We start from the raw sequence: 69,460 nt of genomic DNA, 5'->3' as shown, positions 1-69,460 counted from the left end.
ACTCAAGCAATTTACTTTGGAATGGCGGAGAAATACCATGTAGTAGGTAGGTATGGTGGACACAAATGGCATAGTGGTTGGCTCAAGGATTTTGGATGCATGAGAAGTATTCCCTCTCGATACAAGGCTTAGGCTAGCAAGGCTATTTGAAACAAACACAAGTATGAAGTGGTACAACAAAACTCACATAAAAGACATATTGTAAACATTATAAGACTCTACACCGTCTTCCTTGTTGTTCGACCCTTACTAGAAATTATCTAGACCTTAGAGAGACCAATTATGCAAACCAAATTTTAGCAAGCTCTATGTATTTCTTCATTAATAGGTGCAAAGTATATGATGCAAGAGCTTAAACATGAGCACAACAATTGCCAAGTATCAAATTATTCAAGACATTCTACCAATTACTACATGTAGCATTTCCCGTTTCCAACCATATAACAAATTAACGAAGAAGATTCAACCTTCGCCATGAACATTATGAGTAAAACCTAAGGACATATTTGTCCATATGCAACAGCGGAGCGTGTCTCTCTCCCACACAATGAATGCTAGGATCCATTTTATTCAAACAAAACAAAAACAAAAACAAACCGACGCTCCAAACAAAGTGCATAAGATGTGATGGAATAAAAATATAGTTTCACTAGAGGAACCTGATAATGTTGTCGATGAAGAAGGGGATGCCTTGGGCATCCCCAAGCTTAGACGCTTGAGTCTTCTTGAAATATGCATGGGTGAACCACCGGGGCATCCCCAAGCTTAGAGCTTTCACTCTCCTTGATCATATTGTATCATCCCCCTCTCTTGATCCTTGAAAACTTCCTCCACACCAAACTCAAAACAACTCATTAGAGGGTTAGTGCACAATCAAAATTCACATGTTCAGAGGTGACATAATCATTATTAACACTTCTGGACATTGCACAAAGCTACTGAAATTTAATGGAATAGAAAAATCCATCAAGCATAGCAAAACAGGCAATGCGAAATAAAAGGCAGAATCTGTCAAAACAGAACAGTTCGTAAAGACTAATTTCCAAGGGGCACCAGACTTGCTCAAATGAAAATGCTAAAATTGAATGAAAGTTGCGTACATATCTGAGGATCACTCACGTTAATTGGCATAATTTTCTGAGTTACCTACAGAGAATTAGGCACAGATTTGTGACAGCAAGAAATCTGTTTCTGTGCAGTAATCCAAATCTAGTATGAACCTTACTATCAAAGACTTTACTTGGCACAACAATGCAACAAAACTAAGATAAGGAGAGGTTGCTACAGTAGTAACAACTTCCAAGACTCAAATATAAAACAAAAGTGCAGTAGTAAAAACATGGGTTGTCTCCTATAAGCGCTTTTCTTTAACGCCTTTCAGCTAGGCGCAGAAAGTGTGTATCAAGTATTATCAAGAGATGATGCATCTACAGCGGGGTTTGGAGTTTTCTCAACCATGCATTTTATTTTGGATACATAAGTTTCAGAGGCTTGATACGTCTCCAACGTATCTATAATTTCCGATGTTCCATGCTTGTTTTATGACAATACCAACATGTTTTGTTCACACTTTATATCATTTTCATGCATTTTCCAGAACTAACCTATTAACAAGATGCCACAGTGCCAGTTCCTGTTTTCTGCTGTTTTTGGTTCCAGAAAGGCTGTTCGGGCAATATTCTCGGAATTGGACGAAATCAACGCCAAACCTCCTATTTTTCCCGGAAGCGTCCAGAACACCGAAGAAGAGTCGGAGAGGGGCCAGGGGGCCACCACACCACATGGCGGCGCGGGCCAGGCCTAGGCCGCGCCGGCCTAGGGTGTGGCGCCCCCAGGTGCCCCCCTGCGCCGCCTCTTCGCCTATAAAAGCCCTTTCGACCTAAAAACGCAGTACCGCTTGACGAAACTTCAGAAAGACTCCAGGGGCGCCGCCGCCATCGCGAAACTCCAATTCGGGGGACAGAACTCTGTTTCGGCACCCTGCCGGGACAGGGAATTGCCCCCGGAGCCATCTCCACCGCCGTCTTCACCGCCATCTTCACCGCCATCGCTGCCTCCATGATGAGGAGGGAGTAATCCACCCCCGAGGCTGAGGGCTCCGCTGTAGCTATGTGGTTCATCTCTCTCCCATGTACCTCAATACAATAATCTCATGAGCTGCTTTACATGATTGAGATTCATATGAGTTTTGTATCACTACTATCTATGTGCTACTCTAGCAAAGTTATTAAAGTAGTTCTATTCCTCCTGCACGTGTGTAAAGGTGACAGTGTGTGCACCGTGTTAGTACTTGGTTTATGCTATGATCATGATCTCTTGTAGATTGCGAAGTTAACTATCGCTATGATAATATTGATGTGATCTATTCCTCCTACATATGCATGAAGGTGACAGTGTGCATGCTATGTTAGTACTTGGTTTAGTCTGTTGATCTATCTTACACTATAAGGTTACTTAAATATGAGCATTATTGTGGAGCTTGTTAACTCCGGCATTGAGGGTTCGTGTAATCCTACGCAATGTGTTCATCATCCAACAAAAGTGTAGAGTATGCATTTATCTATTCTGTTATGTGATCAATGTTGAGAGTGTCCACTAGTGAAAGTGTAATCCCTAGGCCTTGTTCCTAAATACTGCTATCGCTGCTTGTTTACTTGTTTCTTTGTGTTACTACTGCTGCAATACTACCACCATCAACTACACGCCCGCAAGCTATTTTCTGGCACCGTTGCTACTGCTCATACTTATTTATACCACCTGTATTTCACTATCTCTTCGCCGAACTAGTGCACCTATTTGGTGTGTTGGGGACACAAGAGACTTCTTGCTTTGTGGTTGCAGGGTTGCATGAGAGGGATATCTTTGACCTCTTCCTCCCTGAGTTCGATAAACCTTGGGTGATCCACTTAAGGGAAAACTTGCTGCTGTTCTACAAACCTCTGCTCTTGGAGGCCCAACACTGTCTACAGGAAAGGAGGGGGAACGTAGACATCAAGGCTCCCTTTTCATTAGTCTTGGGCTTGCTACTCGCATCAAACGAATTTTTAGGAACAAGCCAAGCATAATTATCATCTAGAGCTTCATGCATTGCTAGGAGCTTACAAGGTATTGGTGCTTTAATCTCCCCACCATCATTAACATTATTAGTGTACTTAATTGTATCCATATCCATCTTTTCAAGTGTTCTTTTAAAATCGGTGAACATACCAAGCCTCTTATGCTTAATAAAAACTTTTCTAGCTTCTTTGGCTATATCCTCAAATTCTCGCACTAGGACTTTTAAAACAAAATCTCTCTTCTCTCCCCTCTCCATATCAGAAAGTGTAAGAAACATGTGTTGTATCATGGGGTTGAGACTAATAAATCTAACTTCCATCATGCGTACCAAACAAACAGAGGCATCTTCATAAGTAGGGACAGCTTTTGCCAGGGGTATATCTTTAAGATCTTCATGCATACTAACATGGGTGAAAAATTCTTCTATATTATCTCTTCCAGTTATAGACACTTGTCCTACCGGTATATCTTTTAAAGTAAAATTAGGAGGAAACATGATGAAATAAGTAAAGTAAATGCAAGTAACTAATTTTTTGTGTTTTTAATATAGCAAACAAGATAACAAGTAAAGTAAAACTAGCAACTAAATTTTTTGTATTTTGATATAATGCAGCAAACAAAGTACTAAATAAAATAAAGCAAGACAAAAACAAAGTAAAGAGATTGGAGGTGGGGACTCCCCTTACAGCGTGTCTTGATCTCCCCGGCAACGGCGCCAGAAATTTAGCTTGACACGCGTACAACACGCGTCCGTTGGGAACCCCAAGAGGAACCCCTAAATACTGCTATCGCTGCTTGTTTACTGTTTTACTGTGTTACTACTGCTGCAATACTACCACCATCAACTACACGCCCGCAAGCTATTTTCTGGCACCGTTGCTACTGCTCATACTTATTTATACCACCTGTATTTCACTATCTCTTCGCCGAACTAGTGCACCTATTTGGTGTGTTGGGGACACAAGAGACTTCTTGCTTTGTGGTTGCAGGGTTGCATGAGAGGGATATCTTTGACCTCTTCCTCCCTGAGTTCGATAAACCTTGGGTGATCCACTTAAGGGAAAACTTGCTGCTGTTCTACAAACCTCTGCTCTTGGAGGCCCAACACTGTCTACAGGAAAGGAGGGGGAACGTAGACATCAAGCACTTTTCTGGCGCCGTTGCCGGGGAGGAAAGGTAAAAGGTACTCACACTCCGGATCTCGGCTACTAAGCTATTTCCCGGTGCTGTAAGTACTCGAAGCTATTTCCTTTAGATCCTGTAATTGCATCTTTTTGTTTCTTGTTTTGCACTAGTAAGGCATAATGGAAAAGATCTGTGAGCTTTTTATTCTATTTCCTGAGTCAAGACATGAATGGTTTAATGCGAAAATTAAAAAACCTATGGAATCTTATTTGCATGCTAGTAGCAATGATATTAGTATGAACGCTTTGAACACCATTGTTGATAATGATATAGAAAGTTCTAAGCTTGGGGAAGCTGGTTTTCATGATCTTTTTAGTCCCCCAAGCATTGAGGAGAAAATTTTCTTTGATGATACTTTGCCTCCCATATATGATGATTATAATGATAGTGGTCTTTTGGTGCCACCTACTATGGAGAGTAAATTTTGTTGTGATTATACTATGCTTCCTACACTTGATGAGAATAATAATGATAGCTACTTTGTTGAATTTGCTCCCACTACAACTAATAAAATTGACTATGCTTATGTTGGGAGTAGTAATAATTTTATGCATGAGACTCATGATAAGAATGCTTTATGTGATAGTTATATTGTTGAGTTTGCTCATGTCACTACTGAAAGTTATTATGAGAGAGGAAAATATGGTTGTGGAAATTTTCATGTTACTAAAACACCTCTCTATGTGCTGAATTTTTTTAAGCTACACTTGTTTTATCTTCCTATGCTTGTTACTTTGCTCTTCATGAACTTGTTTATTTACAAGATTCCTATGCATAAGAAGCATGTTAGACTTAAATGTGTTTTGAATTTGCCTCATGATGCTCTCTTTTGCTTCAAATACTATTTCTTGCGAGTGCATCATTAAAACTGCTGAGCCCATCTTAATGGCTATAAAGAAAGAACTTCTTGGGAGATAACCCATGTGTTATTTTGCTACAGTACTTTGTTTTATATTTGTGTCTTGGAAGTTGTTTACTACTGTAGCAACCTCTCCTTATCTTAGTTTTGTGTTTTGTTGTGCCAAGTAAAGCCGTTGATAGAAAAGTAAGTACTAGATTTGGATTACTGCGCAGTTCCAGATTTCTTTGCTGTCACGAATCTGGGTCCACCTCCCTGTAGGTAGCTCAGAAAATTAAGCCAATTTACGTGCATGATCCTCAGATATGTACGCAACTTTCATTCAATTTGAGCATTTTCATTTGAGCAAGTCTGGTGCCATTTTAAAATTCGTCAATACGAACTGTTCTGTTTTGACAGATTCTGCCTTTTATTTCGCATTGCCTCTTTTGCTATGTTGGATGAATTTCTTTGATCCACTAATGTCCAGTAGCATTATGCAATGTCCAGAAGTGTTAAGAATGATTGTGTCACCTCTGAACATGTGAGTTTTTGATTATGCACTAACCCTCTAATGAGTTTGTTTCGAGTTTGGTGTGAAGGAAGTTTTCAAGGGTCAAGAGAGGAGGATGATATACCATGATCAAGGAGAGTGAACGCTCTAAGCTTGGGGATGCCCCGGTGGTTCACCCCTGCATATATCAAGAAGACTCAAGCGTCTAAGCTTGGGGATGCCCAAGGCATCCCCTTCTTCATCGACAAATTATCAGGTTCCTTCTCTTGAAACTATATTTTTATTCGGTCACATCTTATGTGCTTTACTTGGAGCGTCTGTATGCTTTTGTTTTTGTTTGTGTTTGAATAAATGCTTGTGTGGGAGAGAGACACGCTCCGCTGGTTCGTATGAACACATGTGTTCTTAGCTCATAATATTCATGGCGAAGGTTGAAACTGCTTCGTTAAATTATTATATGGTTGGAATTGGAAAATGCTACATGTAGAAATTGGTGTGATGTCTTGAATAATGTGATACTTGGCAATTGTTGTGCTCTTGTTTAAGCTCTTGCATCATATACCTTGCACCCATTAGTGAGGAAATACATAGAGCTTGTTAAAATTTGGGTTTGCATGAGTGGTTTCTCTAGAGTCTAGATATTTTCTAGTAAGATGTTTGAACAACAAGGAAGACGATGTATAGTTTTATAATGCTTGTAATATGTCTTTTATGTGAGTTTTGCTGTACTAGTTCGTGCTTGTGTTTGCTTCAAACAACCTTGCTAGCCTAAACCTTGTATCGAGAGGGAATACTTCTCATGCATCCAAATCCTTGAGCCAAACAACACTATGCCATTTGTGTCCACCATACCTACCTACTACATGGTATTTTCCGCCATTCCAAAGTAAATTGCTTGAGTGCTACCTTTAAAATTCCATCATTCACCTTTGCAATATATAGCTCATGGGACAAATAGCTTAAAAACTATTGTGGTATTGAATATGTAATTATGCACTTTATCTCTTATTAAGTTGCTTGTTGTGCGATAACCATGTTCACTGGGGACGCCATCAACTATTCATTGTTGAATTTCATGTGAGTTGCTATGCATGTCCGTCTTGTCTGAAGTAAGAGAGATCTACCACCCTATGGTTAAGCATGCATATTGTTAGAGAAGAACATTGGGCCGCTAACTAAAGCCATGATCCATGGTGGAAGTTTCAGTTTTGGACATATATCCTCAATCTCATATGAGAAAATTATTAATTGTTGTTGTTACATGCTTATGCATAAAAGAGGAGTCCATTATCTGTTGTCTATGTTGTCCCGGTATGGATGTCTAAGTTGAGAATAATCAATAGCGAGAAATCCAATGCGAGCTTTCTCCTTAGACCTTTGTACAGGCGGCATAGAGGTACCCCTTTGTGACACTTGATTAAAACATGTGCATTGTGATGATCCGGTAGTCCAAGCTAATTAGGACAAGGTGCGGGCACTATTAGTATACTATGCATGAGGCTTGCAACTTGTAAGATATAATTTACATGATACATATGCTTTATTACTACCGTTGACAAAATTGTTTCATGTTTTCAAAATAAAAGCTCTAGCACAAATATAGCAATCAATGCTTTCCTCTTTGAAGGACCATTCTTTTACTTTTATTGTTGAGTCAGTTCACCTATCTTTCTCCACCTCAAGAAGCAAACATTTGTGTGAACTGTGCATTGATTCTTATATACTTGCTTATTGCATTTGTTATATTGCTTTGCATTGACAACTATCCATGAGATATACATGTTACAAGTTGAAAGCAACCGCTGAAACTTAATCTTCCATTGTGTTGCTTCAATGTCTCTACTATGAATTTATTGCTTTATGAGTAACTCTTATGCAAGACTTATTGATGCTTGTCTCGAAAGTACTATTCATGAAAAGTCTTTGCTATATGATTCACTTGTTTACTCATTGCATTTACATTGTTTCGAATCGCTGCATTCATCTCATATGCTTTACAATGGTATGATTAAGATTATGTTGGTAGCATGTCACCTCAGAAATTATCTTTTATCGTTTACCTACTCGAGGACGAGTAGGAACTAAGCTTGGGGATGCTGATACGTCTCCAACGTATCTATAATTTCCGATGTTCCATGCTTGTTTTATGACAATACCAACATGTTTTGTTCACACTTTATATCATTTTCATGCATTTTCCGGAACTAACCTATTAACAAGATGCCACAAGGCCAGTTGCTGTTTTCTGCTGTTTTTGGTTCCAGAAAGGCTGTTCGGGCAATATTCTCGGAATTGGACGAAATCAACGCCAAACCTCCTATTTTTCCCGGAAGCGTCCAGAACACCGAAGAAGAGTCGGAGAGGGGCCAGGGGGCCACCACACCACATGGCGGCGCGGGCCAGGCCTAGGCCGCGCCGGCCTAGGGTGTGGCGCCCCCAGGTGCCCCCCTGCGCCGCCTCTTCGCCTATAAAAGCCCTTTCGACCTAAAAACGCAGTACCGCTTGACGAAACTCCAGAAAGACTCCAGGGGCGCCGCCGCCATCGCGAAACTCCAATTCGGGGGACAGAACTCTGTTTCGGCACCCTGCCGGGACAGGGAATTGCCCCCGGAGCCATCTCCACCGCCGTCTTCACCGCCATCTTCACCTCCATCGCTGCCTCCATGATGAGGAGGGAGTAATCCACCCCCGAGGCTGAGGGCTCCGCTGTAGCTATGTGGTTCATCTCTCTCCCATGTACCTCAATACAATAATCTCATGAGCTGCTTTACATGATTGAGATTCATATGAGTTTTGTATCACTACTATCTATGTGCTACTCTAGCAAAGTTATTAAAGTAGTTCTATTCCTCCTGCACGTGTGTAAAGGTGACAGTGTGTGCACCGTGTTAGTACTTGGTTTATGCTATGATCATGATCTCTTGTAGATTGCGAAGTTAACTATCGCTATGATAATATTGATGTGATCTATTCCTCCTACATATGCATGAAGGTGACAGTGTGCATGCTATGTTAGTACTTGGTTTAGTCTGTTGATCTATCTTACACTATAAGGTTACTTAAATATGAGCATTATTGTGGAGCTTGTTAACTCCGGCATTGAGGGTTCGTGTAATCCTACGCAATGTGTTCATCATCCAACAAAAGTGTAGAGTATGCATTTATCTATTCTGTTATGTGATCAATGTTGAGAGTGTCCACTAGTGAAAGTGTAATCCCTAGGCCTTGTTCCTAAATACTGCTATCGCTGCTTGTTTCATCGTTTCTTGTGTTACTACTGCTGCAATACTACCACCATCAACTACACGCCCGCAAGCTATTTTCTGGCACCGTTGCTACTGCTCATACTTATTTATACCACCTGTATTTCACTATCTCTTCGCCGAACTAGTGCACCTATTTGGTGTGTTGGGGACACAAGAGACTTCTTGCTTTGTGGTTGCAGGGTTGCATGAGAGGGATATCTTTGACCTCTTCCTCCCTGAGTTCGATAAACCTTGGGTGATCCACTTAAGGGAAAACTTGCTGCTGTTCTACAAACCTCTGCTCTTGGAGGCCCAACACTGTCTACAGGAAAGGAGGGGGAACATAGACATCAAGGCTCCCTTTTCATTAGTCTTGGGCTTGCTACTCGCATCAAACGAATTTTTAGGAACAAGCCAAGCATAATTATCATCTAGAGCTTCATGCATTGCTAGGAGCTTACAAGGTATTGGTGCTTTAATCTCCCCACCATCATTAACATTATTAGTGTACTTAATTGTATCCATATCCATCTTTTCAAGTGTTCTTTTAAAATCGGTGAACATACCAAGCCTCTTATGCTTAATAAAAACTTTTCTAGCTTCTTTGGCTATATCCTCAAATTCTCGCACTAGGACTTTTAAAACAAAATCTCTCTTCTCTCCCCTCTCCATATCAGAAAGTGTAAGAAACATGTGTTGTATCATGGGGTTGAGACTAATAAATCTAACTTCCATCATGCGTACCAAACAAACAGAGGCATCTTCATAAGTAGGGACAGCTTTTGCCAGGGGTATATCTTTAAGATCTTCATGCATACTAACATGGGTGAAAAATTCTTCTATATTATCTCTTCCAGTTATAGACACTTGTCCTACCGGTATATCTTTTAAAGTAAAATTAGGAGGAAACATGATGAAATAAGTAAAGTAAATGCAAGTAACTAATTTTTTGTGTTTTTAATATAGCAAACAAGATAACAAGTAAAGTAAAACTAGCAACTAAATTTTTTGTATTTTGATATAATGCAGCAAACAAAGTACTAAATAAAATAAAGCAAGACAAAAACAAAGTAAAGAGATTGGAGGTGGGGACTCCCCTTACAGCGTGTCTTGATCTCCCCGGCAACGGCGCCAGAAATTTAGCTTGACACGCGTACAACACGCGTCCGTTGGGAACCCCAAGAGGAAGGTGTGATGCGTACAGCGGCAAGTTTTCCCTCAGTAAGAAACCAAGGTTTATCGAACCAGTAGGAGCCAAGAAGCACGTTGAAGGTTGATGGCGGCGAAGTGTAGTGCGGCGCAACACCAGGGATTCCGGAGCCAACGTGGAACCTGCACAACACAACCAAAGTACTTTGCCCTAACGTAACAGTGAGGTTGTCAATCTCACCGGCTTGCTGTAACAAAGGATTAGATGTATAGTGTGGATGATGATTGTTTGTAGAAAACAGTAGAACAAGTATTGCCGTAGATTGTATTAGATGTAAAAGAATGGACCAGGGTCCACAGTTCACTAGAGGCGTCTCTCCGATAAGATAAATAGCATGTTGGGTGAACAAATTTGATGTCTACGCCCCCTCCTTTTCCTGTAGACAGTGTTGGGCCTCCAAGAGCAGAGGTTTGTAGAACAGCAGCAAGTTTCCCTTAAGTGGATCACCCAAGGTTTATCGATCTCAGGGAGGAAGAGGTCAAAGATATCCCTCTCATGCAACCCTGCAACCACAAAGCAAGAAGTCTCTTGTGTCCCCAACACACCTAATAGGTGCACTAGTTCGGCGAAGAGATAGTGAAATACAGGTGGTATGAATAAGTATGAGCAGTAGCAACGGCACCAGAAAAGTGCTTTGCCCAGGACAGTAAACAAGCAGTAGTAACGCAGTAAAATAGTAAACAAACAGCGATAGCAGTATTTAGGAACAAGGCCTAGGGATCATACTTTCACTAGTGGACACTCTCAACTTTGATCACATAACAGAATAGATAAATGCATACTCTACACTCTTTTGTTGGATGATGAACACCACTAACTGTGTAGGATTACACGAACCCTCAATGCCGGAGTTAACAAGCTCCACAATATTCAATGTTCATATTTAAATAACCTTAGAGTGCATGACAGATCATCACAACTAAACCAAGTACTAACATAGCATGCACACTGTCACCTTCAAGCTACGAAAGGAGGCATAGATCACATCAATACCATCATAGCAATAGTTAACTTCATAATCTACAAGAGATCACAATCATAGCCTACGCCAAGTACTAACACGGATGCACACACTGTCACCATTACACCGTGCAGGAGGAATAAACTACTTTAATAACATCACTAGAGTAGCACATAGATGAATTGTGATACAAAACTCATATGAATCTCAATCATGTAAGGCAGCTCATGAGATTATTGTATTGAAGTACATAGGAGAGAGATGAACCACATAGCTACCGGTACAGCCCCGAGCCTCGATGGAGAACTACTCTCTCCTCATGGGAGACAGCAGCGTTGCTGAAGATGGCGGTGGTGTCGATGGAGGAGCCTTCCGGGGGCACTTCCCCGTCCCGGCAGCGTGCCGGAACAGAGACCCATGTCCCCCAGATCTTGGCTTCGCGATGGCGGCGGCTCTGGAAGGTTTCTCGTACCGTGGCTTTTTCGTGTCGAGGTTTTAGGTCGAGGGGGCTTAAATAGGCGAAGAGGCGGCGTCAGAAGGTCAACGAGGCGACGACACCATAGGGCGGCGCGGCCAGGGCCTGGGCCGCGCCGGCCTATCATCTGGGGCCCCTGTGGCCCCCCTCTGGCGACTCTCGGGTGTGCTGAAAGCTTCGTGGAAAAATAGGATGCTGGGCGTTGATTTCGTCCGATTCCGAGAATATTTCCTTACTAGGATTTCTGAAACCAAAAACAGCAGAAAACAGGAACTGGCCCTTCGGCATCTCGTCAATAGGTTAGTTCCGGAAAACGCATAAATATGACATAAAGTGTGCATAAAGCATGTAGATATCATCAATAATGTGGCATGGAACATAAGAAATTATCGATACGTCGGAGACGTATCAGCATCCCCAAGCTTAGTTCCTACTCGTCCCGAGCAGGTAAACGATGACAAAGATAATTTCTGGAGTGACATGCCATCATAACCTTGATCATACTATTGTAAAGCATATGTAATGAATGCAGCGATCAAAACAAATGTATATGACATGAGTAAACAAGTGAATCATATAGCAAAGACTTTTCATGAATAGTACTTCAAGACAAGCATCAATAAGTCTTGCATAAGAGTTAACTCATAAAGCAATAAATTCAAAGTAAAGGCATTGAAGCAACACAAAGGAAGATTAAGTTTCAGCGGTTGCTTTCAACTTGTAACATGTATATCTCATAGATATTGTCAACATAGAGTAATATAACAAGTGCAATATGCAAGTATGTAGGAATCAATGCACAGTTCACACAAGTGTTTGCTTCTTGAGGTGGAGAGAGATAGGTGAACTGACTCAACAATAAAAGTAAAAGAATGGTCCGTGATATTCTTCAAGCCCACCCTCAGTGACTGTGATACCATCGAGCAGCCGGGGTGCTTGCCGCACATCTCTTTATGCTGATGATACCGTGATATTCTTCAAGCCACTGATACGTCTCCAACGTATCTATAATTTCCGATGTTCCATGCTTGTTTTATGACAATACCAACATGTTTTGTTCACACTTTATATCATTTTCATGCATTTTCCGGAACTAACCTATTAACAAGATGCCACAGTGCCAGTTCCTGTTTTCTGCTGTTTTTGGTTCCAGAAAGGCTGTTCGGGCAATATTCTCGGAATTGGACGAAATCAACGCCAAACCTCCTATTTTTCCCGGAAGCGTCCAGAACACCGAAGAAGAGTCGGAGAGGGGCCAGGGGGCCACCACACCACATGGCGGCGCGGGCCAGGCCTAGGCCGCGCCGGCCTAGGGTGTGGCGCCCCCAGGTGCCCCCCTGCGCCGCCTCTTCGCCTATAAAAGCCCTTTCGACCTAAAAACGCAGTACCAATTGACGAAACTCCAGAAAGACTCCAGGGGCGCCGCCGCCATCGCGAAACTCCAATTCGGGGGATAGAACTCTCTGTTCCGGCACCCTGCCGGATGGGGAATTGCCCCCGGAGCCATCTCCACCGCCGTCTTCACCGCCATCTTCACCGCCATCGCTGCTTCCATGATGAGGAGGGAGTAATTCACCCCCGAGGCTGAGGGCTCCGCTGTAGCTATGTGGTTCATCTCTCTCCCATGTACCTCAATACAATAATCTCATGAGCTGCTTTACATGATTGAGATTCATATGAGTTTTGTATCACTACTATCTATGTGCTACTCTAGCAAAGTTATTAAAGTAGTTCTATTCCTCCTGCACGTGTGTAAAGGTGACAGTGTGTGCACCGTGTTAGTACTTGGTTTATGCTATGATCATGATCTCTTGTAGATTGCGAAGTTAACTATTGCTATGATAATATTGATGTGATCTATTCCTCCTACATATGCATGAAGGTGACAGTGTGCATGCTATGTTAGTACTTGGTTTAGTCTGTTGATCTATCTTACACTATAAGGTTACTTAAATATGAACAAATTGTGGAGCTTGTTAACTCCGGCATTGAGGGTTCGTGTAATCCTACGCAATGCGTTCATCATCCAACAAAAGTGTAGAGTATGCATTTATCTGTTCTGTTATGTGATCAATGTTGAGAGTGTCCACTAGTGAAAGTGTAATCCCTAGGCCTTGTTCCTAAATACTGCTATCGCTGCTTGTTTACTGTTTCTTGCGTTACTACTGCTGCAATACTACCACCATCAACTACACGCCAGCAAGCTATTTTCTGGCACCGTTGCTACTGCTCATATATATTCATACCACCTGTATTTCACTATCTCTTCGCCGAACTAGTGCACCTATTTGGTGTGTTGGGGACACAAGAGACTTCTTGCTTTGTGGTTGCAGGGTTGCATGAGAGGGATATCTTTGACCTCTTCCTCCCTGAGTTCGATAAACCTTGGGTGATCCACTTAAGGGAAAACTTGCTGCTGTTCTACAAACCTCTGCTCTTGGAGGCCCAACACTGTCTACAGGAAAGGAGGGGGAAAGTAGACATCAAGCACTTTTCTGGCGCCGTTGCCGGGGAGGAAAGGTAAAAGGTACTCACACTCCGGATCTTGGCTACTAAGCTATTTCCCGGTGCCGTAAGTACTCGAAGCTATTTCCTTTAGATCCTGCAATTGCATCTTTTTGTTTCTTGTTTTGCACTAGTAAGGCATAATGGAAAAGATCTGTGAGCTTTTTATTCTATTTCCTGAGTCAAGACATGAATGGTTTAATGCGAAAATTAAAAAACCTATGGAATCTTATTTGCATGCTAGTAGCAATGATATTTGTATGAACGCTTTGAACACCATTGTTGATAATGATATAGAAAGTTCTAAGCTTGGGGAAGCTGGTTTTCATGATCTTTTTAGTCCCCCAAGCATTGAGGAGAAAATTTTCTTTGATGATACTTTGCCTCCCATATATGATGATTATAATGATAGTGGTCTTTTGGTGCCACCTACTATGGAGAGTAAATTTTGTTGTGATTATACTATGCTTCCTACACTTGATGAGAATAATAATGATAGCTACTTTGTTGAATTTGCTCCCACTACAACTAATAAAATTGACTATGCTTATGTTGGGAGTAGTAATAATTTTATGCATGAGACTCATGATAAGAATGCTTTATGTGATAGTTATATTGTTGAGTTTGCTCATGTCACTACTGAAAGTTATTATGAGAGAGGAAAATATGGTTGTGGAAATTTTCATGTTACTAAAACACCTCTCTATGTGCTGAAATTTTTTAAGCTACACTTGTTTTATCTTCCTATGCTTGTTACTTTGCTCTTCATGAACTTGTTTATTTACAAGATTCCTATGCATAGGAAGCATGTTAGACTTAAATGTGTTTTGAATTTGCCTCATGATGCTCTCTTTTGCTTCAAATACTATTTCTTGCGAGTGCATCATTAAAACTGCTGAGCCCATCTTAATGGCTATAAAGAAAGAACTTCTTGGGAGATAACCCATGTGTTATTTTGCTACAGTACTTTGTTTTATATTTGTGTCTTGGAAGTTGTTTACTACTGTAGCAACCTCTCCTTATCTTAGTTTTGTGTTTTGTTGTGCCAAGTAAAGCCGTTGATAGAAAAGTAAGTACTAGATTTGGATTACTGCGCAGTTCCAGATTTCTTTGCTGTCACGAATCTGGGTCCACCTCCCTGTAGGTAGCTCAGAAAATTAAGCCAATTTATGTGCATGATCCTCAGATATGTACGCAACTTTCATTCAATTTGAGCATTTTCATTTGAGCAAGTCTGGTGCCATTTTAAAATTCGTCAATACGAACTGTTCTGTTTTGACAGATTCTGCCTTTTATTTCGCATTGCCTCTTTTGCTATGTTGGATGAATTTCTTTGATCCACTAATGTCCAGTAGCATTATGCAATGTCCAGAAGTGTTAAGAATGATTGTGTCACCTCTGAACATGTGAGTTTTTGATTATGCACTAACCCTCTAATGAGTTTGTTTCGAGTTTGGTGTGAAGGAAGTTTTCAAGGATCAAGAGAGGAGGATGATATACCATGATCAAGGAGAGTGAAAGCTCTAAGCTTGGGGATGCCCCGGTGGTTCACCCCTGCATATATCAAGAAGACTCAAGCGTCTAAGCTTGGGGATGCCCAAGGCATCCCCTTCTTCATCGACAAATTATCAGGTTCCTTCTCTTGAAACTATATTTTTATTCGGTCACATCTTATGTGCTTTACTTGGAGCGTCTGTATGCTTTTGTTTTTGTTTGTGTTTGAATAAATGCTTGTGTGGGAGAGAGACACGCTCCGCTGGTTCGTATGAACACATGTGTTCTTAGCTCATAATATTCATGGCGAAGGTTGAAACTGCTTCGTTAAATTATTATATGGTTGGAATTGGAAAATGCTACATGTAGAAATTGGTGTGATGTCTTGAATAATGTGATACTTGGCAATTGTTGTGCTCTTGTTTAAGCTCTTGCATCATATACCTTGCACCCATTAGTGAGGAAATACATAGAGCTTGTTAAAATTTGGGTTTGCATGAGTGGTTTCTCTAGAGTCTAGATATTTTCTAGTAAGATGTTTGAACAACAAGGAAGACGATGTATAGTTTTATAATGCTTGTAATATGTCTTTTATGTGAGTTTTGCTGTACTAGTTCGTGCTTGTGTTTGCTTCAAACAACCTTGCTAGCCTAAACCTTGTATCGAGAGGGAATACTTCTCATGCATCCAAATCCTTGAGCCAAACAACACTATGCCATTTGTGTCCACCATACCTACCTACTACATGGTATTTTCCGCCATTCCAAAGTAAATTGCTTGAGTGCTACCTTTAAAATTCCATCATTCACCTTTGCAATATATAGCTCATGGGACAAATAGCTTAAAAACTATTGTGGTATTGAATATGTAATTATGCACTTTATCTCTTATTAAGTTGCTTGTTGTGCGATAACCATGTTCACTGGGGACGCCATCAACTATTCATTGTTGAATTTCATGTGAGTTGCTATGCATGTCCGTCTTGTCTGAAGTAAGAGAGATCTACCACCCTATGGTTAAGCATGCATATTGTTAGAGAAGAACATTGGGCCGCTAACTAAAGCCATGATCCATGGTGGAAGTTTCAGTTTTGGACATATATCCTCAATCTCATATGAGAAAATTATTAATTGTTGTTGTTACATGCTTATGCATAAAAGAGGAGTCCATTATCTGTTGTCTATGTTGTCCCGGTATGGATGTCTAAGTTGAGAATAATCAATAGCGAGAAATCCAATGCGAGCTTTCTCCTTAGACCTTTGTACAGGCGGCATAGAGGTACCCCTTTGTGACACTTGGTTAAAACATGTGCATTGTGATGATCCGGTAGTCCAAGCTAATTAGGACAAGGTGCGGGCACTATTAGTATACTATGCATGAGGCTTGCAACTTGTAAGATATAATTTACATGATACATATGCTTTATTACTACCGTTGACAAAATTGTTTCATGTTTTCAAAATAAAAGCTCTAGCACAAATATAGCAATCGATGCTTTCCTCTTTGAAGGACCATTCTTTTACTTTTATTGTTGAGTCAGTTCACCTATCTTTCTCCACCTCAAGAAGCAAACATTTGTGTGAACTGTGCATTGATTCTTATATACTTGCTTATTGCATTTGTTATATTGCTTTGCATTGACAACTATCCATGAGATATACATGTTACAAGTTGAAAGCAACCGCTGAAACTTAATCTTCCATTGTGTTGCTTCAATGTCTCTACTATGAATTTATTGCTTTATGAGTAACTCTTATGCAAGACTTATTGATGCTTGTCTCGAAAGTACTATTCATGAAAAGTCTTTGCTATATGATTCACTTGTTTACTCATTGCATTTACATTGTTTCGAATCGCTGCATTCATCTCATATGCTTTACAATGGTATGATTAAGATTATGTTGGTAGCATGTCACCTCAGAAATTATCTTTTATCGTTTACCAACTCGAGGACGAGTAGGAACTAAGCTTGGGGATGCTGATACGTCTCCAACGTATCTATAATTTCCGATGTTCCATGCTTGTTTTATGACAATACCAACATGTTTTGTTCACACTTTATATCATTTTCATGCATTTTCCGGAACTAACCTATTAACAAGATGCCACAGTGCCAGTTCCTGTTTTCTGCTGTTTTTGGTTCCAGAAAGGTTGTTCGGGCAATATTCTCGGAATTGGACGAAATCAACGCCAAACCTCCTATTTTTCCCGGAAGCGTCCAGAACACCGAAGAAGAGTCGGAGAGGGGCCAGGGGGCCACCACACCACATGGCGGCGCGGGCCAGGCCTAGGCCGCGCCGGCCTAGGGTGTGGCGCCCCCAGGTGCCCCCCTGCGCCGCCTCTTCGCCTATAAAAGCCCTTTCGACCTAAAAACGCAGTACCAATTGACGAAACTCCAGAAAGACTCCAGGGGCGCCGCCGCCATCGCGAAACTCCAATTCGGGGGACAGAACTCTCTGTTCCGGCACCCTGCCGGACGGGGAATTGCCCCCGGAGCCATCTCCACCGCCGTCTTCACCGCCATCTTCACCGCCATCGCTGCTTCCATGATGAGGAGAGAGTAATTCACCCCCGAGGCTGAGGGCTCCGCTGTAGCTATGTGGTTCATCTCTCTCCCATGTACCTCAATACAATAATCTCATGAGCTGCTTTACATGATTGAGATTCATATGAGTTTTGTATCACTACTATCTATGTGCTACTCTAGCAAAGTTATTAAAGTAGTTCTATTCCTCCTGCACGTGTGTAAAGGTGACAGTGTGTGCACCGTGTTAGTACTTGGTTTATGCTATGATCATGATCTCTTGTAGATTGCGAAGTTAACTATTGCTATGATAATATTGATGTGATCTATTCCTCCTACATATGCATGAAGGTGACAGTGTGCATGCTATGTTAGTACTTGGTTTAGTCTGTTGATCTATCTTACACTATAAGGTTACTTAAATATGAACAAATTGTGGAGCTTGTTAACTCCGGCATTGAGGGTTCGTGTAATCCTACACAATGCGTTCATCATCCAACAAAAGTGTAGAGTATGCATTTATCTGTTCTGTTATGTGATCAATGTTGAGAGTGTCCACTAGTGAAAGTGTAATCCCTAGGCCTTGTTCCTAAATACTGCTATCGCTGCTTGTTTACTTTTTCTTTGCATTACTACTGCTGCAATACTACCACCATCAACTACACGCCAGCAAGCTATTTTCTGGCACCGTTGCTACTGCTCATATATATTCATACCACCTGTATTTCACTATCTCTTCGCCGAACTAGTGCACCTATTTGGTGTGTTGGGGACACAAGAGACTTCTTGCTTTGTGGTTGCAGGGTTGCATGAGAGGGATATCTTTGACCTCTTCCTCCCTGAGTTCGATAAACCTTGGGTGATCCACTTAAGGGAAAACTTGCTGCTGTTCTACAAACCTCTGCTCTTGGAGGCCCAACACTGTCTACAGGAAAGGAGGGGGAAAGTAGACATCACCCACCCTCAGTGACTGTGATACCATCAAGCAATTGATACAGATGTTTGGGGAAGCCAGTGGTCTTCATACTAATATCCTCAAGAGTGCAGCTACTCCGATCAGATGTTCTGAGATGGATAAGCAGCTAATTGCTGATCAGTTGCTTTGCCCTGTCCTTGACTTTCCTATCACCTACCTTGGTGTGCCTCTATCCATTTACAAGCTGCGGGCCCATGACCTTCAACCCATCATCGACACCCTCCATCGCAAGCTCTCTGGATGGCATGCCAACCTCCCCTCTAAGGGAGATCGCCTTGTGTTGGTCAAGTCTGTGCTATCTGCAGTCCCCATCCACACTATGTTAGCTACTGATATCCCCAACCTGTTAGTGAGGCTATCATCAAATGCCAACGGAACTTCTTATGGTCTGCCGGTCGCAATGATGGCGGTGGGGGTTGTGCCATCGCCTGGAAAGATGTCTGTCGTCCTGTTGAGCTGGGAGGCCTTGGCGTGATGGACATCAAACGCCTGAGTTGGGCACTGCGTGCCAGATGGCCCTGGCTCCGCCGTGTTGACCCTGCGAAACCATGGGCCATGTTCCCTATCCACTCCAATGCTCATGTTAAAGCTCTTGTTCATTGGGCCACCTCGATCAAGCGAGGCAATGGCACCAAGGTGCTTTTCTGGTCTGACAGATGGATCGCTGGACAGAATATTTCCCAGCTTGCTCCAGCTGTCCTTGCTGCTGTTCGCCCCAACACTGTCAGCTCCAGATCTATTGCTGAGGCTCTTACCAATAACTCTTGGATCAGGGACATCTCTGGAACTCTCTCTATTGAAGGGGTTCTGCAGTTTCTGCTTTTGGTCAATCTCACAGAAGCTCACGTGTTGTCGCCTGCCACTGAAGATGAGTTCATCTGGAATCTCTCAAGCTCTGGTCTATACTCTAGCAAGTCTGCATATAGTGCCCTTTTTGCCGGAAGAATTTTATCTCCGCACCATTTAGCCATTTGGGATTGTTGGGCTCCCCTCAAGTGCAAAGTGTTTGCTTGGCTTGCTGCGGTCGCCGCTGGACCGGTGAGCGCAAGCTACGACATGGCATGTCTACTTCTGACACCTGTGCTGTTTGTGATCAAGATTCTGAGTCAATTAGTCATCTTCTGTTGCAATGCCCTTTTGCCAAACAAGTCTAGTTCCATACCATGTATATACTTGGCTTGCAGGCCTGCTTGCCATGCCCTGATGAGTGATACGTCTCCGACGTATCGATAATTTCTTATGTTCCATGCCACATTATTGATGTTATCTACATGTTTTATGCACACTTTATGTCATATTCGTGCATTTTCTGGAACTAACCTATTAACAAGATGCCGAAGTGCCAGTTGCTGTTTTCTGCTGTTTTTGGTTTCAGAAATCCTAGTAAGGAAATATTCTCGGAATTGGACGAAATCAAAGCCCAGGGGCCTATTTTTCCACGAAGCTTCCAGAAGTCCGAAGGAGAGACGAAGAGGGGCGACGAGGGGGCCACACCCTAGGGCGGCGCGGCCCCCCCCTTGGCCGCGCGGCCCTGTGGTGTGGGGCCCCCGTGCCGCCTCTTGACCTGCCCTTCCGCCTATAAAAAGTCTCCGTGACGAAACCCCCGGTCTGAGAACCACGATACGGAAAACCTTCCCAGACGCCGCCGCCGCCGATCCCATCTCGGGGGATCCAGGAGATCGCCTCCGGCACCCTGCCGGAGAGGGGAATCATCTCCCGGAGGACTCTACACCGCCATGGTCGCCTCCGGTGTGATGTGTGAGTAGTCTACCCCTGGACTATGGGTCCATAGCAGTAGCTAGATGGTTGTCTTCTCCCCATTGTGCTATCATTGTCGGATCTTGTGAGCTGCCTAACATGATCAAGATCATCTATCTGTAATTCTATATGTTGCGTTTGTTGGGATCCGATGAATAGAGAATACTTGTTATGTTGATTTCAAAGTTATGCTTATGTGTTGTTTATGATCTTGCATGCTCTCCGTTACTAGTAGATGCTCTGGCCAAGTAGATGCTTGTAACTCCAAGAGGGAGTACTTATGCTCGATAGTGGGTTCATGCCTGCATTGACACCTGGGACAGTGACATAAAGTTCTAAGGTTGTGTTGTGCTGTTGCCACTAGGGATAAAACATTAGTGCTATGTTCAAGGATGTAGTCACTAGTTACATTACGCACCATACTTAATGCAATTGTCTGTTGTTTGCAACTTAATACTGGAAGGGGTTCGGATGATAACCTGAAGGTGGACTTTTTAGGCATAGATGCAGTTGGATGACGGTCTATGTACTTTGTCGTAATGCCCAATTAAATCTCACTATACTCATCATAATATGTATGTGCATGGTCATGCCCTCTCTATTTGTCAATTGCCCAACTGTAATTTGTTCACCCAACATGCTGTTCGTCTTATGGGAGAGACACCTCTAGTGAACTGTGGACCCCGGTCCAATTCTCTTTACTGAAATACAATCTACTGCAATACTGTTCTACTGTTTTCTGCAAACAATCATCTTCCACACAATACGGTTAACTCTTTGTTACAGCAAGCCGGTGAGATTGACAACCTCACTGTTTCGTTGGGGCAAAGTACTTTGGTTGTGTTGTGCAGGTTCCACGTTGGCGCCGGAATCCCTGGTGTTGCGCCGCACTACATCCCGCCGCCATCAACCTTCAACGTGCTTCTTGGCTCCTCCTGGTTCGATAAACCTTGGTTTCTTTCTGAGGGAAAACTTGCTGCTGTGCGCATCATACCTTCCTCTTGGGGTTGCCCAACGAACGTGTGAAATACACGCCATCAAGCATAGATTTCTGGCGCCGTTGCCGGGGAGATCAAGACACGCTGCAAGGGGAGTCTCCACTTCTCAATCTCTTTACTTTGTTTTTGTCTTGCTTAGTTTTATTTACTACTTTGTTTGCTGCACTAAATCAAAATACAAAAAAATTAGTTGCTAGTTTTACTTTATTTGCTATCTTGTTTGCTATATCTAAAACACAAAAAAATTAGTTTACTTGCATTTACTTTATCTAGTTTGCTTTATTTACTGTTGCTAAAATGGCCAACCCTGAAAATACTAAGTTGTGTGACTTCACAACCACAAATAATAATGATTTCTTATGCACACCTATTGCTCCACCTGCTACTACAGTAGAATTCTTTGAAATTAAACCTGCTTTACTGAATCTTGTTATGCGAGAGCAATTTTCTGGTGTTAGTTCTGATGATGCTGCTGCCCATCTTAATAATTTTGTTGAATTATGTGAAATGCAAAAATATAAAGATGTAGATGGTGATATTATTAAACTAAAATTGTTCCCTTTCTCATTAAGAGGAAGAGCTAAAGATTGGTTGCTATCTCTGCCTAAGAATAGTATTGATTCATGGACTAAATGCAAGGATGCTTTTATTGGTAGATATTATCCCCCTGCTAAAATTATATCTTTGAGGAGTAGCATAATGAATTTTAAACAATTAGATACTGAACATGTTGCTCAAGCTTGGGAGAGAATGAAATCTCTGGTTAAAAATTGCCCAACCCATGGACTGACTACTTGGATGATCATCCAAACCTTCTATGCAGGACTAAATTTTTCTTCACGGAATTTATTGGATTCAGCTGCTGGAGGTACCTTTATGTCCATCACTCTTGGTGAAGCAACAAAGCTTCTTGATAATATGATGATCAACTACTCTGAATGGCACACGGAAAGGGCTCCACAAGGTAAGAAGGTAAATTCTGTCGAAGAAACCTCTTCCTTGAGTGATAAGATTGATGCTATTATGTCTATGCTTGTGAATGATAGGACTAATATTAATTCTAATAATGTTCCGTTAGCTTCATTGGTTGCACAAGAAGAACATGTTGATGTAAACTTCATTAAAAATAATAATTTCAACAACAATGCTTACCGGAACAATTCTAGTAACAACTATAGACCATATCCTTATAATAATGGCAACGGCTATGGTAATTCTTATGGGAATTCTTACAACAATAATAGGAATTCACCCCCTGGACTTGAAGCCATGCTTAAAGAATTTATTAGTACACAAACTGCTTTTAACAAATCTGTTGAAGAAAAGCTTGGGAAAATTGATATACTTGCTTCTAAAGTCGATAGTCTTGCTGCTGATGTTGATCTTTTGAAATCAAAAGTTTTGCCTAATGAGAATCATCATAATAAAATTACTACTACAGCAAATGCCATTCAAGTTAGAATTAATGAGAATATAAGATTAATGGCTGAACTGCGTGCTAGGTGGGATAGAGAAGAAAATGAAAAACTAGCTAAAAAGAAGAATATAGCTAAAGTTTGGACTATTACCACCACTAGTAATGCTAATGCTACACATGTTGCTGCACCTCCTACTAATACTAATAAAAGAATTGGTGTTAGCAATGTTTCCACTTCTAATGCAAAGCGCGAAAAACTGCCTGAAACTGCTAAAACTGCTGAAACTGCCTGTGATAAAGCTGCTGAAATTTTTTCCAACATTGGGGATGATGATCCCATTGCTTTAGATTATAATGGTTTGAATTTTGATGATTGCCACATCTCTGAAGTTATAAAGTTCTTGCAAAAACTTGCTAAAAGTCCTAATGCTAGTGCTATAAATTTGGCTTTTACACATCATATTACAAATGCTCTTATAAAAGCTAGAGAAGAGAAACTAGAGCGCGAAGCCTCTATTCCTAAAAAGTTAGAGGATGGTTGGGAGCCCATCATTAAGATGAAGATTAAAGATTTTGATTGTAATGCTTTATGTGATCTTGGTGCAAGTATTTCTGTTATGCCTAAGAAAATTTATAATATGCTTGACTTGCCACCGCTGAAAAATTGTTATTTGGATGTTAATCTTGCTGATCATTCTACAAAGAAACCTTTGGGGAAAGTTGATAATGTTCGCATTACCGTTAACAATAACCTTGTTCCCGTTGATTTTGTTGTCTTGGATATTGAATGCAATGCATCTTGTCCCATTATATTGGGAAGACCTTTTCTTCGAACTGTTGGTGCTGTTATTGATATGAAGGAAGGTAATATAAAATATCAATTTCCTCTCAAGAAAGGTATGGAACACTTCCCTAGAAAGAGAATGAAGGTACCTTTTGACTCTATTATGAGAACAAATTATGATGTTGACACTTCGTCTCTTGATAATACTTGATACACACTTTCTGCGCCTAGCTGAAAGGCGTTAAAGAAAAGCGCTTATGGGAGACAACCCATGTTTTTACCTACAGTACTTTGTTTTTATTTTGTGTCTTGGAAGTTGTTTACTACTGTAGCAACCTCTTCTTATCTTAGTTTTGTGTTTTGTTGGGCCAAGTTAAGCCGTTGATAGAAAAGTAAGTACTAGATTTGGATTACTGCACAGTTCCAGATTTCTTTGCTGTCACGAATCTGGGTCCACCTCCCTGTAGGTAGCTCAGAAAATTAAGCCAATTTACGTGCATGATCCTCAGACATGTACGCAACTTTCATTCAATTTGAGCATTTTCATTTGAGCAAGTCTGGTGCCATTTTAAAATTCGTCAATACGAACTGTTCTGTTTTGATAGATTCTGCCTTTTATTTCGCATTGCCTCTTTCGCTATGTTGGATGAATTTCTTTGATCCATTAATGTCCAGTAGCATTATGCAATGTCCAGAAGTGTTAAGAATGATTGTGTCACCTCTGAATATGTCAATTTATATTGTGCACTAACCCTCTAATGAGTTGTTTCGAGTTTGGTGTGGAGGAAGTTTTCAAGGATCAAGAGAGGAGTATGATGCAACATGATCAAGGAGAGTGAAAGCTCTAAGCTTGGGGATGCACCCGGTGGTTCACCCCTGCATATATCAAGAAGACTCAAGCGTCTAAGCTTGGGGATGCCCAAGGCATCCCCTTCTTCATCGACAACATTATCAGGTTCCTCCCCTGAAACTATATTTTTATTCCATCACATCTTATGTGCTTTTGCTTGGAGCGTCGGTTTGTTTTTGTTTTTGTTTTGTTTGAATAAAATGGATCCTAGCATTCACTTTATGGGAGAGAGACACGCTCCGCTGTAGCATATGGACAAGTATGTCCTTGGTTTCTACTCATAGTATTCATGGCGAAGTTTCTCCTTCGTTAAATTGTTATATGGTTGGAATTGGAAAATGATACATGTAGTAATTGCTATAACTGTCATGGGTAATGTGATACTTGGCAATTGTTGTGCTCATGTTTAAGCTCTTGCATCATATGCTTTGCACCCATTAATGAAGAAATACATAGAGCATGCTAAAATTTGGTTTGCATATTTGGTTTCTCTAAGGTCTAGATAATTTCTAGTATTGAGTTTGAACAACAAGGAAGACGGTGTAGAGTCTTATAATGTTTTCAATATGTCTTTTATGTGAGTTTTGCTGCACCGGTTCATCCTTGTGTTTGTTTCAAATAAGCCTTGCTAGCCTAAACCTTGTATCGAGAGGGAATACTTCTCATGCATCCAAAATACTTGAGCCAACCACTATGCCATTTGTGTCCACCATACCTACCTATACTACATGGTATTTTCCGCCATTCCAAAGTAAATTGCTTGAGTGCTACCTTTAAAATTCCATCATTCACCTTTGCAATATATAGCTCATGGGACAAATAGCTTAAAAACTATTGTGGTATTGAATATGTAATTATGCACTTTATCTCTTATTAAGTTGCTTGTTGTGCGATAACCATGTTCACTGGGGACGCCATCAACTATTCATTGTTGAATTTCATGTGAGTTGCTATGCATGTTCGTCTTGTCTGAAGTAAGAGAGATCTACCACCATATGGTTAAGCATGCATATGTTAGAGAAGAACATTGGGCCGCTAACTAAAGCCATGATCCATGGTGGAAGTTTCAGTTTTGGACAACAATCCTCAAATCTCAAATGAGAAAATTATTAATTGTTGGTATATGCTTATGCATAAAAGAGGAGTCCATTATCTGTTGTCTATGTTGTCCCGGTATGGATGTCTAAGTTGAAGAATAATCAATAGCGAGAAATCCAATGCGAGCTTTCTCCTTAGACCTTTGTACAGGCGGCATAGAGGTACCCCTTTGTGACACTTGGTAAAAACAATGCATTGTGATGACCCGGTAGTCCAAGCTAATTAGGACAAGGTGCGGGCACTATTAGTACGCTATGCATGAGGCTTGCAACTTATAAGATATAATTTACATGATGCATATGCTTTATTACTACCGTTGACAAAATTGTTTCATGTTTTCAAAATCAAAGCTCTAGCACAAATATAGCAATCGATGCTTTTCCTCTATGGAGGACCATTCTTTTACTTTCAATGTTGAGTCTGTTCACCTATTTCTCTCCACCTCAAGAAGCAAACACTTGTGTGAACTGTGCATTGATTCCTACATACTTGCTTATTGCACTTATTATATTACTCTATGTTGACAATATCCATGAGATATACATGTTACAAGTTGAAAGCAACCGCTGAAACTTAATCTTCTTTTGTGTTGCTTCAATATCTTTACTTTGAATTGTTGCTTTATGAGTTAACTCTTATGCAAGACTTATTGATGCTTGTCTTGAAGTGCCATTCATGAAAAGTCTTTGCTATATGATTCACTTGTTTACTCATGTCATATACATTGTTTTGATCGCTGCATTCACTACATATGCTTTACAAATAGTATGATCAAGATTATGATGGCATGTCACTCCAGAAATTATCTGTGTTATCGTTTTACCTGCTCGGGACGAGCAGAACTAAGCTTGGGGATGCTGATACGTCTCCGACGTATCGATAATTTCTTATGTTCCATGCCACATTATTGATGTTATCTACATGTTTTATGCACACTTTATGTCATATTCGTGCATTTTCTGGAACTAACCTATTAACAAGATGCCGAAGTGCCAGTTGTTGTTTTCTGCTGTTTTTGGTTTCAGAAATCCTAGTAAGGAAATATTCTCGGAATTGGACGAAATCAAAGCCCAGGGGCCTATTTTTCCACGAAGCTTCCAGAAGTCCGAAGGAGAGACGAAGAGGGGCGACGAGGGGGCCACACCCTAGGGCGGCGCGCCCCCCCCCCTTGGCCGCGCGGCCTTGTGGTGTGGGGCCCCCGTGCCGCCTCTTGACCTGCCCTTCCGCCTATAAAAAGTCTCCGTGACGAAACCCCCAGTACCGAGAACCACGATACGGAAAACCTTCCAGAGACGCCGCCGCCGCCGATCCCATCTCGGGGGATCCAGAGATCGCCTCCGGCACCTGCCGGAGAGGGGAATCATCTCCCGGAGGACTCTACGCCGCCATGGTCGCCTCCGGTGTGATGTGTGAGTAGTCTACCCCTGGACTATGGGTCCATAGCAGTAGCTAGATGGTTGTCTTCTCCCCATTGTGCTATCATTGTCGGATCTTGTGAGCTGCCTAACATGATCAAGATCATCTATCTGTAATTCTATATGTTGCGTTTGTTGGGATCCGATGAATAGAGAATACTTGTTATGTTGATTATCAAAGTTATGCTTATGTGTTGTTTATGATCTTGCATGCTCTCCGTTACTAGTAGATGCTCCGCCAAGTAGATGCTTGTAACTCCAAGAGGGAGTACTTATGCTCGATAGTGGGTTCATGCCTCGCATTGACACCGGGACAAAGGATGAAAGTTCTAAGGTTGTGTTGTGCTGTTGCCACTAGGGATAAAACATTAGTGCTATGTTCAAGGATGTAGTCACTAGTTACATTACGCACCATACTTAATGCAATTGTCTGTTGTTTGCAACTTAATACTGGAAGGGGTTCGGATGATAACCTGAAGGTGGACTTTTTAGGCATAGATGCAGTTGGATGACGGTCTATGTACTTTGTCGTAATGCCCAATTAAATCTCACTATACTCATCATAATATGTATGTGCATGGTCATGCCCTCTCTATTTGTCAATTGCCCAACTGTAATTTGTTCACCCAACATGCTGTTCGTCTTATGGGAGAGACACCTCTAGTGAACTGTGGACCCCGGTCCAATTCTCTTTACTGAAATACAATCTACTGCAATACTGTTCTACTGTTTTCTGCAAACAATCATCTTCCACACAATACGGTTAACTCTTTGTTACAGCAAGCCGGTGAGATTGACAACCTCACTGTTTCGTTGGGGCAAAGTACTTTGGTTGTGTTGTGCAGGTTCCACGTTGGCGCCGGAATCCCTGGTGTTGCGCCGCACTACATCCCGCCGCCATCAACCTTCAACGTGCTTCTTGGCTCCTCCTGGTTCGATAAACCTTGGTTTCTTTCTGAGGGAAAACTTGCTGCTGTGCGCATCATACCTTCCTCTTGGGGTTGCCCAACGAACGTGTGAAATACACGCCATCAATGAGACTTTCTCGTCTTGGTTTGAGACGGCTGCCACTCGTGTCGCCCCCAGCCTGCTCAAGGCTGCAAGGTCCATCATCATCCTCACCCCGTGGAGAATTTGGAAATCCAGGAATGATGTCGTCTTCAACAGCCTGAGCCCTTGTCACATGGATCTCTCACTCTCTATCCTCGAAGAGGCTCGGCTATGGATTCTTGTCGGCGCCAAGGAGTTACGTCGCTTACCTCTCCATGCTCGACCTCCAGACTCTCCCTGAGTCCCTGGCCGTTCGGTTAACAAATGTTAACCCATGTACAGTTTTCTTCTTCTTTTCTTCTTTTTGTCCTTGTCTTTTAGATCCTTTCTTTTGTTTATCTGCCTTTCTCTTGTAGCGCTGCAACAGTTTGTACAGTTTTCCGCCTCTTTGTGACTCCTAATATACAAAGACACTCGCTTCGGCGTGTGTTAGAGAATTTTTTTTTACGGTAACTTCACCTTTTCTATCTAAAAAATGAAAAAACTTTATGGAAAGTGCTTTTGGCTTTCGAGCTCTAGTGCTCTCATCAATTTTAATGAACTAAAAACCAAAATTTATAAGTTATCAAAAAATCATCTCATAATCATGTAAAACCTCAACCCAAAATTATTTTACTTTATGCTAGAAAAAATGATAAAATTTGATATGTTTTGAAGATTTAAAAAAGGACTACTCAGATATACACTTCTATCATATTTTGTAGTTCAGAATATAAAGTATTTGAAATTAATATTTTCCATGTTTGTGAAATACATCATTGACTAAATATAGATTTTTTTAGAAGATTTTGAAACTTTAAAATTGAATAAGAACGTCCGCCCGCCCAATTTTTCGGGTCGGAGGGAGTATGTTTTTAAATTTATTTTAAAAACGAGATCAGTGGTACCCATATACACCAAATCTCTAACTTCACCACCTGCATCTATGGGGCTAGGTAAAGTTCTGATTTTCTTTTGAGAAGTGGGCGAAGAAGTACGCGCGCGGGCGAGATCGAATTCGCCATCTATTGCCTACTGTGTGGCGGGAGAAGAAAGCAGCGATCGCCACTCCCACTAGAAATATCTGGGGCCGCTTTTCCGCTCCGATGCGTTCGTTTCTGCTCGTAAGGTTTTGGAAGAAGGCATCTTACTGTTTTTTTTTTCCTTTAGACGGAATGCAATCGCCAAAGCATCTTTAGATGATTCGTTTTGAATTATCTTTCCGGGAAGGAACATTCATCCTTTAACTCTGAGCTTCGAGTACGTGTGAGGAATATATTGCTGGATACAATTTCATGCATGGTTTTGATACGTGTTCCCCAGCCGAGCAGCATGGAGCTAGTCTCGTCGTGGCGGAAGCACAGCTCAGACGACATGGTATCTTGGATCGTGGCGACGAAGATGCCTCGCGCGTATGGAGCATAGATAGTCCCGTAATCCAAAAGAAAAATGAGGTGGGATTTTTATATGTGAGTGGCTTAGATAGCGCTTCCGGACGAAAGAAACATGATTCTTTCGGTTTGTGTTAATTTTAGCTCGATGTCCTGAACTTGGAAGCAGACTGTTACAGTTCGTTTCCACTGGTAACTAGAGGGTGATTCCTATACATCGCTCATTGCGGGAGCGAACGGGCGCTCCGCATACCCCCCCGCTCCTTCGCGCCCCTTATGGGCCTGGCCCGTTAACTTCTTTTGAGCCTACCTGTACGGTTTTTTTCTTTGATTTTCGGTTTTTGCTGGGCTTTTCCATGTTTTTTCGGTTTCTGGTTTGTTTCTTTTTTGGTTTTTGCTGTTTTTGTTGATTTCTAAATTTGTTCAGATTTGTTTTTTGTTCAGATTAAAAAAATGTTCATACTTATAAATTTGTTTAAATTCGAAATTTGTTTAAATTTAATTTTTGTTCAAATTCAAAGTTTGTTCAAATTCAAAATTTGTTCAAATTTGAAATTTGTTCAAATCCGAAATTTGTTCAGATCCGAATTTTGTTCGGTATTTAAATTCATTGTTTTCAAATTGTTCCGTTTTGAATTTGTTCGATTTTGAATTTTGTTCAAATTTTCGAGGTTATTGGTCGATTGCATGACAGCCATGTTCGTACATGGGCCTGGCCCATCAGCCAGCGCTCGAAGCGGCGCTAGCGCCCCGTGCCGCTTAAAGCGCTGTATAGGCGCTCCCTAACTAGAGTAGCTACTCACTACACAATCAACAAAATCCAAACGCACAGAGCTGGAGAGAATCGGCCCATTGCTCGGCTGAGTTCCCATGTTTCTTGGACCGGCCCTACTAACCCAGCGACTTCATGGGCCAAACTCGTGTGTCGCTCGGCTTGCCATGCCACGATCCGTGGATAAAACATGGGAGCGCCTAATCCCCGCTTTAAGCGGGAGCGAAAGTCCCTCCCGCCTGCAGCGCTGTTTCCATGGGCCGAATCGACGTGGCCCAACAAAAAGGTATTGCCTTTTCTTTTTCTTTTTTCTTTTTTTCTTTTTGTTTATGTTTTCTTTTTCTTTTTTCTCCTTTTGGAAAACATTTTTAAAATCTGAAGTTTTAAAAACAAATAGATTATTTTCGGAAATTTAACTTTTTAAATTGGAACATTTTTTTAAATTTGAACAGTTTTTAAAATTGAGTTTTTAACATGAACATTTTTTAAAAATAACTTTTTAAATTTGAACATTTTTAAAAATTTGAACATTTTTAAATTTTGAACATTTTTAGAGTTGAACACTTTTTATTTCAATTTTTAATTTGAACAATTTTTAATTTTGAACTTTTTTATATTTGAACAATTTTTGTATTTGAACATTTTTTGTATTTGAATAATTTTTTATTTTTAACATTTTTTGTATTTGAACATTTCTTAAATTTCGAAAATGTAAAAAAATAGAAAACGGAGAAAACCATTAAAGGCGAAAAGAAAAACGAAAACCAGTAAAACCGAAAAAAAAACTGAAGAAACCACTGAATCAAGAACCAGACCGGAAGTTTCCAGAAACTTCCAAAACCCGGCAGAATAAAAAAACCAGTAAAACCGAAGAAAAAAAACTGAAGAAACCACTGAATCAGGAACCAGACCGGGAGTTTCCAGAAACTTCCAAAACCCGGCAGAATAAAAAAAACAACTGAAAACCGTTTACTGCTGTTGTTGCTAAATGGGCCGGCCCAACCTATCGCGCTCTGAGCGAAACGCCGGATAACGCCCGCTATAAGCGGCGAATAGGTTTCGCCATAAAACATCAACGTTCTGCCCCTGCTTGAGGCTTTCTCTCTTTCTTTTTAGTGCATAGAAAATGTACAAACTTCCAGTTTTATGGCATGTTTTCTTACAACTACAATGCGTGAATTTTGCAGCACAATGACTTCATCGATCTTGATTAAGCGTAGTTTTTTTTTGCAAAAAAGGAACCTTAGTATTAAGAGAAATATCAAACATTACAAAGCACCTCATTAAAAAGAAAAATTGCAACAAAATCCTTGAGATGTCTTTCGTCTTCAACCTCTAGATCGTGTCGATGGTGCGCCGCCGCTGCCGCTCCTCCCTGATCTAGCCTGACGTTGTTGGATACGGACCGAAAGTCGCCGGACATGTTATGGCACAACTATTTAGGATGTTGGATTGCACAACTATTTAGGATGTTGGATTGTTGGTAAACAACCCAAAAACATGTACAATGGTGATGATTTTTTTTATTGAAAGGGAGCTTTTATTCATCAACCAAGTTTATAGGGATACAAGTGATTTCGGGCGTCCCTAGCAGCCGAATGTAACGCCCGGCTGGTAAAGATACAACAACTTTTACAAGAGAATGAGCATCGCCATTTAACTCCCTAAACTCGTGACTAAAAGTAGCCACCTGAAACAATGGTGATGACTAGGTCACTAGTGGTGTGTTTGGCTGCCCGTGGAAGTCTTTCTTGGCTCCGGTGGGCTAAAAAGAATGCATGTATGATTCTTATATCAGCTAAAAATTAGCCCACTGAGAAGGCTTGAGTTGGCCGTTGTCACTCAGCCTGGCTCTAGCGCGCGCAACATGCTTCGCCTCTGCACGCGTCGGGAAGCGCGGGAGATGGGACATTTTGATATAACTACCCACTCCGCTTTCCTAACCGCCCAAAACCTTACTTTTGTCACCCCCTTCAGTGTTGCCCTCCAATGTTGGCGCTCTTACTTCTCTGTGCTGCTCCCTCGCGCGCCATGGTAAGAAGACGGCACACTACCTATGGATCACCGGCCAACTCAAGAAGCAAGCCACCGCTAAAGAAGGGGATTTGGAGAGGACATGGAGGCCGGCTTCCCCCTTCTATGCGTGACCTCCCACAACAAAGGCGGTGACATCGACGGCTAGGGCCTTAATCTTCAAAATGGAAAGTTTGGCACATTGTCTTCAAAACTGGTCATAGTATGGTCATCCTAGGGAGAGCGGCATATGTAGCAAGCACAGGAGGCCCCGTGCACATATCCACCCACCCTCTGCTTTGCGATTAGCACTAGGGAAAATCTTTGCATTTAGGCTACCCCAGATTAGCTCGTCCTCTGTGTGTGTGTGTGTGTGTGTGTGTGTGTTTTTAGTACATTGATTTAATTTCTATTATTGGATTTGAAATAGCCATATCTATTAAAATATACATCAGATTGACATTCCGTTTGAACCAATGTATTTTTTCCAAGAGATCTTAAACAATCCTAAAAGGGGTTTGTTTTGATAAAATTTAAATTTTTAATTTTGAAACACATTCAAACATATGATACACAATAAAACTCAATAAAATTAAATAAAAAAATTGTGTCTCCAAATTAGACTCTATGGTAATTACAAATATTTCCTAACTTTGACGAATCAGAAAATGTTTCAAGGAAAAAATTCACCTAGTTTCACAAAGTAACATGTTTCATCAAGTTTCACAAGCAATTTTAAAAAACTGTCATAAACTATTCAATATGGTGTCATTTTGAAGTTCCCTCCACTAGAAACTCAAATTTTCAGACGGTTTGTAAATTGATCTTGTGGTTCAAAATCTACAAGGTTTTATGTTTTAGAACTAAATGTAGTAGTTTTGGTAAGAGTGAACCACAAAGTAACGTGCGAGTTGCATTTCTCTCATCCCAGGCAAAATTGTCAAACTTTCCCTTCACCCAAATGTGACATAAAATCGTAATGGTATCACAAAATCAAATGGTATCTGACGATGAGATAATTGGACGGTGTGAATGTCATTTAGCAAAATTTCCCATGGCTATAGCAGTCATCATCTGCGAATTTCAGATATTCTGATTCTCAACCCAAGCAAACAAACAAACCAGCAATTGGCAGTTCAGTTCAAGTTCATCACTTGGGCTTCCCAGCCAGCATGAAGGCCTTGAACACAAGCTTCCTGGGCACCGTCGGCTGATCCCCCCACTCCTCCTCCACCTCCTTCATGACATCCTTCACCAGCGCCGCCAAGTCCACCCCTTTCTCCCTCGCCGTCGTTGCGACGGAGCCGGTCATCACGAACCCGGCCAGGTCCTCCAGCGTCATGTCCACCTCCATGTCGACGTCGGCCGGCTCGCCCTCGCGGCCCACCCCGACGGGCTCGAACGGGAACGGCAGCTCGCGGTACCGCTCCATGGCCAGCCTCGTCCTCGGGTCCATGAACGGCCGCATGGCACCGTACAGCGTCCCCTGCAGCTTGTCCCCGAACGGGTGGATGTCGTAGTTGTAGCCCCACACGGCGAGGACGCCGCCGGGCTTCTTGAGGACGCGGTTCACCACGGCGTAGAAGAGCGGGACGTCGAACCAGTGGATCGAGGTCGCCACGATGACGAGGTCCAGCGAGCCCTCGCCGCCGACCAGGGCCACGAGCTCGTCCTCCGACAGGTCCACCGGGGTGTGCAGGTACCGCACCTTGGGGTCCGCGATGGCGTGGCGGAGCTGGCCCTCGCTCACGTCCGTCGCCACCACGCTCTCGTAGTGCTCCGCGATCTGAGTCGAGAGAGATCGATAGGCCCATCGGATTAATCTTTTTCGTCTGCTCGTCCGATTCAGAGTTCAGATCAAGCAAACGACGTGGTTTAGAAAGGTTGGAGGCTTACGCTGACGGAGGCCTGGCCGCTGCCGCAGCCGGCGTCCCAGGCGCGGTGGTGGCCGGCGGTGAGGGAGGCGAGCATGGAGAACCACTCCTTGGGGTACCGCGGCCGCTTCTTCACGTACGTCTCCGACGGTTTCTCATACAGTCCCGCCATTCTTGAGTGTGCTATGTTATCAACTGTGAGTCTGTGAGTGCGAATTGCTGTTGCAGGGGCTGGATCTGGATGAAATTTATAGGTGATAGACCACCAAGGAGGTCAGAGCCAAAGTCAAAGTGGTCGTACGATCCTTGGCAAAAAGGAACTTTGCATTATCCACTAGGATTCAGATCTGTAAACTGCAGAATATAAAATCTGAAACATGCGGATTGTGGTACTCCTATAAAGCAAGTCAACCAGACGTGGGAGACTTGCTTACTCTCTAACTTGTCCTAGGCACGTCACTTCTGCTTGACAAAGATAGAGAAACAACTGCATAGTGACACTGATCTGAGACCGTCTGAACATCGCAAGATGCTCCAGCAACTAAATGGGAACACTTCAAGATGCTTTAGATAGGTGATGAACATGAGAACATATACAGTGCTACGCGTAGTCATTTGTGTGCTACTGGATTCCAGCAAAATCTGGGCCATCCACTTGATCATTGCATGATAATATCAGCCTGCCATGATGAAGAAAAGCATAAAAACTGCAATAAATAATTTTAAAACGAAAGAGTGTTTTAGTGAATAATCTTCTATTGAACTATATTATTTCTTAATAGTCGGGAGCTCTGTATCTAGTTAAGTATTGGGAATGATAATGGCAGCAAAGTGGGGTATTATATGACACAAGAATAAGAAAAATATACCTACCAATTACACATAAACTCCATTCGGTGACACCTGTGTCATTCGTTACATCTTTGTAAGTACAGGTGCATGAGTACATCAGTTGGGAAATGAAATTGCCCTTTCATGCTGTTCAAATAGATCATCATATTCTCTGCATAATACCAGCTTCGTTTCCAGGAGCAATCTGATAATGTAGTCGCGAACCTTCTGGAATTCCCAAAGGAGCACCCATGCAGGAGCAGTTATCGACCATATAAAGCTCCCATTTCTTAATACCACACTTCTCTAAAGCAGAATCCAGTCTTGGGTTGTCCCCGTCAGGATAAGACCCATCAGGGGTAACAAGCACCGCTCCAGTGTATGATTGTCCAGCAGCCTGAGCAGCTCCATGATAATGGAACAGGCCCCAGCTGAAGTCATCTGAAACATCAACAATTGTCCAAAACTCTTTTGAAACAACACCATTATCCAGTACACTGAAATAGAATGTACCAGGGATGCTAGCTCTTCTCACTCGGTATTTTCTGCGCCGCCAAACTAGCTTCTCATCCAGGGTTTTGACTTGAAAAATTGGCTCATACCAAAACGAACCTTTCGCTTTCCCTCTGTAGAATATTTGGTACTGGCACGGGAATTGATCATATGCTGGATTTTGTCCAGCTACAACTCTCCAGCTCCATTCCAAATTGTCCAGCCAACCGACAAACAGGTCTTCCGCAACTTCATGGCTAAGCTGCTGTTCTCTGAACATGGATAACGGGCTTACAAAAGGCTTACTAGGGATCGCAGCATTTAGCTCTAGACAGTTGTGCTTCTGCAAAACACAGAGAGAAAAGGCCTCCAGTTGCGGACTCTCGTAAGACGCAATACAGCGGTAGTTGCAGACTTGATCGGTTGGAGAGCAAGAATTCAAACACTGAATGGCTTTCCTACAGTCGGGGTCAAAGAGGCAATTCAGAATTTGAGGGCCACAGTTTTTTATCATGCAGCTTAGGGTGGAGAGACCTTTTGCCCTTAGGTTTTGCAGCATATCAACTGGTCTTATGTACGCGTTAACCACAACGAGTAGGCAAAACCTGATGTCATCTGAGTTGTGCCTTTCCCAGGCATTGGATATGGTTTTGAGGACTTCAGTTGATTCCTCGGCGCCACTTGGTTTGCCAACACTGGCTAGCTTGCCAAAGAAGTCCTGCGCTCCGGTATATTGAACATATCTGCCTCCTAGCTTGTTCAGTAACGACGGAGATGACTGAAAGCAAAGTACATTCGGAATGTTCTTACTGTTCTGTATGAGCCACTGGACGGACTCCTGCCCCGTTATTGCAACATTGACTAGCATATCACAGCGAGACAGCTCCTCCCTAAAAGCACCATGGTCCATCGACTTGTCTGTGAAGACAAGCATTTCGAATCCTTCATCAACCCACTTCAGCCTATCAGCCTAAAGGAAGCAAAACAATCAGAATGAAATCATATTTTGAGGCCTCTAGACATGGAAGATTTATTCACTGAACACTGAACAGCTATTGAAAAACAGAGTGACAGAAATTCATGTCTTATACTCCCTATGTAACTTTTCAGAAGCAAAAAAAAAATGTATTGCATTTCATCTACTAAACGGAATCAATCAAAGTAGCAAGCACTCCACAGGTCCTCGTGACAGCTACATAATGTATTGACATGTAAGGTTAACAACCGCAGCACTACATAGCCCACAATAACAGTTGAAGCCTCTGAGCAGAGGCAATCATAGTCATCATATGCATAAAAATTCAAGGAGTAGTTAATTATTCAGGTCAAGACTTGTTCATACTACATTAGCAGTGCCGAAAATGAAATTGGCGTTTGTTTCCTCATAGTTAACAGATACAGATGGTACTAGCTGTAACTGGATATACAAAATTGTGACGTTTGCACACTACACAGTACGACAGTCCTAACATACTGTGTTAGTAAAATCACTTCGATTCCCAAAGTTGTGTTTTCCTTGGGAGTGTTTCAGAAAGGTGAGAGGCGAACTGGGTGCTGATGGGGGTGGAGTGGTGAACTAGAACTGATGATGGGTTCAGAGCGGGGACCCTACCGTATGGCGCATAACCTCCTCCCAGGGCGTATCTTTCAGCGGGCTGATGCTCCCGTCGCCAACGACGGCCACGATGCGGACGGTGTCCTCCCGGGGAGTGGCTTGGCCGCCGACGCCGCCAATTCCGGGAGAGCAGGCGACACCGGAGAAGCGGCGAGTTGCGGAACGCGAAGGGGCGAGCACGGGAGAGGTTCTAGGGAAGCGGCATCGGACCGTCGATTGGAGGATGCGAGCGGCGGCGCTGGTGGCGGAGGCGGAGGTTGGGAGAGTGGTCGCCATGGGAGGACGTGGAGGAAGCGACTGCACGTCGCCGAGGGGCCTCGAGCCTTCGGGTACATTTTCCTCGTGACAGAGCTCACCGGAAGGTCCGGAAGCAACCAACCCCTCCAGGCCGTCCGATCTTCCATCGACGGTGGATATTAATAGGAACACATAGGACATAGGGGTGACCCAAAATGAAAAGCATCCCGTAAGAGCATCTCTAACAGAGCCCGTAAATCCCGCGCAAACTGAACTTTTCCGGCGGATTTACGGGTTCGGACCGAAACGTCCGAATATATGGGGCGACCCGAATCGAAAGTTCGGGGCCCGAGAAACTCACCACACGACCCCTATTAAAAGGGTTCGCGGAGGGGAGTTCGGTTCGCAAACCCTACTCCCCTCCGTCGTCTCCTCTTCCTCCGCCGCCGCCAGTCCCCCGCTCCGACGAGCGATTTCGGACACTCCAACGCCGCGGCGCCGCTTCGGCCAGCTCCCCTCCGTCCGGAATGACGCGTCCAAGACGCGTGGGTAGGGGAGGTGGCCGATCCGGCGCCGGAAGGTCAACTCGGCGTCCGCCGGGTGCCTGGGCGTCGCCAGAGCTCGCCAGGCGTAGGCGCTCTAACGGCGCGTGGAAGAGGGCCGACCGGAAGTGGCCGGAGATGATGGCTTACCTCCAAGCGCGCGCGGAGGAGGCGTCGGTCGGAGAAGCGGAGGCGCCCCCCGCTGCCACCGCGTGCAGCCCTCCTCTGTCGGCGATGCCCCCGCACGGTGACGACGACGACGCCGCTGCCGGGATGCCTCTAGCGTGCGGGAGCACCTCCGAGGTGGCGGTCGTCGAAGTGGCGGCGGTCATCGAAGTGGCGGCGGTCCTTGTCGCCTAGGAAGACCCGGCGGGCAAAAACCCTCCGCCGGCGACATTAGCGCCCCAGTGACAGTATAGTCACTCCGGGGACTAATTCTAGTTTAATTTAGGTCCCTAGTTCGTAATGTACGTGCAATATGTATTTTGCCTGGTATTGTACAAATTATGAACGAATTTAACTTCATCCGATGAAATCGAGTGCGATCGCAAAATTTGGTTTTCCGCGACGTTTGATTTCATCGAGTTCGGTTCACGTTTTCGGTTTCTGTTCTGCGTCATCACTAAATCCGCAACTAAATTGTTTTTCGGGAGACTGAACTCGTTTTTTCCGGTTCTGATAAATAGGGGCTCCGTTAGAGTTGCTGTAAGTCCAGCATTTTGGTAATAATAATTCGAAACAAAACCCGGCGCGTCAAAACCTCCATTAGAGCGGGAGAAACGCAAAAATTCCCCAACCTCTTCCCTCTCCAAATTCCAAATCCATCTCGGCTCGCTCTCTCCACCCCCACTCCGCTCGAGACCCTGGATTCGCCATGGCGACGCTCTTCCTCGCCCTGCAGTGCGTGCAGTGCTCCACCATGCAGGCGCGCTCCTCAACCAAACCGACCACCGTCAATTCCGCCCCTGTTTGTCTGACGATTTGATCCGACCTTTCCGTTTCTCTGCTTGCCCTTCGACGCCAGGTGAAGCAGCAGAAGAAGAGCAGCAACAAGTGGGTGTGCGTGGTCTGCAACCAGCGCCAGTCCGTGCTCCGCGTGCACGCGCGCGGCTACCGCGCCGCCGACCTCCGCCGCTTCGTCCAGGACGCCAACCTCGCGCGCGGCCGCGGCGCGCCCGTGCCGGTGCCAGAGGCGGACTGGGATCACCAAGACGAGCCTCCGAGGGAGAAGCGGCGGATGGACTGGTCCGAGTACCTGGACGACACCAGGGAGCATCATGGCGGCCCCGAAGTTGCCGGCTCTCAAGATTATGGTATGCTTAAATCGTGTTTGATGTAATGCCTGACTAGATTTAGCAGCATTCACATCCGTGGATGCACCCTCTCATTTAGCCCAAATGTGAATTGATTAGGGTGAGTTTTGTACATTACTTCAATAGTGCCGCATTGCCACCTGCGATCAGTATTACTCCTACATCGCAACCTAGGATACTGTGAATCAGCTAATGTGCATTTCATCTTTAAGGTTTGATTTAACAGAGGCCTTGCTGGACTGAAATTCTGTAACCTGTAGGGATTGCAGAGCTCCAGTTTGAATGTGAATCCGTGGATGCACCTTCTCATTTGGCCCAAATGTGAATTGATTAGGGTGGGTTTAGTACATTACTTCAATGGTGCCGCATCGCCGCGTGGGATCAGTGTTACTCCTACTTCGCAACCTGGGATACTGTGAACCGGCTAATGTACATTTCATCTTTTAAGGTTTAATCTAACAGAGGCCTTGCTGGACTGAAACCCTGTAACCTGTAGGGCCTGCAGGGCTCCAATTTGAATTGCTATAAATTTAGATGTCACTGGAGCAACTGAACCGTTTCACAAGTTCCTTGCACTATGAGCTACATTTAAAAAGCTTGATTGTTTGTTTCTGTCCATCCCGGAGCTAGAAAAAGATGGTTAAATTGCTGCATTTTCTATTCAAAGATGTGGCTGTATATAGTGTGCCTCTAGGTCTTACATTAGTTCGGTTCATGTTTATTCATTATGAGCACATTGCACTTTCCTGTATCTGGTTTAATATCATCTGCACAAAACATTTGGGTTTGGTTCTCCTTGCACAATGACAGGTTGACTATGCACACCTGCACCAATTTTTTGATTTGAACTGATCATAAATGAGCCTGATATGTTGCATATAATGCAACATGACTACGCTTTGCACTTCGCACTCTACACCAGTTATTTAAATCCGACCTGATCATACCTGTGCCGGATAAGTTGTGCCCAGTTGCAGACGCCACAAAAAGTGGGTGATGTCCGGCTGGCCCTGTCTGTGGCAGCATGGGTCTGATCAGGCTCCGTTCAAAACAAAATATATTGCAGACGGCAACACATTACGTGGTGCTATAATCTAGAAAACTAAACCCTCATGTTTTTGGCAGGCGCTGTCGACTTAGGAAATGGAAAGTGCAATTTACTCTTTATTTAGTCTTGAATTGATTAGCATCATATGCTGGCCGGCCACGGAATGGCCACATTTGCAATGCATGATGCAACTATTTTTAATAGCAGTTTCCTAATTGTTCTTATCCTGCAATTAACAATGTATAGGAATTGAAGTGACAACTGAGTTACCTCAAGAAAGACCTAAAGTTCCTTCCTTGAAGAGGCCTCCCAAAGCCCAATTGGGTGCAGCTGGAAAAAGGCCCAAGCCTCCAATTAACTCCTCTTTATCCAAGATGCAGCAAATGGAACAAGGACCAACACGCTCAACTCTCAGCTCTGCAACTGTTACTGCTGAAGGCAATACACGAAAAATTCGTCACATGTTCTTACACTTGTCATGACCGAAACAGTAAAGTTAAAAATCATATAATTTTCTTGTGCAGCACAAAGATCAAAGTTCAGCAAGTATTTGGATGATAGCTTCTTTGAAGATAGAAGGCAAGAGGGATCCGGGCTCCATTGGTCTGAACTTGACGAAAGTGCTCCCACTACTGAGGTAGTGGTGGATGATGAGGTACACCCAGATTTCAAGTGATACTGATCTCGTCTTGGATTGCTGTAGTATATATGTTAAATGGCATGTTGTTAGATAAGATCAAATGTGCTATTAGCAAAATGTTATTATGTTTGATGGCTCTGTGGATTGGAGTTCATTGAGTTGTATGGAAAAAGAACTGGAAGAATATTAGGGTACATGCTAACTTTTCTACACAATGATGTTAAGAGTGTATCTTCTCAACCTCACTTCACACCCACCTTCATCCTATGAGGTTCAGATACTTGTGGGCTACTAAGATATTCTATGTTAAGATACATTTTTTTTTCGAAATGGAGAGGGAATGTTAAGATACAGGTGAGAATATGTCATACTAGTTTAAGTGACAGAAGCCGATTTGCTTGAATGTGTCAGTACATCAACCTGTCATTTTAGTAAAGAAAGTATTATCACCCGTTTGTTTGAGTTCTCAATAGCATGCTAAAGTGAAAATGATGGGTTAACTTGTGAATGTTGGCCAACAATGTAAGTTAGCTAGACACGTAATTCTTAAAAGAGAAATACCTTGAAAGTACTTTATTTACTAGGAAGCCCTAGAACATTGGGTAATGTCTTTGCATAGGCAAATTACTGCAAACTCCTTTGTGTTCCACGTGAGTATGCATGAATCTGAAAATTCTTCACTGGGCAAGAGGTTCAAGTAATAGTATGCTGGAAAAAAATGTTGCTGGAATATGTTGATATATGACATGATGGGCTAAGGAATTAAAACATGTTCTGGATTGTGAGTGTTTACTCTCTAGTTAACTGAACACCAAACAACTCAATGAGGATGTTACTCTGGCTCTAGCTAATTTTTAAATAATTTTCTAAGTTCATTTATCTCAAGTCTCAATACTTTTCTAACTTCTAATAATATTATTGTAAGACTGAGGCAACTCAGTGGCAGTTCTACCATACCTCCAGCCTGGGCAGCCGCCTGGGCTTGCCGGCGGGGGAGACGTCTCGTGTTATGTGATTTTCTGTAGTGATTTTGTCAAACAAATAGTATCTTAAGCACGTTTGCCCAGGCTTCAAGGCAACTGATCTTTATGGTCGTCTTAGGACTGTCTGATGAAGCGCTACATCAATACAAACCATGATTTTCTGCTTAATTCCTTAGGGAAAAGCAAAAGGGAGTTTTTCAATCTTCTTTTGCATGCCATCATTTATAGTCTTGTGAAATGCACTGTACCCTTAATTTGGTCACATCATGCTTCTCCTAGTAGGCCATGCACAAAAGCCAGACAAATGATTGTTGCTATGCTTTACCCACATTTATATAACTGTTAAAGAACCAGTACTCAATCAATCATTGATACCTTTTTCAGTAGCTTCATATCTTTTTTTTCGAATTTTAGTAGCTTCATATCTAGAGTGTACAATCAATATTTATAACTCATCTATTTGGTCAGTATGCAAAATGCATTCACTTACTCCATAGATCATTCCCTTGAAAGCTTTCGACTCTATATACCCCTCCTTGCTTTTGATTCTTCTGAACTTTAACATTTTAGGTATCACAATTGCGATGAAGTTCAGACCGTCCTATTGTTGTATTCTAGAGAAGGATAACATTCCATTTCCTTAATAAGTGTTTTTACTATTGATTAATTCCTGGTAGCACATGCATTTAGGCATACATCTGCTAAATTTCGCGGGACTACAGCTATTATATTTAGTTTAGCTCTCCTGCATCCTCACCGTGCGTTCACTCATAACACTGGCAAGCACAGAGCTGTGCCTGTGAGGTGGCGTGCTCTGTAGTGCACCTTTAAAGCGAGCAATGGCTGACAGCTCTGCGCGCCGTGACATATATATTTTCTCGTCTGCTACCAAACAGGTAGGCACGATACCTGGTTCTGCATTGCCCGCTAGGACTCGTCTCAGCTGCATTCCCTCACTCACATTTATTCCATGTTTTTGACTTACAGCCGAACGGAAACTGTCTTAAGAGTAGTAGTTTTAGGTGATCTGTGTTCATATTAGAGTATCTATAGTAGTTTACATTTAAAATTGTTGTGATAGTCTAGTGCCGTCCCCGTCAACAGTTAGTGGTACTACAACCACTCCTAACCCTTCCATCCTGTTATTAATGCACACAACAAACATCTCTGCATCAAACTGCGTGATGTAGCTGCAAACTCATCTCCAAATACCATTCTGGTCTGCGTCCCAAGCCTGCATTTGGTCACCTCAACCAAAAATCTGTTTGTCACTCCATTTTAGCAGCATGTCAAACTATTATACTGTACTCCATTTGAGTAGATGCACTGACGATGATCCTCTAAACATTACTATAGTAAGAGCATCTCCAGCCGCGTCCCCCAAAGCGTCCCCCAAATCGTGTCGGATTGAGCGTTTGGGGAACGTGTTTTGTTCGTGCCGCCTTTGGGGGACGTCGCTCCCCAGCCGCGTCCCCCAAACGCCGCCCCTAAACATTTAAAATATTTTTTTTTGGCTTTTTTATTTCAATTTCCACAAACTAATACATAATTGGGAATGTGTTTTACACGAAAACACAGTTAGGCACATGGTTTTCCACAAACTAATACATAGTTTGAACCGTCGTGGACACAAATATAAAATTTTGCAAAGAAACTAAACCTAACTAGACTGTGCATCGAAGGTTTCCTGTGTTCGCTGCTAAGAAAGAACACTCGAGGGCACACCCAGTCACCTAAACTGGAAAATCCAGCGGGAGGATGGTGCCCTTGTTGGTTCTACCGATGAGGCGAACATCCAGAAACCTCCGTGCACGTGTTCGCTGCGAAGAAAGAACACTCAGTCATCCTCCTTGTCGGTGCTGTCGCCGTGGTAGTCCCGGCGGCACCGCGTCTCGTCGAAGACCTTGACGCTCATGTCCCTGTCGCCGAAGTAGGAGAACAGGAGGATGAAGCCGGCTTCGAGGCTGTGGTGCCGCGCGAACTTCTCCCAGCCGATGTTGAGGTACATCTTGCCGCGCGCGTCGTAGATCACGTCGACGATCCACCGGTAGTAGCCGCACGCAGCCCCCCGCAGATGCATCGTGCGCGGGCGGTCGTCGCCGGCGACGTAGTCGGCGAAGGAGTCCGGCAGCCTCTGGATGCCACGCGGGTCGCCCTTGAGGACGAGGACGAACTCGAACCGCACGTCCGGCTCCACGTCCATCTCCGACGATGAAGCCGGCGCCGTGGAAGGCGACGGCGAGCGTTCAGCTCTGCCGCGGCCACGACCACGACCACGACCACGGCCGTGAGGTCGCCCTCTGCCTCTACCAGACATAGCGTCGAGTCTTGTTGAGATGGTGGCGGCTAGGGTTTGGGAGAGAGGCGCTAGGGTTTGTGTGTGAGAGGGACGATGAGAGGCGGCCTTTTATAGGCCGGAGGGAGGCGGAGGAGCGGTGGCGCTCATTAACGCCGGCACGCAGAGCTAGGCGCGACGGGACGCATCGCTGCGTCGCTGCGGGAACTGCACCGCCAATAACTTCCGTCGCGAGGTAGGCGACGGTTAGGTTAAAAATTTATTGTGCCGCTGACGAGTCGGCCCCGCCACTCCCTGCCTCGCTTTTCGTTGTGTCCGGCGTCCCCGGTGCGTCCCCTGTGGGACGGGGACAGGCTCGGGGCGCCGGACACTGTATCGGGGCGTGCCGACAAAAATGGCCTTTGGAGGACGCGGCTGGAACGGTTTTTTGGTCCGGCGCGCCCCAAATCCTTTTGGGGAACGCTTTGGGATGCTCTAATACTGGCGCCGTGGCGCGTGCTAGACCATTTGGTTTGGCAATTGAGTACTGTGCTTTACTGTCGTTGCTTTCGTAGAATGCCATGTTCTTTGAGTTGACAGTATCTTATGCTCTGCAAGTTTAGTCATTTCGCCATGTGGCATCAATATGAATCGAAGGGGTACCATTAATATAGCACACAGTACAGAGTGAGTATGTGCCTTGGTGTTGTGTTTATCCATCCGATGCAAGTTCGGCCGTGTCATTCTAAAGTTGAGTTGCCTTTGAATTATTTGATGAACGAATGGTTTGGTTTCGCTGAGCATAATTGGTTTCATGATCATGTTCTCGCCCTTTATTCCCTCCTTGGCTTTTCTTCATCTTTTCCTTTACCTCCTCTTTACTCGGATGGCCTTTCTTTTTCGTTATTCAAAGAGAAGCCATTTAAGTGTTTCAGCTCGGGTTAGAGCATCTCCAGTCGCGTCCCCCAAAGCGTCCCCCAAACCACGCCGGATTGAGCGTTTGGGGGACGTGTTTTGTTCGTGCCGCCTTTGAGGGACATCGCTCCCCAGCCGCGTCCCCCAAACGCCTCCCCCAAATATTTAAAATACTTTTCTTTAGCTTTTTTATTTCAATTTCCATAAACTAATACATAATTTGGAACGTGGTTTACACGAAAACACAGTTTGGAACGTGGTTTTCCACAAACTAATACATAGTTTGAACCGTCGTGGACACAAATATAAAATTTTGCAAAGAAACTAAACCTAACTAGGCCGTGCATCGAAGGTTTCCTGTGTTCGCTGCTAAGAAAGAACACTCGAGGGCACACCCAGTCACCTAAACTGGAAAATCCAGCGGGAGGATGGTGCCCTTGTTGGTTCTACCGATGAGGCGAACAGGCAGAAACCTCCGTGCACGTGTTCGCTGCGAAGAAAGAACACTCAGTCGTCCTCCTCGTCGGTCTTTGTCGCCGTGGTAGTCCCGGCGGCACCGCGTCTCGTCGAAGACCTTGACGCTCATGTCCCTGTCGCCGAAGTAGGAGAACAGGAGGATGAAGCCGGCTTGGAGGCTGTGGTGCCGCGCGAACTTCTCCCAGCCGATGTTGAGGTACATCTTGCCGCGCGCGTCGTAGATCACGTCGACGATCCACCGGTAGTAGCTGCACGCAGCCTCCCGCAGATGCATCATGCGCGGGCGATCGTCGCCGGCGACGTAGTCGGCGAAGGAGTCCGGCAGCCTCTGGATGCCGCGCAGGTCGCCCTTGAGGACGAGGACGAACTCGAACCGCACGTCCGGCTCCACGTCCATCTCCGACGATGATGAAGCCGGTGGCGTGGAAGGTGACGGCGAGCGTTCAGCTCTGCCGCGGCCACGACCACGACCACGACCACGGCCGCGAGGTCGGCCTCCGCCTCTACCGGACATAGCGTCGAGTCTTGTTGAGATGGTGGCGGCTAGGGTTTGGGAGAGAGGCGCTAGAGTTTGTGTGTGAGAGGGACGATGAGAGGCGGCCCTTTTATAGGCCGGAGGGAGGCGGGGAGCGGTGGCGCGCATTAACGCCGGCACGCAGAGCTAGGCGCGACGGGACGCGTCGCTGCGGGAACTGCACCGTCGCTGCGTCGCTGCGGGAACTGCACCGCCAATAACTTTCGTCGCGAGGTAGGCGACGGTTAGGTTAAAAATTTATTGTGCCGCTGACAAGTCGGCCCCGCCACTCCCCGTCTCGCTTTTCGTTGTGTCCGGCGTCCCTGGTGCGCCCCCTGTGGGACGGGGACGGGCTCGGGGCGCCGGACACCGTATGGGGGCGCGCCGGACAAAAATGGGCTTTGGGGGACGCGGCTGGAACGGTTTTTTTGTCCGGCGCGCCCCAAATCCCTTTGGGGACGTTTTGGGGGACACGCGGCTGGAGATGCTCTTAGGTCAAGCGCTCTAGAGCGTAGATTTTTTTTCAAGCTATAAACGAAGCTACACAATCCGGTACCTTTTTATTGTCCAATTACGTGTGATGTGATGTTTACTCCCTTGAGACAAATCAAATCCGCCGCGACATGATTCGCTGTTTGCCCTGTACCGGCGTCCAGCGGGCGGTGGTCCAATCCGGTGCGGTGCCAGCCGCGGCACAAAGCCGACGGACGGTGGTTGTTGGCCGGTCCTGGTCGATCGTCCACGGACGGCATCACCAGGGCAATGGCTTGGTTGGTTCATCGCTGTTGCCCATTCCGTCCGTGCTTTACCCAGTCACCTGGGCTTGTTAGGGGCGGTAGTGACGGGGCAAAGGAGAAGAGATTAGATGATTTAGTCAATCTCAACAGAATGATGCAAAACAAAATGTTGTGTTTTGCCTTATGGAAGCATATGCTTCCTTTATTTTAAAATACTCTCTCGACTCATATAACTTGCCACTAGTATATATGTATCTAAAACTAGAATATGTTTAGATACATCTAGATTAGTGGCAACTAATATGGATCGGAGGGAGTACGCTCCTTTTATTTTAAAATGTACCTTAGACACGTTTCAAAATTTTAAAAGAATTAAACAAAAAAATTGCACGTGCAACTTCACGTGCCACACATCGTTTCACTAAAATTCGACTTGCCGTGTGATGTGTGAAAAAAGATAAAATTCGGTCATAAAAATAAGGCTTTTTACAAGATAAGTTTTCTCTTGTTTATATAGACCACAGAAAATATCGGCTTTTCTCCAAATTTGACGAACACACATATCATGGAGATGTACATGTAGAATTTTTTAACAAAATATTTTGACACATCAACATATGTTTTTTTGGTAGGGGAGCATATGCACCCTGTAGCCGAATTAAATTTCCTTTGATAATTAGGGCAAAAGGCCAAAAATAAATAGCCTCAATAGATCATGTATCGCCTAAAGAAAAGTCCTAACATTTTGCAACATGCCCCAAAAATAGCCTCGTGCTGTAAATTTGGGGCAGCTACCTACCGCATAAAAGGGCCACCACCGCCCAGTTGCCACTTTGGATTTTTTTTCTTCCTTTTTCCCCTCCCACGTAGCGTGATCACCCGTTGCCATTTTGTTTCCACCGCTAGATCAAGCCGCCCCTGCCCTTCCGCCTCATTCTCTCACCGAACAGCGATCGATTTGAGATAGTAGCTGCACGCGACTGGATGGACCCGCGTTGTCGCCGGTATCAAGAGCTCCCTCGGCTACCGCAACTTTCAGCTCTGGGAGTTTGGCTATTATACGGCGGAGCTCGCCGCCCACCGCGAGCGGATTTGGCTCAGTACATTTGACTTGCCGGAGGAATCCACCCACGTGGAGGTTCAGCCGGCCGAAGAGGGAACTCAACTTCCTGGACGTCGAGAGCCGGAAGGAGGCGGAGTTGCTGGCCTCGGTATTGCGGGTGGCATCTCGCGATGAGGAGAGGGAGCACGGGCTTGCCCTACAGTAGCTCGCCGCTCACGAGGCTGATGACTTGGCAATGGTGAGGTATAGGCAGGCACGAAGGAGGTGCGAGCGGAGTATGAGTTCTTAAGAAGAAAGGAGGCGAGGCGAGGTTGGCCCCACGACGATGAAGCAGGAGGAAGACGACGCATTCTACAACGGTGTTGATTGGGAGGCCCTCGAGTGTAGGTCCGATGAGGAGTAAGATTCCGATTAGGAGTAGGATGAGTTTGAAAGGGCCAAACTTGGTAGGACGAGCTTATTCTAAATGTGTCAAAGTTTCAAATGTGTTGAAGTTTGGAAGCCCTATTTTACACCATATGAAAAATAGTGCTAGCTAAAGCCCCATTTTACATCATGTAGAACCGGTATGTACGGGACTCCAGGAGGCGGCTAGGAAAATTGATCTAGGGTTCCGTCCCCTCACCTACGACGCTACCGGTCTGCTCCGCCTCTGTTGGCCTTGGAGCCTTGGATGTGTGGTGGACCATGGCCTCTCATCGGTGGGAGGGTTTTCGTTCTTTGTTAGGTTATTTTCAGTGCCCTCTCTCGGATGGTGGGGCGGCCGCTAAAGTCAGGATAAGGTCCTCCCCACCCCATCCTTGCTCTGGTGGTATGTCTAGCAACGGCAGGGGGCGCGTTAATTCATGTGTCTACCGGATCTCCCGGGATATATATGGTCGGTTTTTGTGATTGTTGGTGTGATTTTAGGCCAGTCCCTTCCGATTTATGGTTTTCATCTTTGGCGGCGGCTGGTGCGTTGGGCCTTTGGTGCCATAGCACGACGAGTTTCTTTTTGTCTACTACGACAGGCTTTGCATGGCTCCGGTGATGGAGGGACGATGAAAGCGATGCGTTAGTGTGTTTGTAGTCGTTGCTACGTGATCGAAAGACTTAGTTGTAATTCTTATTACTTTTAAGTCTATTTGTAGTGCTATTGATGATTACTAATAGATTAGTCAAATTTTCGGTAAGAAAAAAGAAACATGAGCCCCAAATTTCATGCCTGATAAAATATCAAAGTAGATGGCTAAAATAGTTTCTAGGAGACTTGTTTTACATCATGTGTTGGAGACATGTGTTTTGGCCGCCCCTTCCCTTTGATTTGGCCCATACGGGGCCGTTTTCCTTCCGTGATGGAGGCGATGGCGACCGGGCATGTCGCATCGGATGGCACTCGTCGTCGTCGCCCGTCGATGCCGGTCATGTTTACCGTTAGCACGTCCGGGAGGCCTCGAGGCGCACGCGCCACCGACCGCGCGCACTATCGTGTCGGATTTAGCAATTGCTGTAGACGCTGACGGCCGTCTACTCGTCCTGCTCTGCTTCCGCCCGTGTGCATTTTAGTACTACTGGTAACAATACAATACGAGTATTTGATCGTTGTACCAAACATTGAAGCGTGTTTGTGTCAGTTGAGACGGAGCATTTCGTCGCGCCTACCCTGTCGATGATTCGCCGCTGCTACCTTAATCCGGGTTTTAGGCGTGGTTAGATTAGAGGAGGGCATAAAGCGCGGATTATGATGCTAAACAAGAGCACGCGGGGGAAGAGGGACCACCCCACTGCACCACTTTTTGGCACCGGAAGCTCGGGTCAACTGACGCATTTCGGCTTAAAAATGATCATGCGTCATTTGCGTCGGACCGCGAACGCGGAAATGATCATCGAGCTACCAATGTCTGCTTCTATTTGGAAATGTCCCGAATGATGAGACGCATTTTTTCTGGTCTAGGATGATCAACTTTTCTAACCAAATTATAGTTTGGAGCCTCAATTCAAGCCACATTCAGACGATTCAAACCGCGACATGAGGGTCACAAATTCGTCTAAAACTAATCACAATGGGAAGTATCATACACAAGTATCATGCACATGATACTAGTTTATGATAGTACCCCACAATGTATAGTATCATAAGATAGTATCATAGTATCATCATATGTAATGTTTTGTACAATCTCAATGCAAATTTGTGTACATGATGTATTTGTCATTAAGTCTTCTAATTTTACGTGCTATGCTATGATACAGTATCATATTATGATACTACACCCATCTCTCACCTCATTAATTGATCCGCCACATCAGATTTTTGCTAACATGGCATGCATGATACTACTTATGATACTCCTTGTCGTTGCCTATTCGACGGTACCTCGGAGGAGGGATCCTCACGAGGGGGAGAAGAAGTAGGGGCCATAGGGCGGAGAGCACTCGGGACGGTGGTACGCGATTTACCCAGCTTTGGAACACCTGCTCGATGACAGGGCCTACTGCTGCTTGTCTGGAATTATCTGGGCGCTTTCGCGTTGTTACAATGAGTTGTCGTTGTGCCTCTAGGGCTCCCGGGATCCGGCTTATAAAGGCGCACGGATCTAGGGTTTACATGGAGAGTCCTAGCCGGATTACAGATTGCCTAACTACGGTACAATGCCTTGTCGTGCACATCACGGATCCGCCTTTCCTTAGACGCCGTACCGGATCCGGGTTCCTAATGGGCCTCCATGGATCCGGGTTCCTTCAAAGGTCAGTCGGATCCGGCTTCCTTCTCCTGGGCCGGACTTCATCCTTCAGGATCAACAGCAACTTGTGAAAGAACATCTCTCACATTATGTTTTGTGTGTTTGATGTCAATATATATGATACACTTATGTTTGTTTAAGTGGTACAGGGATTACATAGATATTTATTCATGTGTGTTGGATTTGATCGTCTGTCAAAAGTATTCTGAAAAAGTTGGCCAGGCCGGATAATCCGGGCCGGATATTGTTGAAATATCCGGCCCCCTGTTTTTGGCTAAGTCATCGAGGTTTTGCAACTCAGTATGGGGGCCGGACATTTGCCCGGATAATGTCCCGGTATTGTACCAGGGCCGGATTATCCGGGCCGGATATTTTGGAAATATCCGGCCCCCTCGTTTTTGGCTAAGGACTGGAAGAAATGTGGCTCAGTACATGGGCCGGACTTTTGGCCGGACAATGTCATGGTTTTGTCCCGAAGGCCGGATTATCCGGTGTGGGCGGATTATCCGGCCCTTACTTAGGCCGGATTATCCGACCCTCCGGAAGCAGCAACGGCTCATTTTCGAGAGGGGGTATAAATACCCCCCTTCTTCTTCCTTGGTTGCTTGCTCAATCATTATCCAAGAAATCTGCCAAGCCACCTCCATTAGAGCCACCTCAAGAACACAAGATTTGCAAGATCTCCTTCCTCCCCCAACCAAAACTCTTGATCTTTGGAGATTCGAAGGAGAAGACACCGATCTACATCCTCACCGAAGCGTTCTTCATTTCCCCCTCTCTTGTTTGAGGGATCTCATGCTAGTGTTCCTATTTGGTACCCTAGTTGATTTGTGTTGATGTATTGTTGTTGATTGTTGTGTTGTAACAGATTTGGGAGCCTCCAATTTGGTTGTGGATGTGTGCCCCAAGAACCTTGTAAAGGCCCGGTTTCCGCCTCGAGGAAATCCCTTAGTGGAAGTGGGCTAGGCCTTCGTGGCGTTGCTCACCGGAGATCTGAGTGAAGCCTTCGTGGCTGTTGGTTTGGCTTTCGTAGCAACCACACTCCTCCAAACGTAGACGTACCTTCTTGCAAAGGAAGGGAACTACGGGAATCATCTCCGTGTCATCGCGTGCTCCACTCTCGGTTACCTCTATTCCACTCTATCTCTTATATATTGCGTAGCTATATCTTGCCTAGTTGTTTACCTTGTCATATAGGTAAATTCACTTAGTTGCATATCTAGAGAATTTACCTTTTGTGTCAAGCCTAAATTGAAAAAGAACTAAAAATTGGTTAGCACCTATTCACCCCCCCCCCCCCTCTAGGTGCGGCATACGATCCTTTCAATTGGTATCAGAGCCTTGGCTCTTATTTCGGGCTTAACCGCCTAAGAGTATGCCGGACGAGGAGTCCTCAGAAGGGGCCGCCAAGATGGTCTCCGTGGAAGACTTCCGGTTTAGGGTTTAGGGTTTAGGGTTTAGGGTTTAGGGTTTAGGGTTTAGGGTTTAGGGTTTAGGGTTTAGGTTGAAGTCCTCCATGGAAGCCCAAATGGAAAGCATGAAAAAGATGATTGCCGAGCTTTTAGCTCCGGCCCTTCCCAAGGCTCCTAGTGTAGAGGTAAAAGACACGGGTGCGTTAGATAAGGGAGAGGCTTCGGACCTACCCTCATCTGCCAAACCCGTGGAAGGTGATAACTTAAACACTATCAAATCTCCCAATGCATCTCCTAGGGGAACCGATGGGAGTGTGAGCTACAATCGAGTACCTCCACCTTTCCAATCACCCGATATACCGGTTCCCCATCCCCATTTAAACATTCGGGGCGACCCACCTAAGTTTTCTATTGAAAATTTCGATACTTGGCAATTTGAGTTCCGCTCTCATGTTTGTAGTGCCTCCAATGAATTATGGAGAATCATCATGGTGGGCTTCAAGCCATACAACCCCGACAATTTGACTAGAAGAGAAGCGGTTGATAGTCAACTCAACAACACCGCCTTGCACATGATTCAATCTAGTGTGGGGACGAAGGAATTGCATCGTGTCCGGAACTACACCACCGCCAAGGAAGCTTGGGATGGTTTGACCGCTAGTTGCATTGGAAGTGAGAGCACAAGGAGGAACAAGTATAATGCTCTCAAGAATAAAGCCGAAGGATTCTTGAGGCTACCGGATGAAGATCATGAGGACATGTATGGAAGACTTCTCACCGTTGCCGATGCCTTCCGGCTTATTGGTGCCACCCACATAAATGACTCTTGGATCAAGGAGAAGTACATTGAATGCATGATGCCATTTGTACCCATTGATGTCAAGACTCTTGTGGGGAGGGAATGCTATTCCTCTCTCACCTCTCAACAAGTCGTGCACGAGATGCAAGCTCTCAAGGTGCTTGAGGAAGCCTCTCATGATTCTCGCAATCGTGCTCTTGGGATGGCAAAAGGTTCCAACCTTGCCTTGGTGGCCAACTCCGTCGATGAAGTGATTCCTCAAGAATCTTATAGGGCATCTTGGAGCATGACCTATCCGGAAGACTTGCAATGCCACTACCATGACCACATGGCCTTCCATGCAAAGTCGTTTTGGATTGATCCCTCCAAGGCCAAGGAAGACAACATCAAGAGGAACAACAAAAGTGGGTTCACTAGTTTTGGTCCAAAGACAAGATCATGCTACAATTGTGATGACAAGCGCCACTTCATTGCCGAATGCCCCTATGAGAATAGAGAGCTTCATAATGGGAGGCTCATTCCCAAGGACAAGAGCAAAGATTCTAAGGGCAAATACTCAAAGCCCCTCAACAAGAAGTTCTACAACAACAAGACCAAGAAGGGCAAGAGGCCCTCAAGAGTTGTGCTAGTAACAAGGGAAGAATATTCTTCCGATGAAGTTGAAAGTTCCAGTGGTGATGAAGATGAAGAAAGCTCAAAGGAATTGGCCGCCATCGTCACCACCAACACACCCTCTTCATCTCTCTTTGAATCTCCCAATGAGAACCCTCATATCAAGAATGCACATTGCTTCATGGCAAGATCCTCCTTGGACACACCTATTGTGCTATCAACTCAAGAAGAGTATACCTCCGGAGATGATGATGTTGATGATGAAGAAGATGCAACCTCTAATGGATTGGTCGCTCTTGCCTCCCTCTCCACCAACTCTTCATCACCAAGTGAATCCCTCAATGAGGTCATTCATGTGGAGGAAGAAAGTTGCCTTATGGCTAAATCCTCCGAGGTATCATCCCCTAACCCCTCTATGCCTAACTTATCTAGTGATCTAGGAGTTGATGATGCTAGTCTAAAAGTGAAACAAGAAATGCTAGAGTTTGATGATTTCATTCTTAACCTACAAGGTAACACTAAGAAGCATGTTTCTAGCCTCATGGTTCGTATAGCTCAACAAAGTGATATGCTTGAGAAAAAGGGTCAAATAGAGAGAGAAGACTCTCTTGAAATACATGCTCTTAAAAATGCTCTTGAGGAAAGTCAAGAAACTATAGCTTCTCTTGAGGAGAGGCTAGAAACTCTTGAAGAGCCTCAAGATAAAATTAACAAGCTCACAAAAGCTAGAGATCTTGCTAGGGCTAAGTCTAAAGTGCTTAAAAAGGAAAAGGCCCAATTTGAGGTTGATCATGAGAAACTTGTGAAAGATCTAGATGAACTAGACAAAGCTCACAAAGCCTTGAAGAGTGAATACACTCTCTTATCCAAGTCTTATGAGCAACTTCAAATTAGGCTTGCCTCATATGATGTGCCTAGCTCCTCTACTTCTTCATGTGATCATGCAAATGTTATTGAGGAAAATGCTAGGTTGAAAGATGAACTTGCTAGGACCTCCTCTCCCCAAAGTAAACTTTCCTTGGATGATCTTTTGAGTAAGCAAAGGTCAAACAATGGGAAGGAGGGACTTGGTTTTAATTCCAAGGCTAAAAGGCAAACAAGAAAAGACCAAGCCCGCACATGAGAAAGCTAATGGTGAACCCCGAAAGGGCAACACCATTAATGATGATGGTGCGGGAATAGATAATCCTCACTATGTTCTCTTCAAAGATTATTATGGTGATGTCTATGCTAAATATGTTGGTCCTTATGATGGTTATGTTGCTTGGTCTATTTGGGTTCCAAAGACCCTTGTTGCTAACAAAAGAGGACCCATTGAAAAATGGGTACCTAAATCCAAGAATTGATCTCATGTAGGACTATGCCATGGGAGGTTCAAAATGGGTACTTGATAGTGGATGTACAAGTCATATGACCGGCGGCAAGAACCTCGTCAAGGAGTTGAGGCCTAACATAAATGATATCACCGTCTCCTTTGGCGATAATTCTACATCCGAGGTATTGGGTTTTGGCAAGGTTGTGGTTGCACACAACATTACTCTTGTGGATGTCATGCTTGTCAAAACCCTTGGTTACAATTTGCTTTCCGTTTCCGCCCTTGGCAAGATGGGTTTCGCCGTCTTTATTGATAATGATATTGTGGTCCTCTTGTGGAGCAAGACTCTAAAAGTCGCATTCGTTGGGTATCGCGAACACAACTTGTATGTGGTGGACTTTTCGGGGACCACCACGTCAAGTGCGATGTGCCTATTCGGAAAGGCGGACGTGGGTTGGTTGTGGCATCGCCGCCTAGCCCATGTCAACATGAGAACTTTGCAAAGTCTTCACAAGGGGAACCATATTGTGGGACTAATGGAAAATGTATCTTTTGCCAAAGATCGTGTTTGTAGGGCTTGTGTTGAAGGCAAAATGCATGACTCTCCGCATCCAAGCAAGACCATCATCTCTTCCAAGAGGATCTTGGAGCTCCTTCATGTGGATCTCTTTGGTCCCGTTACTCATGCAAGTCTTGGTGCGAAGAAACATTGCTTGGTGATTGTCGATGACTACTCAAGATACACTTGGGTCTACTTTCTCAAGACGAAAGATGAGACTCAACAAATATTCATTGACTTTGCTACCGAGGTGCAACGCCAACACAACCTCCTCATTATGGCAATAAGAAGTGATAACGGCTCCGAGTTCAAGAACTACACACTCAATGATTTTCTTAGTGATGAGGGGATTCGTCATCAATATTCCGCTGCTTACACCCCTCAACAAAATGGTGTTGCGGAGAGGAAGAACCGGACTCTTATGGATATGGCAAGGTCTATGATGGCGGAGTATAAATCCCGCTATAACTTTTGGGCCGAAGCCATCTCCACCGCTTTTCACTCCTCCAACCGGCTCTATCTCCGCAAGGGCTTGAACAAGACTCCATATGAAATACTCACCGGGAACAAGCCTAATATCTCATACTTCAAGGTGTTCGGGTGTAAGTGTTTCTACAAAATCAAAGGGGTTCGTTTGTCTAAATTTGCTCCTAAAGCTTTGGAGGGTATATTTGTTGGTTACGGTGCCGAATCTCACACTTATATAATCTTTGATGTATCCTCCGGGATTATCATTGAATCTTGTAGTGTGAAGTTCGAAGAAAATGATGGCTCCCAAGTGGGGCAAGTTGATGTTTGTGCAGGTGATGAAATACCTCAAGATGCCATAGTAAGAATGGGTGTGGGATTTTTCCGCCCCATTGAGGGACACGGTGTGGCGTCTCGGGAAGGACTATGCTCTACCACGGTGGAGCCCTCATCTTCTCAACATCAACAAACCCCATCAAGTGAAGCAAATGTTGCACCAACCCAAGAACAAGAACAAAACCCTCCCTCTAGTGTGCAAGATCAAGGACAAGATCAAGAACAAGATCAAGGTCATGATCAACCAAGAATTCATGATGGTTCCGACGAGTATCCATTTGATATTTGCTCCGCACTAAATGATGTCCAAGATCAAGCACATGATGTTGAGCACCCACAAGAGATTGTAGTTGCTCAAGTTGAAGGTCAAGACGGGGACCCAAATGATCAAGTTGATCAAGTGACACCTCCAAGGCCAAGAAGAACCAAGGAGGAGATCGAGGCCCGTCGTTTGGCAAGAAGAGAGAGGACCCTTGAAATTCATGGACACACTCATGACAAGGTCCTTGGTGATGTTCGAGCAAAAGTCTCCACAAGAAGGCAATTGGCTAACTTTAGCAATCATCATGCCTATATCTCCGTAGTGGAACCCAAGAAAGTGTTTGAAGCCCTTGAAGATTCGGATTGGGTGGAAGCTATGCATGAGGAACTCAATAACTTCAAGCGCAACAAAGTGTGGACCTTAGTAAAGAAGCCAAAGGAGTGCCGCAATGTTATAGGCACTAAATGGATATTCAAGAACAAGCAAGATGAGTTTGGAAATATTGTGAGGAACAAGGCAAGATTGGTGGCTCGAGGTTTCTCTCAAGTTGAAGGGATTGACTTTGGAGAGACCTATGCTCCCGTGGCTCGTCTTGAGTCCATCCGTATCCTTCTTGCTTATGCATCGCATCATAACTTTAAGTTACAACAAATGGATGTGAAAAGTGCATTTCTTAATGGTCCTTTACATGAAGAGGTTTATGTTAAGCAACCCCCGGGGTTCGAGGATCTCAACTTTCCTAACCATGTCTACAAGCTTGATAAAGCACTTTATGGTCTCAAACAAGCTCCTAGAGCTTGGTACGAGCACCTTAAGGAATTGTTGGTAGACCGTGGGTTTGATGTTGGGCTAATCGACCCCACTCTTTTTACTAAGAGGGTCAATGGGGAGCTTTTCGTTTGCCAATTATATGTTGATGATATTATATTTGGCTCTACTAACAAAGCTTTCAATGATGAATTCTCAAAGCTTATGACCGATAGGTTTGAGATGTCTATGATGGGAGAGATGAAGTTTTTCCTTGGTTTTGAAATCAAGCAATTGAGAGAAGGAACCTTCATCAATCAAGCAAAATATCTCCAAGACATGCTCAAGAGGTTCAAGATGACCGAGATGAAAGGTGTTGCTACTCCTATGGTTACCAAATGTCATCTTGCACTTGATCCCAATGGTAAAGAGGTGGATCAAAAGGTATATCGCTCCATGATTGGATCCTTGCTTTACCTTTGTGCATCTTGACCGGACATAGTGTTGAGTGTTGGTGTGTGTGCAAGGTATCAAGCTTCTCCTAAGGAGAGCCACATGATTGCTCTCAAGAGAATCTTTCGATATTTGGTTGATACCCCAAGATATGGTATTTGGTACCCCAAAGGCTCAAGTTTTATTCTCAATGGGTACACCGATGCGGATTGGGCGGGTGACAAGGATGATAGGAAATCAACTTCCGGGGCTTGCCAATTCCTTGGTAGGTCCTTGGTGTGTTGGTCTTCTAAGAAGCAAAATTGCATATCTCTCTCCACCGCCGAAGCCAAATATGTTGCCGCCGCAAGTGGATGCACTCAATTGTTATGGATGAGGCAAACTTTAAAGGAATACGGTGTCATTTGTGACAAAGTGCCTCTATTATGTGACAATGAAAGTGCCATCAAGATTGCCTATAATCCGGTGCAACATTCAAGAACGAAGCATATTGAGATCCGGAATCATTTCATTAGGGATCATGTTGCCCGGGGTGATATTGAGCTTATCTATGTTCCTACCAAAGATCAACTTGCCGATATATTCACGAAGCCTCTTGATGAAGCAAGGTTCACTTATTTGAGGAATGAGCTAAATATCATCGATTCAAGGAGTATAGCTTGACCATCTTGCAAACACACCTTCGTCTCAAAACTTTATTTGGTTTAGATGTGGGCATGGAAATAGGGGGAGTGCGGTTTAAATGATTGAGCTATCCCTCCCCCCATAATGCCAACATTAAAGATTTCATTCTCGTTATATCATATGTTGATATGTGAGCTTAAATGATGAGTATTGGTTTGGACCCAAGATATATCTTCGCGGTGCCATACCATAACACTCATATATGGTGGCCTAGGCCACCACACTCTTCTTCGTGAAGAGTTGGAGTTGTTTGGTTTTTCATTGGATTTTATTGACATCTCCATGTTCTTATGGGAAATCACTCTAGTTTGGCCTTATTTGCTCATATCTTGCAAACTTGAGTGACCATGTACCATTAACAGTTTGTATCTTCTAAAACCTAAGCCTACTCTCTCCTATAAGCCATTTCCATCTTGCTCATTTGTCATGTTTGGTAAAAACTTGGAGTTTGAGTTTTTTCGGTTGGATGATCTAGGGTGCTCCATCTTATTGTTAAATTTGCACCTTATATGTGGCGTGATACTTTATTACATCATATATGGGTCTTGCAAATAACCAACGAAAGATGGGCCGGATTCCCGGTGATTCTGGAATTTTCCAGAACCCCGGATAATCCGGCCCCAGGCGACCCCGGAATATCCGGCCCGGCCGGATTATCCGCCCTAAGCTAGGGCCGGATTATCCAGCCTGGGCAGATCTTGAAAGGGTTGAGGTCGAGGCCGCAGGGGGCAAAACGGTTCATACCTTCCCCCCACGCGCCTCTCTCCTCTTTCTCCTCTCAAGGCCGCCGGATCTCCTCCTCCTCGCCGGAGACGCTCCGTCCACCCCCTCTCGGAGTTCTTGGGTGGATCGGGTGCATCTCCTCCCTAGCTACCGTCTCCTCCAAGCGGTTTCCACAATGGATGTGGGTATGATTCACAATCTCTAACCCTAGATGTTGTGTTTTATATGTGCTATTTTCTTGGTGGAATTGGTGTCTAGTTGTTCCAAATCACGTGTAGTGTACTCCTCTTGCATGCTATGAGGCCGATCTAGTCTTAGACAAGTTTTTGAATGGAAATCTGCACATCTCGCAGGGCCGGATTATCCGCCCCCCGAGCAGGCCGGATTATCCGGCTAGGCCGGATTATCCGCCCCCAGGGGACACCGGATTATCCGGCCTGGAGCTTCATCGCCGCTGCAGTTTTGCTTCAATCTATCATGTCTAGATTTGTACCGACTTATAGCATGTTTCTCGAGTATATTACTATATCTTACATGACTTATGAGCATTACCTTCTCTTTGCTACCCGCCTTTGCTTCTCACAGGTGGTGCTTCTCGGGGTGGTCGGAGACGCCAAAGGCATGATCGATCTAGTGACGAGTTTGCACCCAATGCACCTCGCAAGTCCGTCTCTGCAAGAAGGAAGAACAAGGTTGTGAGGGAGAACTACAAGGCCATGGATCCAGTTTCTTATTCCGCTATCCGCTTGAAGAACTGGTATGAAGATGTTCCAAGGGATGAAGAGATAGAGGGCAGGAGATACTGGTGCATGGAGCAAATGTACATTTACAAGGACATCTATGAGCCCATGAAGAATCTGAGACCCATGCAAGCTATTGATGTGGACATTCTGACTGCAAACGATCACTTTGAAGATGCTATCTGGGTAGTTGGAAGAATGGGCTTGAAAGATATCATGAAGATTCAATGTGACTATAGCCCAGATTTGGTGAAGCAATTCTTTGCCACTTTGGCAATCAAGAATGATGAGGAACGCACTATGGAATGGATGTCTGGCTCCACTCACTGCAGTGCCACTCTGCGTCGTTTTGCTGGTATTCTTGGAGTTCCTATTGATGAAGGTCGTCGTCTTCATGGACCACAACAGACAGATAAGAATGCTCTTGCGAATCTCTATACCTCAGCGGGTAGGATTGGTTATACTAAGGGGCTGCTCCTCATATACAGTCAGTTGCTCCGGTTCTTTCGGGCAACCATTTGCCCAAGTGGTGGTAACAATGATGCTCTCCGGGGAGTCCTTGTGGACCTTATGCACCTCAGCTATAAGTGTGCTCGTGATGGTGATGAGGTGCGGGACTACACTCTTGATATCATGGACTTTATCTTCCATGAGATCCGTGATGCCATGGTCTCCCGGACCACCATACCTTATGCACCCTACATCCAGCTTCTCATCAACAACTCTGTGACTGTGAGTGAAGATTTGAGTGGGTATCCGTTGGTGAAGCACCATGTCAAGAAGGCCTACAAGCTTAAGCCAGTCTCTTCTGCTGTACCTGCACCTGACAGTTTCATGGGTGCTGCTCGTTCTAGTGGTGTTGCTCCTGCTCGTCATCCTGATGTCCCGGCTATGAGGAAGCAAGTGACCCGGCTGAGTTGGTTTCAGCGTCACATCCTTTGCATGAACATTGAGATCCATAAGGAGAACTATGCAGCTAGCCGTGAGCGTTCTGAGATCAAGCATACTCAGGCGGTTATTCTACACAAGCTCAGTGGTGATCAAGGTCCCCCGCCTCAGCCTCCAGCTCACCAGGGATACAGTGGATGGCACTCTGCACAGGTTCCATGGAGTGATCTTGATGATTGCCTTCAAAGGTCCAACACCTCTCGTCGCTCTCCGGATGCTCCTGACACTGATGAAGAGGAAGAAGAAGAAGAAGAGGTGCAAGAGTCCGATGATGATTATGCCTCCGAGTGATCCCCATGGGGCGAGTAGCATCGCGCTTGTCCCCTTTTGGCATCTCGATGCCAAAGGGGGAGAAGCGTTCTATTAGGAACTCTCTCGGGGATTTGCATGGTGTGGGCACAAGCATATGCATTTTATCACTCCTTTATTGCTTGTGTTCCTCTTAGTTGAACTATTTGCTTTGGTTGTGTTCGTTTCCGTTTAAAACTATGTGCTATGTGGTGTGAGACATTGTTATGGTTTTCGGATTTCTATTTGTTGAGATCAAGGATATTACATTATGTGTGATGCTATATCTACGTATTATATATCTACACATGGGTGTGATCTCTTACATCCTATCTCAACTTCATATGTGTCAATGTCTTTTGTTAGAGCTCATGTTGGATATCTCTTGTGTTGAGGCACCATACTCCTATGTGTTGTGTATTTGTATTCAAATGCAAATTACTTATATGCACACATGTAGGGGGAGTGCCTCTATGGTTTGCCATCATGCTTGTCTCTATAGTGATTCTATTGCAAATCCGTATATTGTCATCAAACACCAAAAAGGGGGAGATTGAAAGAACATCTCTCACATTATGTTTTGTGTGTTTGATGTCAATATATATGATACACTTATGTTTGTTTAAGTGGTACAGGGATTACATAGATATTTATTCATGTGTGTTGGATTTGATCGTCTGTCAAAAGTATTCTGAAAAAGTTGGCCAGGCCGGATAATCCGGGCCGGATATTGTTGAAATATCCGGCCCCCTGTTTTTGGCTAAGTCATCGAGGTTTTGCAACTCAGTATGGGGGCCGGACATTTGCCCGGATAATGTCCCGGTATTGTACCAGGGCCGGATATTTTGGAAATATCCGGCCCCCTCGTTTTTGGCTAAGGACTGGAAGAAATGTGGCTCAGTACATGGGCCGGACTTTTGGCCGGACAATGCCATGGTTTTGTCCCGAAGGCCGGATTATCCGGGGGGGGGGGGGGGCGGATTATCCGGCCCTTACTTAGGCCGGATTATCCGGCCCTCCGGAAGCAGCAATGGCTCATTTTCGAGAGGGGGTATAAATACCCCCCTTCTTCTTCTTTGGTTGCTTGCTCAATCATTATCCAAGAAATCTGCCAAGCCACCTCCATTAGAGCCACCTCAAGAACACAAGATTTGCAAGATCTCCTTCCTCCCCCAACCAAAACTCTTGATCTTTGGAGATTCAAAGGAGAAGACACCGATCTACATCCTCACCGAAGCGTTCTTCATTTCCCCCTCTCTTGTTTGAGGGATCTCATGCTAGTGTTCCTATTTGGTACCCTAGTTGATTTGTGTTGATGTATTGTTGTTGATTGTTGTGTTGTAACAGATTTGGGAGCCTCCAATTTGGTTGTGGATGTGTGCCCCAAGAACCTTGTAAAGGCCCGGTTTCCGCCTCGAGGAAATCCCTTAGTGGAAGTGGGCTAGGCCTTCGTGGCGTTGCTCACCGGAGATCTGAGTGAAGCATTCGTGGCTGTTGGTTTGGCTTTCGTAGCAACCACACTCCTCCAAATGGACGTACCTTCTTGCAAAGGAAGGGAACTACGGGAATCATCTCCGTGTCATCGCGTGCTCCACTCTCGGTTACCTCTATTCCACTCTATTTCTTATATATTGCGTAGCTATATCTTGCCTAGTTGTTTACCTTGTCATATAGGTAAATTCACTTAGTTGCATATCTAGAGAATTTACCTTTTGTGTCAAGCCTAAATTGAAAAAGAACTAAAAATTGGTTAGCACCTATTCACCCCCCCTCTAGGTGCGGCATACGATCCTTTCAACTGGGCCGCCCGATGGGCCACATGCCACATCACCATCTATGGGCCACCCGGGCTTGCCGGATCTAGGCACTGTCGATGGTACACCCATGAAGTATACCCACAACAGTAGCCCCCAGAGTTCTCTGAGTTTCACCTCCTGTTTCCGCCTTGCTAGCGCCTTATGGTCTCCGGCATTAGTGGTAACGCGGAGAAACTTTGAAGAACTCCAATCTTCATATTTTCTTCCTTTCCCAACTTTTGGTCGAAAAATTCCCCCATCCCGCGGGACTTCATCCATCGACTGTACATGACATGTCTCCGGGTTACTCCCCTGCTCGCGGATAAGAGCGGCTTATCTTCACGCTGTTACCCGGAATCTTAAAAGACTCAAACGGTTCCGCCAATTCTGGCGCCATTTTCGCGCGATTTGAGCGGTAAATTATACTTAGCCATTTTTACCGTTTAGGGTTTCGACACGTGTCACGCATCCAACGGTGCGACGCTTGCGTTCCGACCACAGGATGCGGAGCACGAATCTCCTCCCACGGCCTATAAATATCCACCATCTACCCTAATCCCTTCATTCACCCCCCATTCTCCTCTCAACGCAGCGCCGCCTCCGAGCTCTCCTCTGCCGTACCTGAGTCTGCCGGAATCTCGCCGGAGTTTCGCCAGAATCGCTTCGCCGCCGTGCAGTGTTCATCCTGTTCTTAACTTCAGCGAGCCACCGCGCCAAAACCTCGTCGCCGGCGACTCCGACCACCGCGGAAACCATTCCGGTAAGCTCTCGTGCTTCGTCTTCATGCCATAGTTGGTAGGGATGGGTTTAGGACTATGACGTTGGATCCGACTAAAGTAATTTTCCGCCATTGTTTCTTCCTCAGATGTCTTCATCGACTCCACCTCCAACCTCCGAGCCGATCATGGCCACCCCTCTCTCCTCCGCTCCTCCTCCCTTCGTCCCAATCCAGCTGAATCCTTCCAAGGATTCCGGCAAAGAAGCTGAGGGGACCTCTGCTCACTCGGAGAAAACCTCCGGGGCGGACCAGGCGGAGCACAAGGTGGAAGAAGCGGCGGCCAAAAAATCCAAGGCTCGTCAGCGAGATAGTGAAGCTAAAGGGAAATGGTGGCCCTGCACCACCACCGAGATGGAGTTGAAGAACTTGGAGGCGGAAGGCTTCCTGAGGCCCGAATCCTGGCGAACGGTTCCGGGTTCTCTGGCGCCAGCCCCCCAGGATGGCGAGATGGTGGTCACCAAGGCGTTGGTGGAGCGAGGCTTCTCCTTTCCGCCATCGGATTTCTTCTCGGAAATCATGAAGGCATACGGGCTCCAGCCCCACAACATATCGCCAAACAACGTCCTGGCGATCAGCAACCATGTCACTCTTTGCGAGGGCCATCTCCGGGTACCTCCTGAACTTCCTCTATTCCAATACTTTTTCTCTGTCAAGAAGGAGAAGATCCGCCAGACCTCCGAGTTGGCCACTTGCGGGTCCATCACCTTCATGCTCCGCCCTGGCCGCGTCTATCCTCCAACTGACCGCCACGAATCCGCGCGGTACTGGTCTGGAGGTTTCTTCTATCTGAAGGACGTCTCCGACCCGGCGAGCGAAAAGACGCTGCCGCCCTTCAAGAACTGCCCCGCCAGCGAGACTCCGGCCTGGACGCAATGCCCACACCTCTCCGAGTCGCCTCAGCTGACTCGTGCAGTTAGGCGGATCTGCAAGCTGACGGAGGAGGGTCTGACGGGGAAGGACCTTACCCTGTCCTGGTTCACCAAGCGGATCCAACCACTCCAACATCGGGACCGTTGGATGTTCTAGTACACGGGACGCGACGACCCGATGCGCGCGTCCAAGGACAACCTCTCCGCCGACGCCATCGATAAGAGGATCCGGCTCCTCATCAAAATTCCGCGTGAACTACATGTTCACGTGTGTAATAAGGACATTTACACCAACGGCTCCGGGACCGCGGTATGTTATCTTGACTCAACTATCGATTCATTTGCAATCAAAACTTTGTCTAAGTGTTGGCTCTGCAACCTAGCTCGAAGCCCTCGAAGAAGGTGATCTCGAAACTCTTCTCCGGGTCCCCCATTCGGGCAACACCGACCCGGAAGCCGCATCGGAGGCGGAAGCCCCCGAGATTCCGCGCCCCTCCAAGAGAAAGAGGCCTGCTCCCTCCAGCCCTACAGCCAAACGCGCCCGCGAAGTGCTTAGCACCGCGGCTACTCGGAAGGCGGAGGCGGAAAAGAAGCGCCTCAAGCTCATCGACACCAGCAACAAAGCTCAACCTGACATCCACCATTTCTTCAAACCTTCCGGGTAGGTGCTTGACTTCCGAACTCAAATCCTTTTGTCTTCACGAGCAAGCGCATACTTAGTCATTATGATTTTTCCTTTGCGCAACAAAAGTTCCGGAAGCCAGCCCCCCAAGGCCCCAAGAGTACTCAAGAAGAAGGTCAAGCCATCTCCGGCTTCCATTCCCATTACGCCGGAGGTCGAAGTTCCGCCCAAGGCCTCCTCTGCCACCAAGACGGATCCCAAGGACGTCATCAACGTTGATGACCTTCCCGAAGATCCAACCGGCCATGGCGATTCCGGCAAGGGCGCGTCTTCGTCTGCACCTCTGTTTGAGCAACCAACTGCCACCTCAGCTGAACCAACGCCAGAGCAATACGAGCAAAAGGTGCAGCTTATCCGTGCGGCTGGCACGTCCCAAACTCACATTCGTCCTTCTCCGTCTCAGCCAAAGCTTCCCCTTTCACAACGCCATGCGGAAGTCTCTGCCATGATGGACAAGGTGTGGGGACCCACGAACACAGAAATGAAAGAGCTCTCCGACCTCGAGAGTGACCTCAAGGTCTTCTTTGCTAAGCACAAGGAAGTGCGCCAGGTAACACTAGCCCCCAAGCATTGGTTTAGACATTTTTTCCGTGTAACATGTGTTAGCCGATGCTTTTCTCGATATGCACTTTAAGCGGAAATTTAAAATTTTCTCAATTCCAGACTTTGAACTCCTCGCCAGCCCCCAGAATTTTGAATTTCCGGTTAACTCTTGTCTGCTTCTCAGAGCACACGGAAGCTGCACGAAGACCTGCGCGTCCATGTGCTGGAGCAGCTGACGGAGATAGAGGGGCTGCGCCAGAATGCTGAAAATAGCCAAAGTGCTATAAAGCTCTTTGAGGCCCGCCTGAAAGGTAAGAATTCTGTGTTGAATTTGCATTTTGTTGTAATCTTGCATGATGCCTAACATGTGTGTTTTTTCCGCCTACAGAAGAAACTGCCAAGCACTCCGCCTTCGACGATCTGTCCGCCAAAGTTCAAGTCCTGGAGGCGGAGAACGAATCCCTCAAGGCCTTTATTAAAGAATCATCCGACAAGGAGAATTTGGCGAGGAAGGAGCTCTCAGAGAAGCACGCCCGCGACGTGGCGGAACTCGCTGACAGGCTGAAGAAGAGCCAACAAAGGGTGACATCCTTAGTGGCCAAAAATAAAGTCCAAGAAGCGGAGGCGGAGGCGATTGACAAGATGATCTTCCGTAAGCATCCTTTATGTGGTACTTCCGGCTTCAACTTTCGTTGCTTTTGTCCGCGAAGGATCTGACCCCCAATCTTCACAGTGAGCCTTGGCTTTGAGTGGAACAAGGAGTCAACCCTCAAGAGGACGGAGGCATATGATGAAGCACGGAGTTCCATCGACGAGCTGCTCGCCGCATGTCGCGGAATCGCCAAGTCATTGTCCCTGAAGAAAGCCAAGACCACGGTGATTGACACCATGACCAAGCTTATGAAGCAGGACGCGGAGCTCACAAAGATTGGCAAGAGTCTTCTGCTCGCGGAGTCGCCTCCCTCGTCTTGGCCACCTGCAAAGCGCACTTCCCCACCATGAGGTTCGCGGACATCGCGCGCGACACAACGAAAGGTGCCAACATGCGAGCCATTCTCGCGCAGACCCAAGGGTTTGATCGACTCTTTGTTGGACGAGTTAACCACTCGTTCTGGTACCACAAGTACGATCTCCCCAAGGGCTTCGCGAACGCGGAAATTGAGGAGGAAGGTGCTGAAGAGGAGTACTACGCGGAGGGCTCCGGATCGAGCGCAGACCAAGCTGGTGAAGGCTCCGACATCCACTCCGACATTGGCTCCACCGATAATTCTGGCGACGGCTCCGCCTATGTGGCATTGATACGTCTCCAACGTATCGATAATTTCTTATGTTCCATGCCACATTATTGATGTTATCTACATGTTTTATGCACACTTTATGTCATATTCGTGCATTTTCTGGAACTAACCTATTAACAAGATGCCGAAGTGCCAGTTCCTGTTTTCTGCTGTTTTTGGTTTCAGAAATCCTAGTAACGAAATATTCTCGGAATCGGACGAAATCAACGCCCAGGTTCCTATTTTACCCGGAAGCATCCGGAACACACGAGAACCGCCAGAGAAGGGAGGCAGGGCCACCACACCACACCCCGGCGCGGCCTAGGGGGGGGGGGCGCCCCCCTAGGGTGTGGGCCCCCCTTCGACCTTCCTGCGCCGCCTCTCCGCCTATAAAAAGCCCCTGGATCAGAAAACCCTACATGAATTGACGAAACCCACGAAAACCTTCCAGAGCCGCCGCCATCGCGAAGCCAAGATCTGGGGGACAGGATCTCTGTTCCGGCACCCTGCCGGAGCGGGGAAGTGCCCCCGGAAGGCTTCTCCATCGACACCGCTGCCATCTCCACCGCCATCTTCATCACCGCTGCTGCTCCCATGAGGAGGGAGTAGTTCTCCATCGAGGCTCGGGGCTGTACCGGTAGCTATGTGGTTCATATCTCTCCATGTACTTCAATACAATGATCTCATGAGCTGCTTTACATGATTGAGATTCATCTGAGTTTTGTATCACTACTATCTATGTGCTACTCTAGTGATGTGTTATTAAAGTAGTTCTATTCCTCCTGCACGTGTGTAAAGGTGACAGTGTGTGCACCGTGTTAGTACTTGGTTTATGCTATGATCATGATCTCTTGTAGATTATGGAGTTAACTATTGCTATGATATTATTGATGTGATCTATTCCTCCTACATATGCATGAAGGTGACAGTGTGCATGCTATGCTAGTACTCGGTTTAGTCTGTTGATCTATCTTACACTAAAGGTTACTTAAACATGAGCATTATTGTGGAGCTTGTTAACTCCGGCATTGAGGGTTCGTGTAATCCTACGCAATGTGTTCATCATCCAACAAAAGTGTAGAGTATGCATTTATCTCTGTTACATTATGTGATCAATGTTGAGAGTGTCCACTAGTGAAAGTGTAATCCCTAGGCCTTGTTCCTAAATACCGCTGAGTTACTACTTTGCTTGTTTCTTGTTTCTTTGTGTTACTACTGCTGCAATACCACCACCATCAATTACGCGCCAAGCACTTTTCTGGCACCGTTGCTACTGCTCATACTTATTCATACCACCTGTATTTCACTATCTCTTCGCCGAACTAGTGCACCTATTAGGTGTGTTGGGGACACAAGAGACTTCTTGCTTTGTGGTTGCAGGGTTGCATGAGAGGGATATCTTTGACCTCTTCCTCCCTGAGTTCGATAAACCTTGGGTATCCACTTAAGGGAAACTTGCTGCTGTTCTACAAACCTCTGCTCTTGGAGGCCCAACACTGTCTACAGGAAAGGAGGGGGAACGTAGACATCAAGCACTTTTCTGGCGCCGTTGCCGGGGAGGAAAGGTAAAAGGCACTCATACTCCGGTTCCAGGTAAAGTATTTTTCTGGCGCCGTCGTGTTTGTGCTCGAAGCTATTTCCTTTAGATCCTGCAATTGCATCTTTTTGTTTCTTGTTTACACTAGTTTGGCATAATGGACAACAGTGAGCTTCTTGTTCTATTTCCTGATTTAAAACATGGATTGTTTGATGCGAAAATTAAAAAACCTATGAAATCTTATTTGCATGCTGGTAGTAATATTAGTATGAACGCTTTGAACACCATTGTTGATAATGATATAGAAAGTTCTAAGCTTGGGGAAGCTGGTTTGCATGATATTTTTAGTCCCCCAAGCATTGAGGAGAAAATTTTCTTTGATGATACTTTGTCTCCTATTTATGATGATAATGATAGTTGTTTTTTGATGCCACCTACTATGGAAAGTAAATTTTGTTGTGATTATACTATGCCTCCTACACTTGATGAGAATAATAATGATAGCTACTTTATTGAATTTGCTCCCACTACAACTACTAAAATTGATTATGCTTATGTGGAGAGTAATAATTTTATGCATGAGACTCATGATAAGAATGCTTTATGTGATAGTTATATTGTTGAGTTTGCTCATGATGCTACTGAAAGTTATTATGAGAGAGGAAAATATGGTTGTGGAAATTTTCATGTTACTAAAACACCTCTCTATGTGCTGAAATTTTTGAAGCTACACTTGTTTTATCTTCCTATGCTTGTTACTTTGCTCTTCATGAACTTGTTTAATTACAAGATTCCTTTGCATAGGAAGCATGTTAGACTTAAATGTGTTTTGTATTTGCCTCTT

The 69,460-nt window shown here is 44.8% G+C and overlaps 3 protein-coding genes across 6 annotated transcripts; 1 reads left to right on the top strand and 2 right to left on the bottom strand.

Moving 5' to 3' along the window:
• Positions 1 to 33,446: 33,446 nt before the first annotated feature.
• LOC127343605 (methyltransferase ptaI) lies at positions 33,447 to 34,682 on the bottom strand. The gene is made up of 2 exons (XM_051369756.2): positions 34,406 to 34,682; positions 33,447 to 34,295 (listed from the first exon to the last, which is right to left on the bottom strand). The coding sequence occupies exons 1-2, from the start codon at positions 34,553 to 34,555 to the stop codon at positions 33,660 to 33,662; spliced, it is 786 nt and encodes a 261-aa protein (XP_051225716.1). The 5' UTR covers positions 34,556 to 34,682; the 3' UTR covers positions 33,447 to 33,659.
• Positions 34,683 to 34,704: 22 nt separating this feature from the next.
• LOC127343604 (uncharacterized) lies at positions 34,705 to 37,639 on the bottom strand. 4 transcript variants are annotated; one of them, XR_007877350.2, is made up of 4 exons: positions 37,319 to 37,638; positions 35,257 to 36,676; positions 34,818 to 35,063; positions 34,705 to 34,737 (listed from the first exon to the last, which is right to left on the bottom strand). XR_007877350.2 is itself a non-coding variant. In XM_051369755.2 (3 exons), exons 1-3 carry the CDS (start codon positions 37,595 to 37,597, stop codon positions 35,521 to 35,523), a joined length of 1,341 nt encoding a protein of 446 aa, XP_051225715.1. In that variant the 5' UTR covers positions 37,598 to 37,639; the 3' UTR covers positions 35,380 to 35,520. The 4 variants fall into 4 exon arrangements, 2 of the variants coding, with proteins under 2 accessions (XP_051225714.1, XP_051225715.1); XR_007877348.2 differs by having other exon boundaries at positions 34,705 to 35,063; XM_051369755.2 differs by lacking the exons at positions 34,705 to 34,737; positions 34,818 to 35,063 and having other exon boundaries at positions 35,380 to 35,655; positions 35,750 to 36,676; positions 37,319 to 37,639.
• Positions 37,640 to 38,875: 1,236 nt separating this feature from the next.
• LOC127343603 (uncharacterized) lies at positions 38,876 to 41,452 on the top strand. Its single transcript, XM_051369753.1, has 4 exons — positions 38,876 to 39,025; positions 39,125 to 39,413; positions 40,708 to 40,899; positions 40,986 to 41,452. Exons 1-4 carry the CDS (start codon positions 38,975 to 38,977, stop codon positions 41,135 to 41,137), a joined length of 684 nt encoding a protein of 227 aa, XP_051225713.1. The 5' UTR covers positions 38,876 to 38,974; the 3' UTR covers positions 41,138 to 41,452.
• Positions 41,453 to 69,460: the final 28,008 nt, after the last annotated feature.

Source organism: Lolium perenne, chromosome 3 (assembly GCF_019359855.2).
Source record: "Lolium perenne isolate Kyuss_39 chromosome 3, Kyuss_2.0, whole genome shotgun sequence".
Classification (NCBI taxonomy): Eukaryota; Viridiplantae; Streptophyta; class Magnoliopsida; order Poales; family Poaceae; genus Lolium; species Lolium perenne.
Note: the sequence above shows the minus strand (reverse complement) of the source record. Positions and strands in the feature narration are given on the sequence as shown.

What these genes read in the sequence shown, in the direction of transcription:
- LOC127343604 (XM_051369754.2), bottom strand. Translation starts at nt 37,597, where the DNA reads ATGGCGACCACTCTCCCAACCTCCGCCTCCGCCACCAGCGCCGCCGCT. An exon ending in AGGAGGTTATGCGCCATACG is followed by an intron (nt 36,677 to 37,318) that starts GTAGGGTCCCCG and finishes TGCTTCCTTTAG; the next exon opens with GCTGATAGGCTGAAGTGGGT.
- LOC127343605 (XM_051369756.2), bottom strand. Translation starts at nt 34,555, where the DNA reads ATGGCGGGACTGTATGAGAAACCGTCGGAGACGTACGTGAAGAAGCGG. An exon ending in GCGGCCAGGCCTCCGTCAGC is followed by an intron (nt 34,296 to 34,405) that starts GTAAGCCTCCAA and finishes CTCTCGACTCAG; the next exon opens with ATCGCGGAGCACTACGAGAG.
- LOC127343603 (XM_051369753.1), top strand. Translation starts at nt 38,975, where the DNA reads ATGGCGACGCTCTTCCTCGCCCTGCAGTGCGTGCAGTGCTCCACCATG. An exon ending in TGCAGTGCTCCACCATGCAG is followed by an intron (nt 39,026 to 39,124) that starts GCGCGCTCCTCA and finishes CTTCGACGCCAG; the next exon opens with GTGAAGCAGCAGAAGAAGAG. An exon ending in TGCAACTGTTACTGCTGAAG is followed by an intron (nt 40,900 to 40,985) that starts GCAATACACGAA and finishes TTTCTTGTGCAG; the next exon opens with CACAAAGATCAAAGTTCAGC.